The following is a 69970-nucleotide window of genomic DNA, read 5'->3' as shown; positions in this document are numbered from 1 at the left end:
ACACTCTAGAAAGATAATGCAACAAATTATTTAGTCCAGGGTGTGGAAGTATTAGACAAGGAGTTCTTCATTGATTTCATAATGCATCATTGATAATTAGAATGATGGATCACGGTTTGATAGTTGAAAATACCCTAAGGCATTATACGTGGGTGATAAGCCTAAATTTGGTGTTGTTAAATGCATGTTTAGAAGTGCCATTTTGATTTAAGCTTATACTATAAATTTATAGAATTCCCTTTTTCAAAATCTAGAAATTTTAGGATGAGAGAGGGGTCGAACCACAGGGAGACACTTTGCAAGAATTTTATCCTAATTCCAATGAATTCATTCAAGAATGAATTAATTTTTGCATTTAATGGGTCTTATTATGTTTAATTTTGTTTTGTAATTAATTAAAATTAAGCAAAAGCTTAATAGTGATCTTAATATTTTCGGTCAAGACACTCTATATAGGATAATTTTGATTCTTGTATCAGATTAATTCGGATTACCAAGATTTAAATCAATATGATTTATCAACACCATTTTTTGTATTAAAAATGGGAATTTATAAGCAAGAAAGGGATTTGAAATTGGGCTTAAAGATGGACAAATTTTTCAATGAAATTTTAAATTTAGGTATTTTAAATGTTGAATGTAATTTTCAAACAATCAATTTCTAGATCTAGAGAGACAAAGTATAAAAATTAACCTGGAGAGAGAAAGTAGAAAAAATTGGAGGAAAATGAATTAAAGATGAAATTCGACCCTAATCTAGGGATCTAAGATGCAATATGAGATGAGAATCAATGTAGAACTAAGAATTGAAGATCAGATCCTGAATGGGATTCAAATTGTAATGCTAATCACAATTCAAATCAACTCCAAGGGCATGTACATTTCGCCCATACCTTGGCATTTTGAAATCATTGAAGAAGAAGTTCGAATAGTAAAGAAGAAACTTACAACTTTGATGCGTGAACCAAGATCTGTCAACTTCAGAAGCAGCACATGTGTCCTTCCTGGCCAAATTCTTGGGGGAGAGCTTCCTCTGTGATTTTGCCCTTCTTCCTGAATCTATTTAAAGATCCAACTGTATGGATCGTAGAGGGGGAAAAGACAAACCTAACCTCAAAATTTGGGAGCAATTGGACGGCTTAGATCTCAAGATATCGCCATTTTAATGGCAATTAAACCTAGCCAATGGAAGCAATTGGACGACCTAGATCACAAGATATCGCCATTTTAATGGCGATTAAACCTAGCCAATGGATTAATTTTATCTCTCCTCCGCGCAAGAAGAAATGTCATTCTTTGATTCGTCAACTTGTTTTCTCCACCCTCGGATTGTGCATTGCCACATTTTTGCGTGGAAAACAACGCGTTAACTTTTGTGAAATGAAGAGAATAAAAAATTACCTTTTGAGTGGCCGGTAGCGCGCCACGTCGCCCCTGCTGCGTCAAGGCACCTCGTTTTCAGCTAAACAATTATTAAAATGCAGAAATATTCTCATTTCATAAACACACAAGAAGAATCGATTCTCTGTGTGCATTTATTTCATGAAAAAGCCAATAAAAAAAAGTGTACCTTTTCCTCGCCACCCACGCCATCTTTTTTTCGTGATAATGATTTGCTCATTATGGCATCGCATATTGTGATGCCATAATGAGCCAATAGGATACTCATTTAATGCATCCAATCATTCGCCCAGATTTTGGACAATTTACGTGGATGTGTCATAATTTTTTAAAAAGATTTATATAAATGTCCAATAAATTCTAATTTTGATTCTAAAAATTGTTTCTAGGCTATATAATGGTCATAAAAATCAAAATAAATATGGAAAAATTACAAAAAACTAGTAAAAGCATTGACGACCTCTAGCCGAGTATTTTATGCCCTACAAAAAATAATTCTTCAGTGCACTGAGGTTAAATGTCATGTAAAAAATACTGAAAGATTAAAAGCAATCATCAAACTATAGTGCAAGTCATTTATGTCGATTTAATTGTGATAACATGCAAATATGGCTAGTGAAACACATATATGTAATGTAATATTCATCAATTTAACATTATAATTTTCAAGTTATCAGTGGGTATCACAGATGAAGTTCTCATGAAATACTTAATAAAACCCCTTGCACATTCTTGAGTACCAAGTAGAGATTGGAACCTCACATCTTGGAAACCCATTGTATTACTTTGTGTAAATAGATATTGATTAATTAATCTATATGATGTTTATAGTAAACCAATTGGTTTACCCAATAAACAATAACTTGGATTTTGCAGCTATTAACTAGGTTGGTACATTGGCCTAGATGGTCATGCATAAGGTTTGTTGGATATTCAAGGATATGCATAAAGTGTAGGGGGTTTTCATAAAATTCCAATGAAATAATAAAGGATAAATGTATGTTTTTAGAAACACCCATGTGAGTTTCCTAAGGGTGCTCCCTCCCGGCGTTTCTTTGAGCGCCCTCATTGTTTATGAGAGAGGGGGCTGGTGAGAATATCTTCATGGATATCTACATGTGCTGTTCATGAAGATAACGAGAAGACTTAATATATTGAAAACTACATGAATACATCAAAAAATTAACCATTAATTGATTCAACTCCATGAAGGTTGACTAGATCATCCTTCCATATTTATTTTAAGCTCTGTGTTTTCCAGAAATAATTTCAGATCGTCAATAAAGGCAGAGAACCCCACACACACCACCTTGCAAGGAAGAAAATTTGATTCAATTCACATGTTTAACTGAGTGATATCAAATCCTGATTGTTCTCCAGCCTATGAACATGTTTTTGTGATCATCACCACATTAGATCCTACCTTGTTATTTTGTATCAGAATGGCTGGAGGTCTTTGTGGATCGTTGCACTAGTCATACTGGGAGGAGAGAACACCAAAGATCAGGTTCTAGGACCATTCTTACCTATGACTTAATGTCAATTAATATTCATACACGTATCCATAAAAATCTATATTATTTATGTACACCCAATCATGTTCAATGGACCTCATGGATTGGACTCTCTAAACCCACATAAAATTATAGTAAGGGACTCCATCAGCCAAATAACTTATTATTGGATAGATCAACTCCCGCTAAATTAAATTATTTCTTTTTGAATGATTTAACCCAAATGATAGGTTGATTTCACCCAATTATGTTATTATCAACATCTGGGGTGTCTTTGTATTTATTTTTTTCAAAAGGTTAAATCAGTTTAACCAAAATTTTCATGGATATATATAATAAATTATCATAGGTAGACACTGTCAGAATGAGTTAGTGAATCATCGAACAGAAAATCCTAATATTTATCATCATAAAAGTCATTTTCAAATATTTATCATGCCTTAGTCAAATGCTTTATTAGATATTTTTTCAGAGTTTGTCTCCTTTCATACCAAGAAAAAATGATACCATCTCAACCACATGCAACTTTACGAACTTTCTGTTGTACCTAATATATGACTTATTGGAATTTTATAGATATTGACTCATATTTCATTATTAAAACACATTCAACCATCTACAAGATGCCCTCAATCTCTCAAGTATAAGGACAACTTACACGACTATATAAATGAACCACTCTGATGATGGTTAGGTACTATACCATTGAGGGATTCATATGAATCAATCCAATGAACCCTATCATTTAATAAATTCTAAATGTCCTAAAAAATGATTCTGGAATCAACCATTCCCATGACATGCATAGGATTATATAATAATAAATTGTCATCACATTTGGATGTCTTTGTCAAACATATAATATATAGGATATTTAGGATGAATGTTTATGATTGAGGAGTCACCATTGTATTGTATCAATATAATATGGAAATCATTGTGCATGTCATTGGACTTCATTATTAATATTGCACATGAATAGTGATGAATATAAATACAAGTAATGATGTCTAATAAGACTAGGGTACCCATCATCTATATGAGAAATTCGAATTTGGGTATCTAGATCCTATGTTATGAGAGATGTAATTACCAGATCAGTTTATCAGACATCCATTTTTAAGATAAAGGATGTCATTAAGAAGCTATAAATTTGTTATTTTCCTTTAAACTTCATAATAGCTGAATGAAACTCACCAAATATTTAAGCCACGCTCATCATTTTATAGGGACCCGTAATAACTACTACCCAATAAACCATTGATAAGTCATAGTTATAGTTAAACTCAAGGTAGGACCGGAGACGACAGGAATCCATACACTAAAACTAGTAAAATATTCTGATTGTTTAGGTGATGATATATGTGTTGACAACTTGATGCAAAATGATAAACTTGATATACATGTGCCTGGTAAACCTAAAATTGGTATGTTTTTGGGACTTAAAATTATGCAATAATATAGAAATTTTTCCCTTCTTCAAATATAGAAAGCATAGAATGAGAGATGGGTCAATCAGTAGGGAGGAAATGTCAAATAAGAAGGCAATGTATAGATTTACGAAAGAGAAATTATGCATGAAGAAAGGGGATGCCAAACAAATAGAAGAAGGATGTGAAATAAAGAATGGGTTGAAACTCCCAAAACCTTCTCATGAAGATTTAGATCACCTTAAAGAAGGACTAGGATGGTAATGGTGGTTATGGCTTGATCCTTGTTAATGGATTAATACTTAAGAGAAGAAATAGGGGGATAGAAGTCTGAACCCTTCTTCATTTTGCTCCTCACTTGAAGGATCCTGAAGGGGAATTTAACAAAAATGTCTAATAAGATGTTGATATCAATTGATTGAGTCTAAACATATCTAATTTTCATGATTTTTCCAATATGTGAAATCTTTCCGTCACTTAACCTTTTAGCTCTGCATCAGGCCAGCCAAGAAGAGAAGAGAAGAGGAGCACGCATAGATTTCTTGAAAGCTATTCTCCCCTTGTTTGAGCGTTGAACGTTTTGTTTCATGATGTGTTTGATGATTGCAGAGATGACAGACCATTAATGTCACTTCAGCGTTTCGTGATTGATAAGCGAGAAATAAGGGGTAAATTATCTAATTTTAATCCCTTATTGTTGTTAATTTCAGCTTATGCAATCAAAATTGTAATTCTCTAAACTTAAGATGTATGACAATGGGTATAGGGGTCGTCCAAGGGAAGCTAGTAAGGCAATTAAATTATTGATCTAATTGAGTTATCTAGCCCTAATTAGGGTTAATCTAATCTTCAATGAAGATCAGATTACCCTAATTATATAAAGAATTTGGAAAATGATGGAAATGCATGTGGCCCGCAAGCCAATCACCCATTCCACATCTCGTTTTATGTTCATTAATAGAACATATTTATTATAGCGCATGTGTGATGCATATAATGAGGTCCATGAATACATAATCGGACTTAGTGAATTATGATGAGATCGTATTACAGAGATCATAATTCTTTAAGCATGTGTGTCAAACATTCTTATTCGAAGAATTCGCGAGAAGGACATCAAAGTATCTGGATAGAATAACACTATCTAGCCTCACTCATATGATGAGTATGGTCATTCTCATAGCCATTAATGTGTAGACATTAAGGATAGATAGTGGGTGCTCCTTAGTGGAAAGAGTTCACTGAATTGATCCGTACGAATCTCTGAATGGTACTATACCGAACTGTCAATCAGGTTGATTCACGTCATGATTGTGTAAGTGGTCCTTTGACCTGAGACACCAAAGACGTCTTTTGGATGGACAATTGTACTTTGACTATGACCTATATGTCTATAATCATTGGATCCAAATGGTTTTAGTTCGGGTGCATAGAGAAGTTCACAAATACAATTGAGTAGTCAAGATGGGATTTTCCACCCTCGGTATAAGAAGTGATAGTTCAAGGAAGAGGATGCAATGAAGTCATTGGCCAAAGTAGTGAAATATCAGGAGAAGAGTTCTCCGATGATTATCAAACACATGAGTAATAATTCAGATAACCGATTAGGGTTTGACAATTGACCATACCCTAAGTTGTCCTAGGAACGTCAAGCGGATAAGGGACTATATGTAAATGGTAACTGATGATGAACAGGTTCCATGAGTGAATCGATAAACACTCCTTTGTATCTTCAAGAGCACAAGGGGTAGCTTGGCACCCCACGTGTTGGAGATAACCTATCGATTGGGTTAAATCAATCCAACATTAATTAATCTATATGATGATATAGTTAATTAATTTGGAAGGACAATAAAGGTTCTTGGGCTGCTAGAGTCATGAACTAGACTAATACATGGGCTAGAGGGTCACATGCAAATAGTCTTTTGGATGTCAGAAGATATGGTTAAGTTTTGGGGGTTTTATGAAAATAGCCACTTGGTATAAATAGGGGAAGGCCCGAACAAAATTCACCTAAGACAGAATTTTCAGGGGCCTTCCCCTTCTTGTCCCTTCTACCCATGACTCTTCTCCATGCCCAATGAGATCGGGATGGCGTAACGACGACGATAGAGGTAGAACGGGGCTCCTGAAGAGGAGGAGGAGATCCAACGTGCCGAGGACCCCGTGGATACATTTAGAGGCTGCGCACGTGAGCAGCTCGACTCGTCTCGCACTGGGATCCAAGAAATCATGGATGCGATCTATGCAAAGGTAGTTCATTTCATAGTTTTATTGATGTCGTGCGCTTTCGCATAAATATTTTTCTGCGGATCATTTCCATTTCTTCATCCAGATCTAGGCCTCTAGAACCCAACAGAAAGGAGGGTAGAGGAGATGGGTAGAATAGAAGAATTAGGGATTCTCCAAATTGACTTCTTTGGTCCTATAAAAAGGATCAAAGTAGTCAAATAGAGAGGTTAAGAAGAAAATTTAATGTTAATTTGTTTTTGGGGGAACTGGGTATCCAAACTAGCTCATCAATATCTCATAAAAGTAATCTATTCTTACCTAGAAATAAACTCTTTTTTTATATTATTTTTGTTCTTAATGTGCACGTGGAGCAGTTAGCTCAATTCAATAATCACTCCTCTTAATCCTAGTAAGGGCTTGTACATGCCGCTCATGCCAAGCGATTTAGAAACTCAGACCAAGACTAGAAAGAGAAATCAACAATTGCACTAAAAATAATCCCAAATACACTAAAATTCAAATACAATGAAGTAAAAATACCAAGTGTAGTTAATCCAGGCTGATGATCCTCTCTATGGTGCAGTTGTGAAAGAGCCTCCTCCAGAATGACCTCCTCAGCTCGAAGTTTGGTTTTTATACTTAGGTTAAATGGTAAAAATTACCATTTTACCCCCAATACTTAATTAATTTTTTTCCATCAACTATATAGATAAAAATAGGAGGTCAAGACAAGCAGGCCCATAAAATTTGAGTTCAATCTGACTTCAGAATTAAGAGTAATTAATAAATGAATATTGACAAATCCTAGTCGTTGGATCAATATTTCATTTATTTATGTTAAATTAAATTTTGATGTACCCACAATTATTGTTGATTTCCGATTGGCTGGCAAAATGTATAGTCAGTTTGGTGGGTTTTCTCTCGGCGAAATATATATTTCATTTAATTATAAATGAATATTGAAAATAAGAGAATAAAATAAAGAATTAAACAATACATTTTGATTTGCACTTACCTATGCATTTTTACCAATGACACCCACTCAGGTGTCGCCACGTCGCCTCCTGTGTATGCATATCTGTATGCACAGCACGAGCAGTGCACTTACCACCCTCAAGAAATGCCATTGCCAATAGCATTAAAGCCATCGGATTCCCTTCCGAAGGACGAGATTTGCCACATAGCTCCACTAACTCTGTTTCTTGACGTTTTGCGCAAAACTGACACCGCCCAAAAAGTAACTGGAAATATGCCCCTCCACTCTCTCTCTCATCCATATTTCCCTAAAAATTTTACAAAAATCCAGATTGATGCTGGATTTTTTATAAGACTCTATAACTATTTTTAATTGGATATTTACGCCTGCAATGCATGCCCGAGAGCTGTTTTAAGTGTACATTTGAACCAAACTTTAAGAAAGGTCCCTCCGACTTTATAAATTGCTTTCAACTCCTATTTTCATTATAATTATATCCTTTCTATTTTAAAATTCATTTCTTTTTCAAATAAATTCCCAAAAAAATCAATAAAATGCTAAAAGAATCTAGAAAATTCAGTAAGTCATCCCCACATAAACTTACATTAAATTTAGTTTTTAAACCTGCCATTTATATTTAAATTTAGTTTTTAAACCTGCCATTTACAATAGCTGAACGCAATCTGCCTCAATTTCTTGAAAGCTCTTCTTCCCTTGTTCATGCATTGAAGCTTTTGGTTTCATGATGCGTTCCGTGATCAACTTTTCATTTCGTAATTTGTCAACTTCTTTCTTGTGTTGGATATCTTCTCAATGTAAAATGCCACTTCGGCAATTACCTTCTTAAAATGAATACTGCTCATACTTGAACGACTTGAACATCACAATCAACCTGGAACGGTTTATTAAAATTCATAGAAACCAAAAACATGAGCAGAATGCAATCTGCCCTGGATTTCTGGAAAGCTATTCTCTCCTTATTCACACTTTGAAACTTTTTGTTTCATGGTGTGTTTGCTGATTGAAGAGATGATGGACCATTAATATCACTTCAGCATTTCATGATGCATACAATGATTGCAGCGATGATGGAGACTAGAAAGGCTTGATTCGGAAAAAAAATTAATCAAAATCACGAGAGAGGGAGAGAGATTTATAGATAGATAGTATGGAACACCAAACATCATCAGTCACATTCTTTTCACGGTGATGGATCAGTGACATATTACGTGACAGATCACGTTTTTTAGCCCGGTGATGATGGCGGTGATGAATGACATGAAGAAAGACCCGTAACGGTGTCAAAGGGTCTCATATAGATGAGTTGACAAGATACCATCATTGATGATGATGGTAACAGACTTTAAATGATGAGAAAAAAGGGGGAAATAAAATTATTTTTTGTTTAGAATAAAAGAAGAGATGGTGGTTGAAAATTAAAAATAAGTATTATTAATATATTGCTAATTACATTATAATATGTTTAAATACATTATAATTTAGTATGTTATAATCCTAGAGAGACAGAGGGAGTGTGAAAGAGAGGGTGTTTAAGAGAGGAGAGAGAGGGAGACTGAGAGAGAGAGAGGGGAAGACTGAGAGATAGGGATCGGGGATCGGATCGGATCGTTCGAATCCAGATCGAACGATCAGCCGCGAGATCCATTCGAATCTTTCGATCGAATAAAATATCTGTTCGTGTTCGAACAAATATTCCGATCGAAATTCTCGGTTCGTTCTTGTTCAATCGATCATTTGTTCAAACTGTTCTAACAAATGGCCAGTAAAGAGGAGAGACGACATGGAGTTCCGCAGCGAGCTCAGCAAGATCCTGCTCGCGATCGCCGACGGCCTCGGATCCAGCCCGATCCAGATCGCCATGGACGATGGCGACAGCCGGAGTTTTCTCAAGGAGGCCGCCGATCTCGAGGTGCGGAACATCACCGATGCCACCTCCAAATCGTAAGGGAAATTTCCATTCTGTGTCTCGTGTTTTCTAAATAATCTGTTTCTGCTTCGGTGATCGTCTCTTTTCTTCGTTTCCCGAATCTCAAATAATTTCTTCCTCGATGCGAAGTAAGATCGACTTGCAAATCCTTCAAATTGTCGCATCCCTAAAATCCTTCAAATTGTCGATGAGAATTGTACAGAATTGAGGAAAAGTGATGAATTGTGGGAAGAAATCTTTGATTTCTTGAATATTAGGATCTTTGATGCGATCAGAATTCAAATTTACGCCTTCACTCTCTCCACTCTCTTTCGCTGGGAGATCGACGTGTGCCCGCGTTGAATGTCGACTGTCGACGACTCGGCAGGAAGAGATCCCAATGTTCGGATTCGAACAATGCAATCGATCTGATTCGAACAACGCGTTCGAATCGAATCGAATTCGAACATTCGATCCGAACATCGGGTCTTTTCAAACAACCCGATCCGAATCCGGTGCGCCAATCGGGTTCGGATCAAGTCTAAAATTGTCTGGTCGAGCTCGGATTCAATCGTTGGAATGCCCAATCCGATTGAACATTTCAACGATCAGTCCGAATCCCCGATCTCTACGGAGAGAGAGTCAGTCCGAGAGTAGGCATGGTCGTTCGGTTCGTTCTGTGCGAATTGTGCATTCTATTCAGTTAATCCGAAATAGAATAAAATTGAATTCGCACAGAACTTCGCACAGACCCGTGTGCGGTTTGGATTGTACGAATTGTGCGATTTTTTAAAAAAGTTTTTTAAAAAACCACACTCGTTCTTCCCTCTCTCTCAGTCTCTTGTCGGCCCGTCGCTAGTCAGCCGTCAGCCGCCGCGGCAGGCGTAACTCCCGATAGCGCCGCGGGGAGGAGAATCTTCCATCGATCGGCGATCCGCTTGTCGGTTGAGGAGACAGGTGCCGATCCCCCCGGCTGATAATCTGCAACAGAAACCCGATCGATCAGCCTCTTCTTGCAGATCTCCATCGATTAATCTGGAAATTAGTTCATTACCTTTGTTGGAAGCTCGGCCGACGTGCCATAGCTGGCAGAAGATTATCCCTCCCTCGATGTGGACTGCATCCATGACCTTCTTCCACGCGCTGATCTGTTCTTTAGTGTAGATCCCAGGGCATCGCGGAAATCTATCAAGAAAATCACTCAATTATAGCGAATTTTTTTCAAAATTTTGATTGAATCAATTGAATGAGGAACAGTTACCCCGCGGCGATGGGGGAGATCAGAGTGCCCTCGGTGATGAGGAGGCCGCCAGCGGTAGTGCGCTGGCGGTAGTAATCGATGTGGCAGGGCTGCGGGACGCCATTCAGAGTGCGACATCTATTCATCGGCGCCATGACTATCCTGAAGAAGCTCAAACACTGAGAGATTTCGTCGTGATGGCGAACGAATCAGGATCAAAAGGCATGAAAAAGCCCTAATACTTGTGGGATAATTCGAGGATAATCATGCATAGGGACCTCAAGCCCGAGAATTTTCTCTTTGTGGATCAGAGTGAGGAGTCGCCGATCAAGACCATTGACTTTGGGCTCTCCATCTTCTTCTTATTCTTCTTCTTCCTCTTCCTCTTCTTCTTCTGTGCGAATTGTGCAAATTTTGTTTGGATTGTGCAAATTGTTCGAACATCTGTTCTAATTTTCGCACAAAAAAAGAACAGAACAACAAACAGACCCATGTGCGGTTCTCTCGTGTGAATTTTTTGTTCATTTTAAATGAACAGAACATAACGACCATGTCTATCCCAGAGTGAGAGAGGGGGAAAGACTGAGAGAGATTCAGTACGAGAGAGAGAAAGTGAGAGGGGTGGGAGACCGAGAGAGAGAAAGAGTGAGAGAAAGAAAGAGGACACACGGAGAGTTAGTCTGAAAGAGAGAGAGAGAGATAGAAGGAGACAGGGCGAGAGTCAGTTTAAGAGAGAGAGAGGAAGACTAAGAGAGAGTCAGTTAGAGAGAGAGAGGAAGACTGAGAGAGAGGAAGACCGAGAGTGAGAGAAAATGAAAGAGAGAGAGGGGGGGAGACTGAGAGATAGTCAGTCTAAGAGAGAGAAAGGGAGAGAGGGAGGGAGAAAGAGAAAGAGAGAGAGAGAGAGAGAGAGAGAGAGAGTCAGTCCAAGTAGAAAGTGAGAGAGGTGCAAGAAAGAGAGAGAGAGAGAGAGAGAGAGAGAGAGAGAGTTAGACTGAGAGAGACAGAGGACACGGAGAGTAGAAAGTCAGAGAGGTGAAAGATCGAGAGAGAGAAAGAGAGAGTAAGTCTAAGTAGAAAGTGTGAGAGAGAGAGAGTCGGTCCGAGAGAGAGAAAGTGAGAGAGAGGCAGGGACACACGGAGAGTTAGTCTGAGAGAGAGGGAGGGAGGGAGACAGAGAGCGAGAGTCTGTCTGTGAGAGAGAGAGAGGGAGAGAGGAAGACGGAGAGAAAGAGAGAGAGAGAGAGAGAGAGAGAGAGAGAGAGGGACAGAGAGAGAGCTCAAGAGTTTGGGAGACCGAAAGAGAGAGAGAGAGAGAGAGAGAGAGAGAGAGAGAGAAAGAGAGAAAGAGGGGGAGAGAGAGGGAGGGAGGGAGAGGAAGACTGCCAGAGAATTCAAATAACTAGACATCTGAAATAGGTAAATGTAGATGTTCTTTAGCGGTGGATATGCTGTCTGGTGACAGACTAGGATGGGACTAGAGCTGGAGGACGAGAACAGATGACGTTTTTGAACGGAAGGAACGGGACTGAATGGACTTCCATTCCGTTATCCCTCCGTTGAAAAAAAAATTGTCATTTTTGTCAATCGTCACCGATTTCTCATCGTCACTAGACCGTCATTCGTCCATTCTGTCACTGGTCCATTAAAAGAAAATGGAACGGAAAGGACGTTCAGATGACGAAACGGACGTTCTTGACTCCCCTCTTCTAGCCCTTTTCCAGTTTCGAACTTCCATCTCCCTCTCTCACCTCTCCTCCTCTTCATTGGCCTGCGCCAGACAAAATTCCATCTCCCTCTCTCGTCCATCTTGCAAGGAGTGTGTACGAACTGAAGGTCAGTCGCCTTGCGCTCATTGATCCTTGTCTATATCATTTACCTCGCCTATCTTCCATCTTGCGCTGCGCTCATCGATCACCCGTAACTCTCGGCCCCGTGAAAATCAACTATCAGCCGTAGCTCCACACTGTCTGGTGATTGGCTTGCCCGACTGATATATCTCGACTATTTGACATGGTTTGCACACCTTAACGAAGCGGCGAAGGAGCCTTTTCAAGAAGGCACACAAACTGGTTGTTCTCTGCGATGTCCCGGTGGGGCTTGTTGTATTTTCTGAGTTTCACAAGCTTAATGAATATTTACACACATTTCTATGTTTTCTAATTACTATATATATAAATTCGTCATCAGAAAAAATCATGCATCATCCGCCACTTTTCGTCGTCATTCGTCATTCCTCACGAATGACATATGACTAATGACATATAACGCATAGCCCTCCGTGCAGTCATCCACCCATCGCTCCAGACAATGACGGATGACGATTTTTGAACGGACGGATGACGAAGTGTCATCAGTCGTCCAGCTCTAGACGGGACAAGGGGTCCAGTGACGGGTAACAAAAACTTGACTGACTGGATCAATATCCATGGACGCATGATGGACTAGGACTAGACATGGTTATTCTGTTATGTTCATTTGGAACGAACAAAAAATTCGCACAAAAGAAACGCACAGGTGCTTGTTCTTTGTTCTGTTCTTTTTTTTAACAAACAAAACTCACACATAAATTCGCACAAATTTGCACATTCACACAAAACTTGAACAAAATTTGCACAATGCCAACAAAAGAAGGCCTGTGCAATGTTCTGTTCTTATTAGTTTGATGTCCCGTCCTCCGTCACCACCCATCATCCTCTCTGGGTCTCGTCCGAGCTGTCACATCTAGAACATGCCGTTCCCCAATAGACAGAGAGAGAGAAAGGGGAGAGAGAGAGGGGAGGGGAAGAGAGAGAGAGAGAGAGAGAGAGAGAGAGAGAGAGAGAATATGTCGTCATCCGGCCATCCTGGACGTCGAATCTTCTCAGATCATGCACAATACACCGATCCCCGCCACGTCCTACGAGATGTCATCGACGCCTGCCACGTGGAGGCAGAACCACCGTCCTTTTCAAAGCTCACGCTGTCGGCGATCCGTGCCACGTGTAAGAACACCATTCATGCGGGCCCCACCGGCCCAGCATCTGCCATACATAAACGTCCGAGCGCGAAGCGCGACCCGCCACCGCCAACGTGAGAACACTTTCTCTCTCTACCTTGAATAGAAGAAGAAGAAGAAAGAAGAAGAAGAAGAGGATGCCCTCTTCGCTAGGGTTTGGCGCAGTTCTACCTGGAAATTTCGTCGGCAACAATTTCTTGATCGGTCGTGGCTCTTTCTACGGTCATCGGAGCACGATCCGCGGCCGCATTAGCGATCTACCGATCGGGACAAGAATCGGCAGTGTTCGGAATCGGGAGGAAGCGCAACGTACGGTCTTCGATTCAAGGATCTCTGCTTCTGGTATAAACGGTTTATTCCCGAGGTGATGCCTCTCATGTTCGAATTTTTCTTCTTTTGTTCTTTTTTAGATTTATTTTTTCGAGTTTCCTTCTTCTTTTGCTCTGTTACGATACTGCATTGATCTACGTTCGTTTGTTGAAATGTTGATGAGATGACATTCAGATGTTTCATCTACATTTTTAATGTCTGATTCATGTGCATCTTAACATATCATTCGGCAGATGAACAAGGCGGTGAAAACCTAATTGGGTCATTCAAGTGTTCTCACGATGAGATCTTTGAATTTGAAATTGCTCCGGAGATACCATCCCTTTATTTTCCTCATTTGTTTCAAAGGAAAATCCTGAATCAGCGAAGAGCTATCTACAATGTTGATGATTTCGTTTCATCTTTCTCGTAGTGCGACTAAAATTATCTTAAAATCATTGTCCGATTCAGATACTTTAGTTTCTTCCTCAATTATCTGGTACCATTTATTGAAAAACAGGTGTTTTATTCATCAATTATCGCTAATATATTATTATCTCAGGCGATTTAATAAGGCCGCTGAAATTAGACAAGGGTCATCAAGGGGGGAACGGATCATCTGCTCCGCTTCTCTCATGGACTACGAAACCCTGCAATGGGTCTCTTCCATTGCCTCTCTGTGAGTCTCCATTGTCTCATCATTCAATCTCTTCGACGAATTAATATTATATAAATAATTAAAATGTGTGGCTAATTTAATTATCTTTGTTTTTTCCAGTCTGGGTAAAAAACACATTAGAAACTATTTTTTCATATTTATAAATGCTCCAATAAAAAGTAGGGGGATAGACAGACAGGCAAAAAAAACTGTATAAAAGATTTTCAATTCGAAAATGGGAAGCCAAGAATGGAAATTAATAAAATTATTTTCTGTTCTTGTTGATTTGATGAACAAGGGTGCTGATGCTCGCAAGAGGAACAGCCATACAGAAATCGTTCCTCGCTCCATTATTTGCCTTGCAAGCCCCGGCAAGCATCATTTCCTGGATTAAGTACAAAATTCAACTCTCCCCTAAAAAATAAGGGAAAAATTACATTTTCTGAAATATTTCAATTTTCCAGGGGGGAATACGGAATTTTCACAGCCTTCATCGCACTCCTTGTTCGGCTTTTTTTCCATATCCCAGGTATTATTAAAACTCTTACCCAAAACAATAATTATTATTATTATTATTAACAAAAAGAATAAATCCAGGCGAGCTTGAATTGCCTTTCCTGACGGTGCTGCTTGTTATCGTCACCCCATACCAAGCTGCCAACCTAAGGTAAACCGTATCCAAGCTACATGGCATCACCTCAGCCGTCCAATTTAAACGCCATCAAATAACCTGCAGGAGGACCCAGGTCGGGTCCGTGATCTCTCTTCTAATCGCCGGGTACTTGGCGTACCAGCACTTCTCCCGGGCTGGAGGATATCAGAAGGCCTTCGACCAAGGGTCCGTGATCGCCACGGTGGCGATCATCTGCATCGTAGTTGTCCCCTGTTTCTTCCTTTTCTGACCTGTTTCTTCGCTTATCTTAATAAGAACATCATCATCATGGGAGGAGAGAGAGATGAAAGAAATAAAAAAACTGAGAGCAGGGTAAGAGAAAGGAAGACAGATGTAGAGAGAGAGATCAGGGCTTGGATGGCGGCGCCTTGCAGACGGGGCAGGTGTTCTTGCGGAGAAGCCACTGCCTGATGCAAGGGACGTGGTATGTGTGGCCGCATGGCAGCCTGGCCAGCTCATGGCCGCCTAGAAAATCCTCCTGCCGATAGACAACCAGACTGTTATCGCTAGCAATGAAAAGTAGCGCCCTTGCTATCAGCTATAGCTTTTAACACAGTTGGTATGAAAGCAGCTGTTGAGGTACAGCTTTTGCTATAAGCTATAGCTTTTAGCACAGTTGGTAAGTAATAATTTGAAGGAGACCTGACAAATGCTGCAGCTCTTCTCATTGGCCCAGGCGAAGACGGAGAGTCTGGTTTTCTTCAGACACTGGAAGATGTCCTCCTCTCTGAGCCCGGTGCTGACCTGGCCGATTTTCTCGCCCAGGTCGAGCAACTCCTGAAGGTGAAGAGAAAGAGAGAGAAATAATTAGAAAGATACGAGGGGGGGGAGAGAGAGAGAGAGGGATTGGGGGACCTCGTAGGACATGTTGTCGACGTCAAGACGCAGGTCTCGGTATTGATCGTAGAGGTCAATGGTGCTGCTCAGCAAGAGCCTGCTCTGGAGCATCATGATCTGAGAGAAGGTCAAAATATGGGTCATGCACATGGGGTTAGGTCAATGTGCACAGGGAGATGGAGAAAGAAGGAAAGTGTGAATTGGAGGAAACAGAGAGAGAGAGAGAGAATTCGATGAATCTGAAGAAAGAGTGAGAGAATTAGATGGCAGAGAGAGAAAGAGAGAGAATTGGATGGTAGAGAGAGAGAGAGAATTGGATGGCAGAGAGAGCGACAGAATTGGATAGCAGAGAGAGAAATAGAGAGAATTAGATGACTCAGAGAGAAATAGAATAAGATGACGCAGAAAGAAAGAGTACGTAGGTGGTAGATGGGGCAGATAGAGAGAGAAGATGGGAGCAAGCATTTTGAAGGAGAGAGTGAGAATGACACACGTACAAAGAGAGTGGGAAAGAGAGAATGAAGAGAGAGAGAGATTCTACGGGAAGAGGGAATGACAGAAAGAGAGAGATAATGAGAGAAATTTTTAGAGAGGGAGAGCATTTGAGGGTGGAAGAGTGGGCGAGAATGAGAATCAATTGAGTGGGACAGAAGGATAGAGGGGAGCTCATTCGAGGGAGAAAGCAAGAGCCACATAGAGAGAGAAAGAGAGTACATGGAAGGGAAACAGTGGGAATGTCACGGGAGAGAGCATAAAAATGTTAGAGAGAGAGAAAGAGACAGACAGACAATTAAGAGGGAAGGGAGAATCTGTGGGAGGGAGTGTGAATGGCAAAGATAATGTAGAATAAGAGAATTTAAGGGAGAGAATAGTAATGGCAGAGAGAGAAAGAGACTAGAGTGGGAAAGCAGGTAATACAGAGAGAGAGTAGGAGAATAAATGGAAAACCTTATGCCCAGTGCCATATGCTAAACAACCAGATAGAACACTACAGAAAGTATAATAAAAAATGATAAAACTTTTTCTCTATTTCATTCAATCGTCATCAACAATTTGTAATTGCACCGAACAAAAGAATTAAGGAAGCTAAATGAGGCAACTTAAAGAAGAATTTCAACCCAATAGGACTTCCACAAGGAGAGAGATATTAGTCTCAACTTCGAAAGAATCATGGATTAAACGAGCATTGTGTGCATTAAATGAATACAATGAATGGTTTATATTCGATTATAAGTTTGTGAACAATGCTAGAGATTAGTGAACCAAGTGGGGGGTTACTATTGATTTAAGTTGGTTAACATTCAACAATTAGGATCAAAATTCTCAGATAAAAGTGATGAAGATCAAATTATCTGCAATGAGGAGAAGGAATCCACCTCTTCAAGGCCCCCACGAGATGAAATTCGAGAGCTGGATTGGTGGCGGGGATGGCGCCACGGCATCTGATCAGACCCAAGAAACGGCAACTCGATGGCGGATTCAGGAAGCGAATCAAGAAACGAAGAGAGCTGCTCGATCCTGCGTCCTCCTCGCCTGTCATTATAGTTTCGCTGCAGCAACATTTGAAAATCAAGCTTTGAGTTTATTTAGATTTGACTGTTTTCTCCTATGGATTGAATTGAAGAATTTCAAGAAAATTGATCGTGTTATGATCAAAAGATATCCATACATCGCTGCCAAACCTATCTCCAGCGTCTAGTCTCCCACTTCTGCTCCACGAAGGCAAGCTAGAGTGACTCTGTGACACAACGCATTCCACATAATCAATATTTCCATTCGTTCAATAACGTCGATTCTACGGATTACAGAGAAAATTCCAAAAAAAACGATCAAACGAAAGAAAGACAGAATGACTCTGACACAGAACGCATTCCATATAACCAAGATGTCCATTCATTGAAATTACATCACTAATATCGATTTCTTCGAGAGATTCTACAATTAACGAGAAAACTCCAAAGAAAACCGATCAAACGAATGCAAGCCAGAATGACTCTGTGACACGACGCATTCCACATAATCAAGATTTCCATTTATTAAATAACGTCGATTCCACGGATTAAAGAGAAAATTCCACAAAAAAAAAATGATCAGACGAAGGCAAGCCAGAATGACTCTGTGACACCACGCATGCCACATAATCAAGATTTCCGTTCGTTCAATAACATCGATTATACGGATTAAAGAGAAAACTCCAAAAAAAAAAATCAAACGAAAGCAAGCCAAAATATTTCTGTGACACAACGCATTCCGCATCAAACAACATCGATTCTAAGAATTCGAGAGAAAATTCCAAAAAAAACCGATTAAACAAAAATAAAACCTTACCTCGGCGAATCTCTCAGAATGACTCTGAGAAACGACGCATTCGACAGAATCATCGGCGGAGGAAGCGAAGGGAATTCCCGGAGCGCACCAGATATCACCTCCAGCGGCGTTCCTCCTAGAATGAGCATTAGAATGCGGAGACTTCGCCTTCTTCCACGGCGCCTTGATCTTCTTCCTCCGACAATTTCCCTGCTTCACCTGCCAATCCGCCGACGACCGCACCGCCGCCGCTGCCGCTGCCGCCGGCGAGTACGCCTGCGCCGCGGCCGCCGATGAACATCCCAAACCTCGCAAGATTCCTGCCGATCTGAAGCTTTCCTTCTTCAATGGCGCAGCGCTAATCTCGTCTTCCTCGTCGCCTCGCCTCCATTGCCGGCGATATCGCCTCCTCTCCACCGCTATCCCCGCCATCGCCACCACTCCTCGAGCTTGCACTCAAATCCACCCCCCCCCTTTCTTTCTCTCTCCCTATTTATAGTACCACGAAGAATACCAGAAATCACAGTTTAACCCCGTAATCTTCTTAATTTGTTTTCTATCCCCCGTGGTAAATATACAAACCCGAGTAAAAACCAGTGGCTTGAGTTAAAAACCCATGGGCCCCACCGTCCTGTCGCGGTCGATGTGGACATCCGATTTTCCCGCCGATGCCCATGTCGTCCGTGACGTGGCTTGCCTCCGTGGGGCCCACGCGCGGATCTCGTCCAATCAGATAAAAGCGGGGTAATTTTTTTTATTTTATGGCGTTAGAATGATTGCGGTTGGGAATTTAAATATTTTATTATATGCTGTCGTCAACTAACGCTAAGATCGGACGGTGCGACGTCGGTAAGGCTTGATCCAACGGTGGAGGTTGTGCCTTTTTCCAAATTTTTTATTGATTATTCGTCAAATCATGGACCGCGACTGACCGTACGCTCTACGGGGATGTCCGCACGCTTACGCCATCGAAAATTTAAAATTTATAATTCCTTTTGTTTTACTTTGAAAATGAGTTAATAAAAAGAGGTCTCCGGACGACTTATGGGACGAAATTTCGTCCGCTGGCCACCGGACGGGATGGTTTTCGTCCCGTGAGACGAAGAAATCGTCCGTCCGGGGCCCCCGGACGAGGGACGAACGAATCTGGGCATACAACCGCCGGATTCACATCCGACAGTTGAGATGTTGCCACGTGGCATCTGGGGAAGGCGAGGGAGGGAGGAGAGGGGAGAGGGCGGCGGAGGAGAGGGGGAGGCCATGGCAGAGGAGGCGGCGGAGGAGGAGGAGGGCGCGGCGGAGAAGAGGGGGAGGCCATGGCGGAGGAGGCGGCAGAGGAGGAGGGCACGGCGGTGGTGGCCGGCCGAGGAGCAGGCGGCGGTGGCGGCGTTGAAGGAGATAGCGTCGGGGGAGGGGAGGCAGAGGAAGACGGAGAGGGCGGAGGGGAGATGGCCGCTGCAGGCGTAGGCGGCGATGAGGGATTTGAAGAGGAAGAGGGAGGTGGGGGAGGAGGGGGGGAGGGGAGTTTGAGCGCCGCCGCGTGGAGAGCGGCACAGTCGCGGAGGTCGGGGCTCCGCCGGAAGAGCGTTTTTCGTCCGGGATGAAAAAATTCGTCCCAGGAGGACTGGACGGTACGAAAAATCGTCCCGAGATAATTGGACGGGACGGATTTTTTGTCGGTGGACAAAAATCCGTCCTGTCCTTATTCCCTGAGATTATGTTGGACGTAGATCGGGACGAAGTCCATCCCGTCCCGTCCGGGACTATCCGGAAGTATAGGGACACCTTTCCGTTCTGCCCAGTAGGTCGTTCCGTTCGTCCCAGGTCAATCTGAGGCGTTAATTAGAAAGGAAATGGCTACTATAGTTCCGTATCATCCGGGACGTGGACGATGGACGGGACGGGAACTAGATTGTCCCGTCTGACGTCCAGATATTTCAACTTCGTCCAAACCGTCCCGTCCAGGAATTCATCCATTAAAGAAAAAAAATCATCTGCATCCTGACTTTGCCAGTTTCGTCTCGTTCGGAGAAAAATCGTCCCGTCCCTCGTCCCAGACAAAAAAAAATCACGTTTAAGATTTTAATATATTTTCTAAGTTTTTTAGGGAAATATAGAGGAGAGAGAAAGCAGATGGACATATGTACAATTACTTTTGGATGGCGATAGTTTGGGAGTGTGACAAAAGGCAGGTACTTTGATGCAAAATGTCAAGGAATTGATTAGGCGGTGCCACGTGGCAATATCTCAAACGCCGGAAGCAAATCCAATGGATTTTTGTCCATCCCCTGCCGTCCATCGTCCGAGAATTCTGGACGGGATGGTTTTTTCGTCTGATGATAGGAAAATTGTCCCTTCCATTCATCCCGAGAAGCGAATCCAATGATTTTCCTATCGTGGGACGAAAAAACCATCCCGTCCGGAGATCTCGGACGATGGACGGTAGGGGATGGACAAAAATCAGCAGGCGTCGACATACACAGGCATCGTAACCGCTGTCCTCTGATTTGGAGTAAAAACAAGAAATTGCGAGCGCCAACACTTTACTTCTCTTACCGCTCCTAAAGTCGCGACTTTGGTAATTGGAAAGGGCAAGTTTACATCCATTAGCAATGCACACGGAGATAGTCGCCACTTGGCACTTGCCAAACAGACTATCAATCAATGGTTGGTCGCAGTATCACATGCCACTTTATATTTTTCTCTGAATTTCCGTGTTAACCTGTCAATGACCCTCCATCATTGTCACCGTTGTCCATCAATGTAGTACATGGGTTGGTTGATGACGTCATCGGAAAAAGAACGCGTTGAACATGTCAAACTCCCCAGCCCTAAGTTCCTGGATTTTGGGGGTTGACTTAGTACATCCTAGAAAGCAGTATGACTTCGGGCATCATAAAAAATAAGATCTTGCCTAGCTTTTAGGGGCAAGTAGGCCATGGGTTATGCTTATAAAAGGCCCCCCATTTCTCATGTTTTCTTCACCCTCTACACCACTTGACCCATGATGTTTTCTATTTTCTCCCTTTGAGTTAAGTTGAGTTTCTTGAAAGTTCATTTGAACTAGAAGTTATTGTTCTCTCGACGATGACGATGAGGGGACGTGACAAGGCTAATGTCTACGCATCAGTATTTCTCCTCGTAACGTCTTGGGATCATCATCGACATCTTTGGCAGTTGTTCACGTCCAAGTATGCTTTTTGCGAGTGTTTGCGCTCAACAGAACGGATGACAGATGGGGGGGCATACAGATGACAACAAATGGATAAACAATGACAACATCGGAAAGATGGGCATCGGATGTTTGATGAATGAATGAAGATGGACGATGATTGTCAATTTATCAATTTATATATGTATAGTACACGAACGATCGTCCAGGACGGAGATGGAGGACAGGATGGGACGAAGATCGTTCCATCCCATGACCCAATTTTTAGAGGTTTGTCCAAACTGTCCCATTTGGGGTTCATCCCGTCCCAAATATTTTTCGTTCACGTCCCATCACATCTGAAAACCGTCTCATCCGAGACATTCTCATCACGTCCGATGTTCCGAATGAAAATATCAGGTAGCCTTATAAACATTTGGCTCTATCTTGGCTTTCCCTTTCAACCATCGTTCGGCTCATGCTCGGCTTACGTTCGCCTCACTCTCTGCTCATGCTCAGCACTCCCTCTTGCTCTAGGCTCGCTCTCGACTTTCCCTCTCGGAATCTCAGCTCCTGCTCGGCTTTCCCTCTCGGCTCCTACTTGACTTCCACGAGATGAAGAAACTGTTCTGTCCACCGTCCAAGGCCACAGACGGCTCAGCTATTTAGTCCATGGATGACAAAATCCTCTGTCTATCATCCAGACGGACTCTTTTTTTGTCTATACATATAGATATATAGAGATATATATATATAAAGAGAGAGAGAGGGAGAGACAGAGAGAGAGAGAAAGAAATAGAGATAAAGATATAACATTTATAACATGTATCTTCATCTCTCTCTCTCTCACTCTTTCTCTCTCTTTCTCTCTTTCTCTTTCTCTCTCTCTCTCTCATTGAGCGCCAAGCGCAACGCGGGAGCGGGAAGTGCTACGCGCAGGTGTGGGACGCACAAGCCACGCACCGTGTCGCGAGTGTAGAGCGCGGGCAGCGCGCGCATTGTGTGTGCGAGGCGCGGGGTAGGGAGACATCCTGCCATGAGACTAAGGCATGTAGCGCACTGAGAGCGCCGAGGCGGCATAGAGGGCGCAAAGCGCTCCCGCGGGTAGTGCTGGGCATGCAACACCCAATTTGAGGTGCCGAATGTAGCGGCGTCGTGCAGACTGCGCGCGAAGGTGTCAGCATGGGTGCTAGTGGCGCGTGTGATCATCAAGGCATGGGCGGCGTGTGCGCTCGGCCTAGGGCACATGTGTAGCGGCAAAGTGGGCGCGCGCACACGGAGCGACGGCCTCGAGGTGGAGAGGCGACACTACCCTGGCGCAAGGCGCCGCTTCTCGTTTGTCTGTATCACCCCTCATCTTCCCCCATATAATTGTCCCAACTACGACGTAACATTTCATGATATGAATGCAATGACCTTATTCTCTGACGGGGATGCGTCCCCACCATCTCCTCTAATACCTTCTATGTGATCTTAATAAATTACAAAGACTTACGCTGCAAGAGATCAAGGCTGCTCAGTGTTTTGCTCCAAGCACCAAGGCCGGAACACGTCAGGTTCGAGATAGAGACCTAGCTCAGGATTTGACCGTGTGACATTGAAGACAGGGTTGACGCTGGACGTTTCATCTCCAAAAATGGAAAAAAAGTTAAAATACTTGTATGACATATCTACTTCTAATAAAATATTTATGAAAGTTATTGTGGTTAACGTTAAAATTATTCAGTACTGATATTAAACTTGAATGCTTGTTGAATGGAGAAGGGTGTGAGCTTAGTTAAGGCTAACTTAATCTTTTTATTTTTAAATATGTATAGCTTTCCTGAAAATTTGATAATATGATTGTCGATACTATTTGAAAATAGATAATAACCCAAAATGAGTGTACAATAGCCCAAAATTAATAAAATATTTCGGACCTCCATTGTTAGGTACAAATATATTTATTATATATAGATATTATGTACCTCTGGAGCAACTATTATCAGAATCGCTATTTGTATGTTCTAATTGGACTTCCTTCAACCTGTTTTACAACTATACTTAGATTTGATTGTAATTTGTGAGATAATTGGAAACTTTGATTTGTGGATCTTGAATATTAAATACTTATTAATGTATTGATGCAACACGGGAAACGGACAACGAGTATGATTTGATGTTTTACGTAATGATGTAATGTTTGTGAGAAAACAACGAAAAGTACAACGGAGCGGCTGAGATACGATGAGCGCTCCGGAAGAGTTCCCGTATGTGTCACGTACGATCCGACTCCCAATGACCCAATAGATCAATCGAAGGGCGCCGCAGGAACGGGGATCCTCGATCCAACTATCTATTCCGGAAGCAAGGTAACGGATAGGATAAAGGGGGAAAATAACTACCCACACCCAATGTATGAGAACAGCGAAGGGCGAAGTCCGAGGGGAGAGCACTGAGAGTATATAGCAAGAAATAATAAGACGCAAGAGAGGGGTTAGCGTTGTGACCTGCGGACTAAGGTCCGGTAGTCGCGGTGCTCGAAGCCGAGTTTTAATTGGCGTGGCGGTCCGGAGCGGCGAGTTGAAGACGAGTTGGGGTGGTCGGCCGATGACGTCAACGCGTCGAGGAGCAGGAGCGTCGGCGACGTCCGGCTCAGCTCGGAGGGCTTCGGACGGGCGTTGGAGGGGCGAGGGGCGTGCGACCACGGGGCGAGGCACGGGCGCGGCCCTGGTTGGATTGTCGTCGCGGAAGGCGATCGGGCGCCTGGTCGGATTGCTGTCAGCTCGGCGGTGCCGACCGGGCGTACTGATTCGGCCAGCCTGAGTGCGGGCCTCGTGGAGGGTGGATGGGCATCCGAGGCCGGTTCGCCGGTGGTGTTCAGCGGTGCTGGTCGGCGAAGCCGGAGGGCTGCGGGCCGGAGCCGTTTCCCTCAGGTGGAGGGCGGGAGGTCGTCCGAGGCCGGTTCGATGGGGTGCTCGGCGGCGCCAGTCGGGGGAGGCCGGTGAGGGCTTCGGGGCGGAACCGTTCCCCCTCAGTTGGCGGAGATCGGGAGGGCACAGAGGCGCAAGGCGCCTGCGGGACCTGGCGGCGGCGCCAGAAGACGTCGGCGAATGGTGGCGGCTGGGGCAGGAGGCGACCGGCAGCGGCAAGTGTCGGTGGCGGCGGCGGCAGGCAGCGGCGGCAGCAGGCGGCGGCGAACGGCGGCGGCGGCGGCGGCGAACGGCGGCGGCGGCGAACGGCGGCGGCAGCCCGCTGAAGCCCTAACGCTCTCCTATTGTCTTTTTTTCTTGGTCTCGACGAAAATGCCCTTCCGAGTTACGTTTTTACCTCCGAATGCCCTTACTTGAATCCGAGTTGGACTGAGTTGACTCAGCACCAGAATCAGCCAGTCGCGCTGAGTCAACTCAGGGACTGACCCGGCTCGCTCTTGTCCCCGCGCGTAGGTCGTTCGGTGACGGTGGCGGCTGGCAGGGCAGGCGGGAGGATGCGAAGGGCCAATTGTTCGGGCGTCGGGGACGTTTCAGCGGGCAGAGCGGTCAGCTGGCGGTCGGCTGGCCGGGAAGTCCGGTTCAGGCGTCGGTCAGCAACGGGCGGCCGGTGACGGACAACAGACAATGGTGGCCGGCGACAGTGTGCGGCGATGGACGCTCTAGACGGGCGACGGTGACGAAGGCAACGGTGATCAGCAGGCGACGATGGCAGGCGTTCTCTCCCCCTTCAAGGAAACTCCATTCTAACAACTGCGAAAACTCAATCAACTTCAGAAAATGCTCCTTTTTCCTCTAGGGCATCTCTTCTCATTTTATAGTGGGAAAGAGGGAACCCTAGGGGAGGCCCGTAATTTGGGGCCGTAAAAGGCAGTTCGAAGTATGACGGAAGGGCCAAAACACGGAGGCCCTCCCCAAACAAAAACACAACGACAAAGTTCAGAAAAATGCGAGGAAGTAAAGTGGGGACGCCTTCTCGTCACGCCATGTACATGAACGCCGAGTTCAGCTTCAGCTTCAGCTTCAGTTGACCTGGCGCTTCAGCTTGCGGATGGTCCCCCATCATATATAAATAGTTAGAATTAAATTACGTCCTTTTCATGATTACAAATGTGTAATCATCGATTATTTATTTTTGTAAATACTAATGTTTTATCGAAAAAATGATGGATTTATGATAATAATAACAATAATTATAAATGATAATAAAGTCGAATTTCTTATTAAAGAATCAATTTTGAAATCAAAAGTTCAAACTAGAAGAGCCATGTCATAACGAACATTTTCATTACTTTAAAGTTTCTGTTTTTAAAATATATTTTACTATGTTTTCCAAGAAAAACTATGAATATCTAGCAGCGACTTTGCATCTCTGACTTTCATATCAAGATCATATTATTTTTTTTAAGCATATTGGTCACTAATTTAAGTTTATACCAATTTATATTTTAAGATGATTTCTCTCTGATTTGATATTATATTTGGTACTCGCCATAATCATTGTTCATTCAATACTTTTGAATATGTGAATATTCTACTTCAGAAAATGTGGAAAATAAATATTTATATTTTTAATTTATTTTATTTTATGTTCAAGTAATTTTTGTTGCACTTTGATATTTTATCATTTTTATAGGCATTAGAAATTAATTATTTGATTTGGAATAACCCATAACCATTATGATGCATTTGAAGTTGAATGTTATAGACGATTTGTGACTCATAATTTATATGTTTATAAAAATGTATGTTGATAACGTTTAAATGATTAAATGGTTTTTTGAAATTATATTAATTATATCTACATTTATTATACAAATAATATATTCTATAATATTGGAGCCACATGATTGTAGACATCCTTTGAAGAAATTAAGTCATTACTTGGTCGACAAAGAAAGTTTACTGAACAGTTCAAAGACTGAGCATAAATCCTTAATCATATAAATCTTTTTATCTGGTATTTACTTAGTAGCCTTATATAGTATAAAATATCCATTAACATAATGAACCATTCCATGCTCTAGAATTGAGCCTTCACATCAAAACTATGTTACCATTAATTTGGGATTTACATCACCTACTAACTCTATACTTGATTGTATCTGTAGGTTTAAGTTGTTAACACAAAACGAAGGTAGAATCCTCAATATAGAGTATTTCCAAGGCATCGTATTTTCTGGAAAACTGTTCTTATGATATTTAATTACTTTTTGTACACATTTTAGTTATCAGAATAGTGTGCTAATAAAATAGCTCAAAAAGAGCATGTGTTATCTTTAAAACGTTTTTTATGACAAGCTATCAACACTCTGAAATCAAAATAATATAGTTTTTTTGCATCAAGCTATGTGCAAAATGAAATTATGGATCAAGGTGCTTACTTTCATGTCTTGAAAGCTAGAAAAAGGTGGTGTTGTATTTACATAAAGTTCTGGCAACCTATTACTCTGCTCATAACAACAAATAACCAACAGAATAAGGTGAACTCACCCATTGAACAATGAGATGCTTCTAAAGAAGGTAAGGACAAAATCAGAGTGCTTTTAAATAGGATGTAGACCCAAATACTCCAAGGAAATTGGGTTAGTGTTTGTTATTATATTCCTTGATTTGTAAATAATTTATATAAGTTTAGATTCAACCAAAAAACTGCCACATTCCCCTTTTCTCTTTGAATTTTCTTTTCATTTCATGAATGGATCTCTCTCTTGATTCTTTACCCAATTTTGTGATCTTTGTGTCATTAAATTTGGCCGTGAATTTAAAATATATAATTTTGCATTGATTGTTTCTTCCCCAAATTGTTGTTTTACTGCTGGATCATCATCCCAGTCCTGATTTTTAGGCGAAACTCATTTACATTTTAATCTCGATACTAAAAACTTAAACATTAGCATTGCCAACCTTTTAACTTTTACCAAACATCAGAAATTGGGCTTTGCTGAGTATTGGCTTTACGAATTGATAATAATTTCATTTTTATCTACAAATTATGGTCTTCTTCTTCTTGTCGATTGGCTTGATTACGCCACTAGAAAGGGAGAGCTTTTGGCCGGCTTCTTAGCTGCGCCGATCCCTGTAGCTCGGATTCACCTGCAGGTTCTCTGCAGGCCCCCTTCACGCGTTCGAGCCGGACATTCAATCTCGATGGTCTCATAGTACGGGCTTGTTCATCCAATCTTCTCGCATGCCCGCCTCCATGAACCATTACATCGATTCGCTATTTCAATTTCATTTTTTGTGTACACGTCAATGTTCAATTTATTAATTGCGGTTTTCATTACTGTTTTTTTGTGCTAAATGGGGTAATTTATAAATCGATCAGTGCTAAATCGGTTTTCTTTTTGTTTTCCTTGAGATTTTGTTTTCAGTAATCGGTATAGTTCAGATCTGCGTGTTATTTGCTGTGCCCTACTCGTAGAATTCATAGAAATCGGTTTTCTTTTTGTTTTCGTTGAGAATTTGTTTTCAGTATTCGGTATAGTTCTGATTTGCGTATTGTTTGTAGTGCCCTACTAGTAGAATTGATGTAAATCGGTTTTCTATTTGTTTTCGTTAAAAATTTGTTTTCAGGAGTCGGTATAGTTCCGATCTGCGTGTTGTTTGCCGAACCCTACTCGTAGAATTGATATAAATAAGGTTATAATCGGACTTTTTTTAATCGAAGATTCAGTTTGAACCAGTTCTTCGATCTAGTTTGGGCAATCGATCAGCTTTGTTGCATCCGTTAATTCGTGGTGTTATTTTTATCAGTTTACACATTTATACGATCAAACTTTAATGGCATTATGTTATCTTATAATATATCTTGAATGTTAACTGGTTTGGTGTGCTCGAAGCATGGCCAACTTCTTGCTGAGTGGAACCATAGACGGGTGGATCAAACAGAAATATTTGTTTCATTAGATTACACTGTTCTTAACACGATTCTGCTGAAAAAATCTCGGGGACTCTGTACGATTTAATCAGTGTTAGAACAAATCTGATATTACTAAATTGGCAATGAAAACACTCGGGCTGTTTTTATTGTGGAAAGCAGTGAATCTTGGGTTTCTTGAATCAGGGCCGTTATGTTGATGATACTAAACAAAAGAATGAATTAAACAAGATGGCGGTGAAATAATTAGACTATATATGCATGAGTTTGCTGAATGGAGATTATATATACGTGTCTATGCTTTGATTAATCTTGAGTAATATTTCAGCTCTTTCTTTTTATTTGGTGATATATGAAGGTTCGCCAAGATCTGAATGGTACAATTTTTCATTACAAGTGATAACCAAATTCAAGTCTGAATTTTAATGATTTTGACATAACGAAGTCTTTGAATGTACTTGCGATAGGGTTGCTGTTCATCCACTTGTTGCTTTGAATTCCCACGTGACCGAATCTAGAATATAAATTTCAAATCTTTGCAGTAGATAATATTATACTATTATCATTCAGTAAATAAAATAACTATAAATATTTTCCTATGTTTTCCATCAGTGGCCTTTGATTTTGTCCGTTTTTTTGTTCCTGACATCATAAAAATTATTTATAGCTAATTATTTTAGGAAAAGATCAATTTTTCTTTCCTTGAGTTAAAAGTTTCTTCAGACTCCATAACTTTCTTCTGTCACTCGTTTCATTTTCTTATGTTTTCCGTCAGTGGCCTTTGATTTTGTCCCTTTTTTTCCTGACTTCATAAAAATTATTTACAGCTAAATATTTTTGGAAAAGATCAATTTTTCTTTCCCCAACTACAAGTTTGTTCAGTCTTCATAACTTTCTTCTGTCACTCGTTTCATTTTCTTATGTTTTCCGCCAATGGCCTTTGTTTTTGTCCGTGTTTTTGTTGCTGACTTCATAAAAAATATTTATAGTTAATTATTTTTTGAAAAGAACAATTTTTCTTTCCTCGAGTTACAAGTTTCTTTAGTCTTCATAACTTTCTTCTGTCACTCGTTTCATTTTCTTAAGTTTTGCGTCCGTGGCCTTAGATTTTGTCTGTTTTTTTCTTCCTGACTTCATAAAATTTATTTACAGCTAAATATTTTTGGAAAAGATCAATTTTTCTTTCCCCCTAGTTACAAGTTTCTTCAGTCTTCATAACTTCCTTCTGTCACTCGTTTCATTTTCTTATGTTTTCCGTCAGTGGCCTTTGATTTTGTCCGTTTTCTTGTTCCTGACTTCATAAAAATTATATATAGCTAATTATTTTTGGAAAAGATCAATTTTTCTTTCCTCGAGTTACAAGTTTCTTTAGTCTTCATAACTTTCTTCTGTCACTCATCTCATCTCCTTATTTTTTCCGTCAATTGGCCGTTAATTTTGTTATTGACTTCATAAACGTTATTTATAGTTAATTATTTTCTTAAAAGATAATAATTATTGTGAGCTGTTGCTGCTAGGTTTAAGCAGTTTTTGGGCATGACTCTGAATTCCACCTGATGGAGGAAGATGATGACTGGGTAGTGGTAAAGAAGCAGAGGATAATTGTTCTTGTTCCGCCGCAGTCTCCCGGCCCAGTGGACAAGAATGATTGGCCGAACAGGCCCGAAGTGAAGCCGGGCTCGGCCCAAAACAGCTTTTCCCCACCAGAAAAAGGCAATTCCAATAATTCAAAAGAAATTACATCGTTGACTTTTGAACCCCTGGTCAAACCTCTGAGGGCACTGAATTTGAAGAGGAGGGCGATGTATCTGGAAAGAAGGTTAGAGGAGATTGGAGGGCTGGGCAGATATTTATCGTCTCTGCGGCTTAGCCGTTTTGCGGGGATGATGGAGCTGGAAAAGCTCGACAAGTTCCAGCTCGCCGGGCTGACCATGGGAAAGCTTAAGGAGATGGGCACATATGAAGTTGGGCCGAGGCGGAAGCTCCTGCATGCTGTTGACCTCCTCTGTCAGGACTCTTCTGGATGAGGACTTTCTCTCTCTCTCTCTCTATCCATCTATCTAACTATCTATCTCCTCTCTTCTCTCTCTTCCTCTCTCCCTCTGTTTCCTCTCTATCTCTCCCCTCTCTCCTCTCTCTATTTCTCTATCCCCCTCTCTCCTCTCTATCTCTCCCCTCTCTCCTCTCTCTCTCTTTCTCTCTCCTTCTCTGTCCTCTCTCTCTTTCTCTCTCCCCCTCTATCCTCTCTCTCCTCTCTATCTTTCTCTATCCTTCTCTGTCCTCTCTCTCTCTCTCTCCCCCTCTCTCCTCTCTCCCCTCTCTCTCTTTCTCTCTCCTTCTCTGTCCTCTCTCTCTCTCTCTCTCTCCCCCTCTATCCTCTCTCTCCTCTCTCTCTTTCTCTATCCTTCTCTGTCCTCTCTCTCTCTCTCTCTCCCCTCTCTCCCCCTCTATCCTCTCTCTCCTCTCTATCTTTCTCTATCCTTCTCTGTCCTCTCTCTCTCTCTCCCCCTCTATCCTCTCTCTCCTCTCTATCTTTCTCTATCCTTCTCTGTCCTCTCTCTCTCTCCCCTCTCTCTTCTCTCTTTCCATCGTTCCTCTCTCTCTTTCGCACTCTATCGCTCTCCGCTTTCTCTCTGGTGCTCTTTTCTCTCTCTTGTTCCTCTCTCTATCACTCTCGTCTGTCTCTCTGGGCCTCTGGCGTTCTTCTCTTGCTCTCTCGTTCCTCTCTCTCCCTCTTTCTCTGATTCTCTCTCGAGCTCTTCTCTCTCTAGTTCCTCTCTCTCTCTCTTATCCCTTTCTCGCGCTCAACTCTCTCATCCTCTTTCTCGCTCTCTCTCACTCTTGTCTCTCTCCCTCTATCTCTCTGTCTCTCTTCTCTCTCTTGCTCACTATTCTCTCTCCTGCTCATTCTTCCCTCCCTCTCTTGAGTATGCAGCTCGGTCCTCTCTCATTCTCTCATTCTTCCCTCCGGCTCATCTTTTGTCCGATTTTATGCGATGTGCGTTCCGATTTTCTATCACCCTATCTTCCTATCAATCCTCCCACAAACTTCCCTATCTTCCACCATATTTTCTATCACCCTATCAATCCTCCTCTATATACATCTTTCATTTATTTCTCTCTCTCTATTTGTATATATAAAAACTAGTGGGGCCTGCTCTCAATGCTCGCTTGGCATTTTTGACACCTCTGAACGCTTGGGGAAGAGAGAGAAAGCATGGCCATTTTTTTATTTTTTTCAAAGCGGGTTTTGGGCATCAGTTATTCTTCAAATCATAAATCAGTATCTCAAATTGTTTAAATCACAATTGTTAACAATAAATCATAGCCAGATTTTGGAAAACTTAAAAAATCAGCAATAAGGATAAACCTCTATAGAGAGAGAAGAGAGAAAGCAGGGTCGTTCTCATCCTGGGAGAGAAGGAAAAAAATCCCATCTTCAGCCAGTTTGACAAACCAAAGAGAACTAAAGCTTGTGGATTTTCCTTAGCTGTCGGTGGAGGAAGGTGGGGCGAGAGAGGATCTGGATACTTAAATGTCAAGATGTATGCAGTGTCTTGGCGGCGATGGGGTTGCACCCCCCCCTTGTCTCTGGCGGCCCCGCCGTAGACAGATGGCAGCGAACGAAGTAGGAGATCTTTTTATGAAGGAAGAAGCAAACAGAGATGGTGCCCTGGTAGGGAAAGATGAGATTTTATAGAGAGAGAGAGAGGAGGGCGGGAATTCATGAGGAGGAGTTGATTACCACCATCTGTCGGCTCGTCATCTCTGAAGAATTCCTCGGACTGGTCCTCTTTCACGGGGTGGAACTTTTGCCCCGACGACAGCCTTGATGATGATGTTGATTTTTTGGATCTTTTGCCCTAAAGAATTAATGAAGACTTCGAAATCTATGGAAATCTGCGCTCGAAAATCAGAAATCGATTGTGTATTGGATTAAAGATATTTGATTTCCTTAGATTTCCGTAGATTTCAAGTTATTGTATCGCAATATTTAGAAAGGCTCCATACCTGCTTTTTGATATTGAGTGGGCTCAAACGGAAAAAGAGAGGCGGACTATTCCATGTACAAAGTATTTTGGGTACGGTGTTGGCCTTTTTGTAATCCTACGCAGATAAAGCTACATCAAAATGAGAACCATTTTTGAATTGCAGTCTTTTTCTTTGTCCTTCTCCTTTCCCAAGCACTTGTGTTAGACAGTTCGCTCAATGCACCAATTTCTTCAGCATCTGCCATTGATCCTATTTCAGCAGAAAATACATTATTTTTAAAAAATAGATTTAAAATTTGAAATTCATCTGCCGTTGATTCATTTTCAGCAGAAAATAGATTCAAAATTCATTAATTTCATTAAAATAAATTCAAAATTTCACTGAAATACATTTTCAGCAGAAAATATATTCAACAGACATTAATTTCAGTAAATAGATTCAAAAGTCAACAGAAATTAAATTCAAAAATAGATTCATTTTTAGAAAATAGATTCAAAAGGAAGTCACAATAATTAGACAACGTATGCTAGATCAGTACCCAACATTTCTTAAACCAAGAGTTCGATAGATGCCTCTGATCCAAGAGTTCGCTGATCCAATTTCTATTCGAAATTATCCTTAATAATATCTGTATTGATTTCTCCGAAATTCGCCTCTACAGCGTCCAGATATTATACGGACATAGTTCTCAAAAGCTTTCTGTCTTAATGAGGTTGTTCACAGTACCTTCTCAATTTTAATGGGGTCTTGAAATCAATGGATACCGCTATAGAGTTTTGAACTTTACGGCGATGTGTGACGTGTGGCAGTCCAGCACCAGCGCGTACCCGTTGCCAAACTGCCCTGGGTGGTTCATGATGATAACCTGCGAGGTGAAGCTCGCAGCCTCCTTCGCCGGGTTGTCCTTCGAGATCGACACCACGAACCCATGCTTCAGGTCCTTCACTGCGATGTTGTCGCCGGGGAGTGAGCATTTGTAAACATATGCACCCCCTCCCCTCCCACCATGACCTTCACCTCCGCAAACGACCACTCAATATACATGGGTTTCGCGAATTAAACTATCTCATCTTCCATTTTGCTTATGATTCATGTTAGCCTGATACTTATTTGAGCAGAAATGATCCAAGTTCAAAGTTCGAGGGTAAAATGACAAAGAAGATTGCAAGAAATATGCAAATGTTATGCAAAAAAATTGTGTGATTTCTTTTATTAAGGTGGAGAAATCTTCTTCCCTACAGAACCCGATAATCAAAAGCGCGCTGTTCCATTTTGGCTAACAATAGCACCTTCAGGTTCATTCCTTCCATAAAAATACATAATTTTTCAATCCCCGCAACTGCGGACAATTCCAATAAGAATCTCATGACATGAACTTCATGCCTAACTTTGATCTCTTCCGTTGGAAAATGAACTGGTAAGCCGCTGTCAAAGGCTCCACAAACCGGTCAATATCAACCCTAACCGTCTGGTAAATTATTTGGGGACAGTAGATAACCCTCAGCGAATTTGGATCAAAGTAGATATATCAGCTAATTTGGATCAAAGTAGATAAATTGCAGCGAATTTTGATCAAAGTAGATAAATATCAGCGAACATTGATCAAAATAGGTAAATCTCAGTGAATTTAGACCAAAGAAGATAAATCCCAGCAAATTTTTTGGGGAGAGTCGATAAATCTCAGCGATTTTGTATCCGAGTATATAAATCAGCGAATTTAGATGAAAGTAGAAAAATATCAGCGAATTTTGATCAAAGTAGATAAATATCAACGAATTTGATCATACCTGTCAGAGCAACCGAGCGCCAGGGCCCTCTTCGTGGCTGCTTCCATCTGCGCTCAAACCATGTGAAAATCTCAGTCTACGGAGATGAATTCATAAACTATCAGATAGAGAGAAGGCGGACCTTGAATGAAACAATGGCGATTCCTGTGAATTTGCCGTTCTCACGGAATATCATGCAGTCGAGTTCGGTCACAGTCCCGCAGCCCTGGAAGAAGCTCTCGTCTTCCGTCGAGTAGTACGGAATTCCCCAACACGTACACCTTCTTGCCTGCGTCTTCATCTCTGCAGATTTTAATAGGATCAAACCACAGAAGAGAAGATCATCCTTCTTCTCGCTCGTAGAAATCTCTTCCTCTGCTTCGGTCTTCGCGTTCTTCTTCTTGTTCTTAATCTTGTTCTTTTTCTTATTCCTGTTCTTCCTCTCCGCATCGTCGCCTCTCTTCCTATTCTTGGAGATGCCTGGAGAGGCAGAAACTTCTCCGTTGTCCTTCTTCGTCTTCTTCTTCTTTGCGCCTCTTCTAGTCGGCAGATTTTCGCGGCGATTCTTTGAGATCAGAAGCTATTCAGATTCCGCAACTGCTGATCAACGCTATGATTGCCAGAATCGGATCGAGCGCACTGATTTTGAGATTCCGCGGCCTCCACGGAGATCGCCAGCAGAGATCTGAGCTGCTGCTTCTGCTTCTCCTTCGCGAGCACCATCATTTCGCCGCTCTGTCAGCCAATCAGCGTCCAGAAGGCCTCGACCTCCATCCGGCTCGAGCGGCGTCGGGGCGGGGGCGACGGGGAAGGGGGGGTGGGCGCGGACGCCGGAGAGGAAGCAGGCGGGGAAGGGGGTGGCGGCGGGGAGGAAGCAGGCGGCCGGTTGAGGGCGGGGCGGCGGGGGGGAGGGCCGCGGGAGGCCGGGGAAGAGCCGGGGCGGCGGCGGGGCGGCGGCGGGGCGGCGGTGTGGAGGAGCGCTCTCACTCTCTCTTCCTCTCTCAATCTCTCTCATCTCTCCCACTATTTTCTCAGCCAATCAGAGGCCAGAAGGGTACACTAATTTGCTTTATAGTTATATAGAGATAGAGATAGAGATAGAGATAGAGATAGAGATATCTTTCCTTCTCTCTCGCTCTCTCTTTTCATCTCTCCCTCTCTCTCCCCCTCCCCCCCCTTGCCTATATATATAGCTCTTTCCTTCTCCCTATCTTCCCTTCTTTGTCTCTATACTTATGTCTTTGTCTCTTGGAGGAGCAGTGACCTAAATTGCATCATTTTTATACACTTAAGTTATTGCATCTCCTTTGTATAAAGTGGACCTTGACCTTCTGTATATTTTATTTAATCAAGTGCGTGATGTGCATTTTGAAGGGGAGTTTATATGGTTTGTATATACTGCACTGCTTGAAACTCTAGCTCAGGAATGATAAGGATGTGATATCTTACAATTTGTTTACTTGGGTTATATCTAGAGGAATGCTTCAAATTTTGCTATTTTTGCAAATACTTGTGCTCCTTTTTCAATGGAGTTCTTGAATTACTTTAAATTAATGGTCATCATATCAACTCATCGTTGTATGGAAACCTATATTTTTTATAAGTCAACCTTCTTTTACTGATTTTCAAGTCGAATTTTCTAGACATCTATAGCCCAATTTAACGGCAAATACATACTTTATTTATTGGTGGGTGTGAAGAATAATTTCAGTAAGATCCATTGATAAATGATGATTCATCATTAAAACAAAGTAGTAAAGAAAATTTTAAACGCCGAAAAATTTTGTGAGAATTTGATTTATTCCATTTTATTATACTTACATTTCCACTTTATGAAAATACAATGGTGTTCCTCGTTATGAAGGAACCTCAAGATTTCCCTCCACTGATTCTCCTCAAAATTTTTAAACCTTTTGTAAATATTTGATGTATAATTGAGGGGAGGGTTGACGCTGGACGTTTCATCTCCAAAAATGGAAAAAAAGTTAAAATACTTGTATGGCATATCTACTTCAAATGAAAGACTCGTGAAAGTTATTGTGGCTAACGTTAAAATTATTCAGTACTGATATTAAACTTCAATGTTCGTTGAATTGCGAAGGGTGTGAGCTTAGTTAAGGCAAACTTAATCTTTTTATTGTTAAATATGTATAGCTTTCCTGAAATTTTGATAAGATGATTGTCGATACTATTTGAAAATAGGTAATAACCCAAAATGAGTGCATAATATCCCAAAAATAATAAAAAAATTTCCTACCCCCATTGTTAGGTATAAATATATTTATTATATATAGATACTGTGTACCTCTGGAGCAACTATTATATGAATCACTATTTGTACGTTCTAATTAGACTTCCTACAACCTGTTTTACAACTATACTTGGATTTGATTGTAATTTGTGAGATAATTGGAAACTTAGATTTTTGACTCTTGAAAATTAAATACTTATAAATATATAAATAGTTAGAACTAAATTACGTTCTTTTCATGATTACAGATGTGTAATCATCGATTATTTATTTTTCTAAATACTAATGTTTTATCGAAAAAATGATGGATTTATGATAATAATAACAATAATTATAAATGATAATAAAGTCGAATTTCTTATTAAAGAATCAATTTTGAAATCAAAAGTTCAAACTAGAAGATTCATATCATAGCGAGCATTTTCATTGTTTTATTATGTTTTCCAAGAAAAGCTTGAAACATCTATCAGTTATTTTACATCTCTGACTTTCATATGAAGATCATAAAATTTTTTATGACTATTGTTCACTAAATTAAGTTGATATTAATTTATGTTTTAAGATAATTTCTCTCTGATTTGATATTATATTTGGTACTCACCATAATCACTATTCATTTAATACTTTTGAATATGTGAATATTCTACTTCAGAAAATGTGGAAAATAAATATTTATATTTTTAATTTATTTTATTTTATGTTCAAGTAATTTTTGTTGCACTTTGATATTTTATCATTTTTATAGGCATTAGAAATTAATTATTTGATTTGGAATAACCCATAACCATTATGATGCATTTGAAGTTGAAGTTTATAGACGATTTGTGACTCATAATTTATATGTTTATAAAAATGTATGTTGATAACGTTTAAATGATTAAATGGTTTTTTGAAATTATATTAATTATATCTACATTTATTATACAAATAATATATTCTATAATATTGGAGCCACATGATTGTAGACATCCTTTGAAGAAATTAAGTCATTACTTGGTCGACAAAGAAAGTTTACTGAACAGTTCAAAGACTGAGCATAAATCCTTAATCATATAAATCTTTTTATCTGGTATTTACTTAGTAGCCTTATATAGTATAAAATATCCATTAACATAATGAACCATTCCATGCTCTAGAATTGAGCCTTCACATCAAAACTATGTTACCATTAATTTGGGATTTACATCACCTACTAACTCTATACTTGATTGTATCTGTAGGTTTAAGTTGTTAACACAAAACGAAGGTAGAATCCTCAATATAGAGTATTTCCAAGGCATCGTATTTTCTGGAAAACTGTTCTTATGATATTTAATTACTTTTTGTACACATTTTAGTTATCAGAATAGTGTGCTAATAAAATAGCTCAAAAAGAGCATGTGTTATCTTTAAAACGTTTTTTATGACAAGCTATCAACACTCTGAAATCAAAATAATATAGTTTTTTTGCATCAAGCTATGTGCAAAATGAAATTATGGATCAAGGTGCTTACTTTCATGTCTTGAAAGCTATATAAAGGTGACGTTGCATTTACATAAAGTTCTAGCAAACTATTACTCTGCGCTGGCCGGCGCTGGGCGGCCGCTAGCCGGTGCTGGGCGGCCGCTGGCCGGCGCTGGGCGGCACTGGGCACGGCTGGATTCGATCATTCGATTCGATCTGATTTGAACAACATGTTTGAATCGGATCATATTCAAACATTCGTTCCGAACAGCCATATTGTTTGAACAATCTAATCTGAATAGACGCGCAGATTGTGTTTGGATCGGATCTGAACTGGGCAGATCGGTGTTCGGATTCGATCATTAAAATGCCTGATCCAAATCGAATATTGGAACGACCTGTCCGAATCCCCGATCCCTAAGGGGGGAGAGAGAGAGAGGAAAAGAGACGGAAAGGGAGAGAGAGGAAAAGAGACATAGAGGGAGAGAGAGACATAGAGAGGGAGAGGGGGAGAGAAGGAGAGAGAGAGAGGGAGAGAGAGAGACAGAGAGAGAAAGAGAGAGAAGGAGAGAGAGAGGGAGAGAGAGATAGAGAGGGAGAGGGGAGATAAGGAGAGAGAGAGGGAGAGAGAGATAGAGAGAGAAAGGAAAGAGAGGGAGAGAGAGACAGAGAGAGAAGGAGAGAGAGAGGGAGAGAGAGTAGGCATCGGGGATCAGATCGGATTGGATCGTTCGAATCTTGATCAACAGATTCGAACGATTAGTTCGAATCTTTCGATCGAACAAACCCTTTGTTCGTGTTCGATCGAAAGTTTCGAACGAACTATTTGGTTCGTTTGTGTTCGATTGCCATTTGTTTGACCTTGTTCGAACAAGTTTGAACAATTTCGAACAAATGGCCAGCGGCGCCAGCGACTGCCATCGACTCTCTGTGGCGGCCGCTGGCACCGCTGGCGGTCGTTGGCGGCCTCTGGCCGGCGCTGGCGGCCGCTGGATGGTCGCTGGCTGGTGCTGGGCGGGCGCTGGTCGGGCTGGGCGGCCGCTTGCCAGCACTGGGCGTAGCTGGGCGTAGCTGGGCGCCGCTGGCGCTTTCGGACTCGAACATTCGATTCGAACAGCCACCTTGTTCGAACAATCCGATCCGAACAGATGCTTAGTTCGGGTTCGGAACGGATTTGAACGGGGCAGATCGGTGTTCGGATTTGATTGTTCGAATGTCCGATCCGATCGAACATTAAAACGATCTGTCCGAATCCCCGAAGCCTAAGAGAGAAGGGGAGAAGGAGAGAGAGACATAGAGAGGGAGAGAGGGGTAGAGAGAGAGAGGGTAGAGGGAGAGAAGGAGAGAGAGACATAGGGAGGGAGAGAGGAGTAGAGAGAGAGGGGTAGAGAGAGAGAGAGGTAGAGAGAGAGAAAGAGGGGTAGAGAGAGGGAGGGGGAGAGAGAGAGACTGAGAGAGAGGTATAGAGAGAGAGATAGGGAGGGGGAGAGAGAGAGAGAGAGAGAGAGAGAGAGAGAGAGAGAGAGAGAGAGAGAGAGAGAGAGATAGAGAGAGAGAGAGAGAGAGAGAGAGAGAGAGAGAGAGAGAGACAGAGACAGAGAGAGAGAAAGAGGGAGAGAGAGAGAGAGAGAGAGAGAGAGAGAGAGAGAGAGAGAGAGAGAGAGAGAATATTACTAACTTTCTACTTTGTAGAAAGTTAGGGTTTGCTTTCCAAGCCCGCCTTTATCTTCCTGCGTTTCTCGTTCATGGAAAAAGAGAGAGAATTCTTCACCCCGTCTTCATCGTCCCCGTTACTGCCATTATTTTCATCGCATCTCTGCTCTCTCAACTTTCTCATCATCATCATCTTCTTCTTCTTCTTGTCGATTGGCTTGATTACGCCACTAGAAAGGGAGAGCTTTTGGCCGGCTTCTTAGCTGCGCCGATCCCTGTAGCTCGGATTCACCTGCAGGTTCTCTGCAGGCCCCCTTCACGCGTTCGAGCCGGACATTCAATCTCGATGGTCTCATAGTACGGGCTTGTTCATCCAATCTTCTCGCATGCCCGCCTCCATGAACCATTACATCGATTCGCTATTTCAATTTCATTTTTTGTGTACACGTCAATGTTCAATTTATTAATTGCGGTTTTCATTACTGTTTTTTTGTGCTAAATGGGGTAATTTATAAATCGATCAGTGCTAAATCGGTTTTCTTTTTGTTTTCCTTGAGATTTTGTTTTCAGTAATCGGTATAGTTCAGATCTGCGTGTTATTTGCTGTGCCCTACTCGTAGAATTCATAGAAATCGGTTTTCTTTTTGTTTTCGTTGAGAATTTGTTTTCAGTATTCGGTATAGTTCTGATTTGCGTATTGTTTGTAGTGCCCTACTAGTAGAATTGATGTAAATCGGTTTTCTATTTGTTTTCGTTAAAAATTTGTTTTCAGGAGTCGGTATAGTTCCGATCTGCGTGTTGTTTGCCGAACCCTACTCGTAGAATTGATATAAATAAGGTTATAATCGGACTTTTTTTAATCGAAGATTCAGTTTGAACCAGTTCTTCGATCTAGTTTGGGCAATCGATCAGCTTTGTTGCATCCGTTAATTCGTGGTGTTATTTTTATCAGTTTACACATTTATACGATCAAACTTTAATGGCATTATGTTATCTTATAATATATCTTGAATGTTAACTGGTTTGGTGTGCTCGAAGCATGGCCAACTTCTTGCTGAGTGGAACCATAGACGGGTGGATCAAACAGAAATATTTGTTTCATTAGATTACACTATTCTTAACACGATTCTGCTGAAAAAATCTCGGGGACTCTGTACGATTTAATCAGTGTTAGAACAAATCTGATATTACTAAATTGGCAATGAAAACACTCGGGCTGTTTTTATTGTGGAAAGCAGTGAATCTTGGGTTTCTTGAATCAGGGCCGTTATGTTGATGATACTAAACAAAAGAATGAATTAAACAAGATGGCGGTGAAATAATTAGACTATATATGCATGAGTTTGCTGAATGGAGATTATATATACGTGTCTATGCTTTGATTAATCTTGAGTAATATTTCAGCTCTTTCTTTTTATTTGGTGATATATGAAGGTTCGCCAAGATCTGAATGGAACAATTTTTCATTACAAGTGATAACCAAATTCAAGTCTGAATTTTAATGATTTTGACATCAAAAAGTCTGTGAATGTACTTGTGATGGGGTTGCTGTTCATCCACTTGTTGCTCTGAATTCCCACGTGACCGAATCTAGAGTATAAATTTGAAATCTTTGCAGTAGATAATATTATAATATTATTATTCATCCGTCACATCAAATGTTGATGATGGCGAATGATGATGATGATATGGATTCTTTCTGCTACACTGCATGTCTTTATATGGGTCCCACCACTTCCTGAAAAACCATGTGGACGGCCCCCAATAATTTTCTAATAGAAAATATTTGCTTTTATAAAGATTCCGTTTGCAATAATTTTTTGAGTAATTTCTTTTAAAAATGTGTTTCTTTGGCGTCTTTCGATTTTTATTCTGATCAAGCTTCCGTTTCTGCATCAAAACATGCGTTGAAATCTATCTGTATTCATTAATTTAAAGTAATTTGGACATACTTTCCAGAAAAAAATATTTTTTCTGTAATATCATATTATAAGGCAACTTCTTTGGAACAATTTCGATTAGAACCATTTGTAATTGAGGGATACGAGGTAATTTCTAGCATCGTTTTGTTAAATCCTCTGAACCATTTGTAAAGTCAATTAACCGAGAGATTTTAGGGTATTTTGTTTCAAGAAAATTACTTTATATTTAATATCCTAATATTATTGTGCCCTGTTCATTCTTCAAAAAACTATCTGATCAAAGCATGTGATCAAATCTATCTGAACACATCGATTAAGAATGACGGGGAGATTTTTGGGTATTTTCCTAGAAAAAGTAGTTCCTAATTAATATCTAATTATTATTTTCTGGAAAATAAAAAACTCTCATCTATCCTACATAATCATAGCACACAATCAAATCTATCTATTTGCATCAACTAAGAATAACGGGGAGATTTTTGGGTATTTTTCTTAAGTGAAAGGGTACCATCTGAGTAATATTAAATAATTATCATACGCTTATCGTCTTCTGCACTATCTGATTAAAGCATGTGTTGAAAATATATTTGTACGCACCAACAAATAGTAAATAATGTTTTTAAGGTATTTTTTCGAGAAAAAATACTTTTAGAATAATATAAAAAGTACGATCCGAATGAAATATGCGATGAAAAATAAGCTGCATGCATCAACTAATCTGGACAAGCAGATTTTTAGGCTTTTTTTCGCAAAAAAATAATTACCTTCTGAAATACTATTGGCTGCGTTTTGGCTATTTTACATTAACATGATCAAGCCAAAAATTCAGGTTTTTTTTTCTCCAGGTGGGTTTCTCAATAATGTGAACAAATATCAAGAAAGAATAAATGCCATATTTTTGGGTATTTTTTTCAGTGCAAGAATTACCTTCCGAGAAATATCAGATTATCATCGAACTCTGTTCCGAGTAAAAACAGCCGGGTTTGTCTTCAATGCCATCTTTCATTATTTTATCCGGACGCTAAATCGGACGGCTGAGATCATCCGATCATGGGATATCTTATCTTCCTGGCATGATGATAATCCATAAACCTGATTGTGGTACTGCAGTGGGACACATCACATGGGTTTTTATTGAATCTCATGATGACTGATTGAGAGAAGACGCGTCTTCTCCGTTTATTTATTTATTTATTTTATATTAATTTTCTTTTACTCTATATATATGGCCTTGTGTTGATGGATTTTTCTTCTTATTGTTCTTCTTCTTCTTCCTCGCGCTTGGGGGGCTGTTTGGTGCTGCAGAGAGCTCGAGTTCGCTTGGTGCAAGTCGGGAAACCTCTCTCTAGAGTTTGCTGTGACTGGGTTTCCTCTCTTGCACCAACTGAATTCGAACTTTCGTGGCGGAATTTGAGGATAATTGATGAGCCCACTTGTGGATCTCTCTCTCTCTCTCTATTTCTCTCTTTCTCGCACTCTCTCTATCCCTATTTCTATCTCTACTTCTCTCTCTCTTACAATCTGTCTCTCTCTATCTCTATTTCTCTATTTCTCGCACTTTCTCCATCCCTATTTCTATCTCTACTTCTCTCTCTTGCTATCTGTCTATCTCTCTCTATCTCTCTTTCTCGCACTCTCTCTATCTCTATTTCTCTCTTTCTCGCACTCTCTATCTCTCTTTCTCTCTTTCTCTCAATCTCTTTTGCAATCTCTCTCTCTATTTCTCTTTACTTCTCTCTCTCTCTCTCCCAATCTGTCTCTTTGTCTGTCTCTCTCTATATTTCTATCACTACTTCTCTCTCTCTTGCAATCTCTCTCTCTTTACTTCTCTCTCTCTCTCTTTCAATCTGTCTCTCTCTATATCTATCTCTACTTCTCTCTCTCTTGCAATCAGCCTGTCTCTCTGTGTCTCTCTCTATTTCTATCTCTACTTCTCTCTCTCTTGCAATCAGTCTATCTGTCTGTCTGTCTCTCTCTCTATTTCTATCTCTACTTCTTTCTCTATCTCCATTTCTCTCTCTCACTATCTCTTTCAATCTGTCTCTCACTCTATCTATATTTCTCTTTTTTCTCTCTCTCCCTTACGATCTCTCTCACTCTATCTCTCTTGAAATCTGTCTCGCACTCTATCTCTATTTCTCATTCTCTCTCTCACTGTCTCTCTCTCAAAGTTACCGTCTCCCACCCTCTCTATCGGTAATCTCTCTCTCTCTCACTCCATATTTCAAAGTTTCAATCTCTCTCACTCTTTCTCTCCCACTTCATCTTTCAAACTTTCAATCTGCCTCTCACTCTCTCATACTCGATTTCTTACACACACACACACACTCTCTCTCACTCTCTTTCAATCTGTCTCTCACTCTCTCAATATCTATTTCTCTCTCTTTACCTCTATTTCTCTCTTTCTAACTCACCCCCTATTTCAATCTGTCTCTGTCTCTCTCTCTCTGTGTGTCCCTATTACTCTCCCACTCTCTTGTTCAATCTGTTTCTCACTCTCTCCATCTCTATTTCTCTCTCTCATCCTCAATATCTCTATTTATCTCTCTCTCTCTCTCTCTCTCTCTCTTTCACTCCAATTCAATCTGTCTTTCCCTCTTTTTATCTCTATTTCTCTCTCCCTCTCTCTCCATCGCTCTCTGCTCCTCGTGGGTTTTGCTACTTTCTTTGGGATTCTGGGAATAACCTATTTTCTGCAGAGAGATTAAGGTCAAATCCGAAATGAGGGTTAGCAGAGGAAATATATATATATATATATCTCCCACTCTGTCTCTCTCTCTCTCTCTCTCTCTTCATCTTTGCATCTCTCTCTCTCTCTCTCTCTTCATCTTTGCATCTCTCTCTCTCTCCTCTCTCTTATCTCTCTTCCCTCTTTCTCATCTATCTCTTCTCTCACTAAATCTCTCTTTCCCCTCCTCTCACCCTCTCTGTTTCTGTCTCTTCCCCCCTTCAATCTCTTTTCCTCTCTCTATGTGTCTGTCTTTCAATCTCTACATCTTTATTTAAGACTCTCCTCACTAAGAATAATCTCTCCCCCCTCTCTTTCCCATCCTTCCTCTCTCTCTCTCTTTCTACCCCATCCTTTTATCTCTGTATCTATCTTTTTTCTCTCTCTCTACCCACCCTTTTTTATCTCTGTATCCATCCTCTCTCTCTCTCTACCCATCCTTTTTTATCTCTGTATCCATCCTTTCTCTCTCTCTCTCTACCATCCTTTTTATCTCTATATCCATCCTTTCTCTCTCTCTCTCTCTCTCTCTGTCCCATCCTTTTTATCTCTGTATCCATCCTTTCTCTCTCTCTCTCTCCCATCCGTTTTATCTCTGTATCCATCCTCTCTCTCTCTCTATCCCATCCTTTTATCCTTGTATCCATCCTTTCTCTCTCTCTCTCTATCCCATCCTTTTATCTCTGTATCCATCCTTTTTTCTCTCTCTATCCCATCCTTTTTATCTCTGTATCCATCCTTTCTCTCTCTCTCTCTATCCCATCCATTTTTATGTCTGTATCCATCCTTTCTCTCTCTTCTCTCTTAACCCATCCTTTTCTTTCTCTCTTTCTCCATCCTATCAATTTCTACCTCTTCATCTTTACATCCTTCGAATATCTACATCTTTACTGAAGACTCTCCTTGCTAAGAATAATCTCTCTCTCGCTCCCCCTTCTATTCCATCCTCTCTCTCTCTCTCTGTGTTTCTCTCTCATCCTTCCTCTCTCTTTGTTTCAATCTCTACACCTTTCTATTACTCTCTGCCTTTTTGTATGTGTAGTCTGGAATGATCAAAACTGGTGTTGGGTGAAATATATCCTTCCACAAATGGGGGATCCAGACTTCTGATTTGTTATCACTATTCCTCGTTATAACATTCATAAATTAATGTAAAAATAATTTCAGAATTTTCTGCAGTAAAAGTTCAATAGAATCAAGGCTCTAGCGACATTTTTCATGACAACCATTAGGTTCTATCAAACAGAAACTAAAGATTCAAATAAAACATATTAGGTGCATGGATCTCCAACAAGGATAAATAGGATATTGCATAAAGAGTCCTAATAAGCCAAACCCAAATGACCAAAGCACCTTGCCCAAAGTGAAAGCTAATATGTTCAATGCATTTTTTGATTAGAAGAACTTTCAGAAATCATAGGATTCAAAACAATGCAAATCCAGGGTTTGTAGTTGTATCTATCCGGATTTGCACAAGGCCAAGCAATCACGATGAGAAGATTACCTAATGACAATCCAATATAGTACATCAGAAATACAAAACATACGAAGTACAACAACAAGAAAAAAACCAATTAAACTAACCCAAGGAATTACTAGCCCCCTGCGGTTGGAAAGCTTTCTTTAATCCGCTGCTCCTGATTTTCTTTCTAATCTTTCCTGAAATCTTTCCTTTTAAGGAAATCCCTCCGGCTCGGGACTTCTGTGGCACGATTGCCGTGCTATTCAGTGGAACTCCCTCAGCAATGACAGTCAACGGTTTAGCTATCAGGGGGTTGACCATTGGAGACTGGATCAACCCTTTGACCTCCCCACTAAGAGTGGCATCTGAGCTAATTTCGTTGACTTTTTCTTCTTCCACTTGACTAGCCTGTTCTTCATCCTTTTCTCTAACCTGGCTGATTGTCTCGTATAGTTTACCTTTTGATCTTATGATTTGAGCCAGGGTTGTCCTTTGATGGGGGTCACCATTGGCTTTGACAAAAAAAGATAAAAAGTAATTAAGAAATTAAATCTGTGATTTAAAATATAAACATAAATGGGAAATGAATCACCTAAGATAGATTCAATTGCTGCTCGAGCTGCGAGCTGTTGTGCTTCTTTCTTGTTCCTTCCAGTCACGCCTTGATATACAGTTCCAGGAAATTCCACAGAAGAAATGAATGTAGGAAGGAGTCCCTGAGATTGCTTGCATGTGTAGGAAGGAGACCCTAAGTTCATCTTCACCGCGTACTCGTGAAGAATCGTTCGACAAAATGTTATATCCTAGAGAGGGGCAGAGAAAAAGAGAGAGATGAGCCGGTAAGTGACAGATCTTTTGCATTTATGAGAATTTTTTAATGCAAATATACGATGTTTCTGCGAATGGGCTTCACCATGATAAGAAAATCAGTAAAATAAAAAAATGAATTTCCAAATAAAAAGGAGCAAGTTTATTAACTGTGCCACTGATAACACAGACGAGAATGTGGGCGAGACACACTAAGTGACAGATCTTTTGCGTTTATGACAACAATTTTGGTGCATAATTTAGCGATGTTGCTGTTAATGATTTTCGCCATAACCGAATGACCAAACAAAGAAAAATGAATACAAAAATGAATTTTCAAAAAAAAAAAAGAGAATTTAATATCGATGCGATGATATTTTGGAAAAATTGATCAAGTATATTATCAAATCCAGGCCAATCGGGTGATCTTCCCTCTTTCTTTGAAAAAGCACTATTTTCTGCAAAATTGAATGAGATATTAATGCATCTTCACATTAAATTGAGTATGAACCGAAAAAAAAACATACAGAAGTTATCACGGGGCACCCTTCTTGCTTGATCTTTCTGGTTATTTCTTCTATAGCTAGCTTAGCCACCATTTGCTCTGCTTCTTTTCGGCGAGAAAAAGTTTCAGGCGATCGAAACGTAATCCCATCAATGGTCACCGTTGATCTAAATTGTGGCGCATGCGGCGGCCCCTCGTTGACCGTTTGATACTGGGGTAGAGGGATAGCTGATTTTTGTGCATGTTCTTGAATAATATTTTTGTACACCAATTTATCATCTGTACCTGTTTATATAAAGAAAGAAGTTTTAGTCACAAGGGTAAGAAAAATTATTGAGATTTTAATTCCTAGCATCCTTTCTTGAGTGTATAATTTAATTGAACATTGTTCAGATAAGATAAGATCCTAAAATTATTAACTACATTATTGTAAACAATCAAACTAATGACAGCTTCTCGATAAGAGACAATTGACATTTTTTCAAGTTCAGCGGAGGAATGTCATATTTCGTCATGTTAAACGATTAAACAAATGCAGATTCTGAAGATGAAGCCACGGTTGATTCGAACGATCAATAAATCCAAGATTAATCAGTAATGGTATTACTCTATGCAATGAGCAGGACACAGTCTGATAATCTTCAAAAGTTATATAGTGAAGCACTTATAACGTATGCCCAATATTCCAACCAAGATTCAACGGCCGCCTGTTAGAACGGAATAACCTAGAAAATAAAACACTCCAATTTAGACAGCGAGAAACACCTGAAAAATTCAAGCGCAAGAAATCTTGATTTCTAAAGATAAAACTAGAAAGATGACAACATACAGAAGCAAATATGGAGGATAATCGTTCATACAAAATAACAGCTTTCTTATAAATTTCAATTCATTGATTAACGCCTAAAAGAAGATTCATAAAAAGAACAGCTTACCGGGACTTGACAACGAAGAAGGCTGCATCCAGATGACCAAATTGAAACCCGAAATGAACACAATCGAAGAATTACGAAAGAAACGAAGAGGACAAGAAATTGATATTGATTGATCAGACTAGGGTTGGCAGACGGATGACGCTCTAAGATCCGAAGAGCCCGCTCGGATCCGTTTTGGTTGTCGAACCCGCTATCCGAACCGAAATAGGTAGGAACTATTTTTTTTAATTGTATTAAATAATTGTTTTGAGAGTTTGCTCTCTTTTTATCTCTCAAATAGTGTTAGGGAAGGATTTTTTTTTAATTCGGGAAATATGGAGGAAATAACACGGTGCCGGTACGACCAACCCCTACAATTGTAGTGATAGGGAAGGATGACGAAAATCGTCATTGTTGTCGTCATCTGCTGTGGGCTTGTATAAGGATGAACATTTCGTCCTTCATCCTTCTTGTTGTCGTCATCGTTATTGTCCCATCATCCTCCTGTGGTGGATGAAAGACATTGATTTCGTCATCGTGGCGAGGATGATTGAAGATGACGACTCGTCATCATGGAGGGGAGTGAGAGAGACGAGGTAGTTTCCTTAAACCTTATCCTAGTTAGTTCCTCTAGTTCCATTATGTTTTGAATCCTTTTCTACTAATCATCACATTCCCCACCCTATTTATCAAAGTAGTTATTTCTTTATTTGGTTTTGTGATGTGATTATCCATGTGGGCATACAAATAGAAAAGGCCATTATGGACATAATTGATGTGAAATATTCCCCAGATCCATTTAAAAGGTAAGTTTCTATTAGTTTTTGATAAAATTTTGTTGAATAATTTTAGAAGCTACTATTGGAGGTAGGGATCGGCAATCGTCATCCGTCACGTCACGCATCACCGTGACGGTCACGTGACGGATGACGTGACGGTGACGGTGACGAATCAGAGGGCTCGTGACGGTGACGGTGACGGATTGCCCGTGACGGTGACAAGGTGGTCCGGACGAGTGACGTGATGAATCATCCGTCACGGATGACGTCCGTGACGGAATTTTAATACAGTGTCTCTCTCTCTCTTTCGTTCTCTCTCACTCTCTCTCTTTCGTTCTCTCCCTCTATCGCTCTCTCTTTCTCTCTCGCTCTCTCTCTTTCACTCTCTCTCTCTCTCTCTCTCTCTCTCTCTCGCTCTCTCTCTCTCTCTCTCTCTCTCTCTCTCTCTCTCTCTCTCTCTCTCTCTCTCTCTCTCTCTCTCTCTCTCTCTCGCTCTCTCTCTCTCTCTCTCTCTCTCTCTCTTTCTTTCATTCTCTCTCTTTCTCTCTCGCTCTCTCTCTCCCTCTCTCCTGATCTCTCTCTCTCTCTCTCTCTCCTGATCTCTCTCTCTCTCTCTCGATCTCTCTCTCAGCCCCTCTCTCTCAATCCCCTCTCTGACTCTCTCTATCTCTATTAGGGGAATTTCCCGTCACTAGTGACGGTGACGCCGTCACTAGTGACGGTGACGCCGTCACCGTGACGGTGACGTGACGAAACAAGAACGAGAGGACGAGTGACGTGACGGTGACAGATTTTTTGAAAATCCTCGGACGAGTGACGTGACGGTGACGTGAAGAACATTTCATCACGTCACCGTTCGTCACAACCCGTCACCGTCCCGTCATGTCTGGGGCGTCACGTCCCGGACGTGCCGTTCCCTAATTGGAGGCGGCATGGCCCTAGACCCTAATAATAAGAGGTCAATAAGCCTCAAGAAGCTCCATGCTCGTTAGAGGAGGGAGTTTTCTTTACCCAACTCCCTTCATTTACTTCGTAACTGAACAGAAACCCTCGAAATTCATGAGTTTCGAATGAAGAATGAAGAGTGCCTTTGAATGCTGAACCAGAATCTTGGATTTTAAAGTTGGTAAAGACCCACCCCTTGTTTCAGTCAGAATGAGTCTCCGGGACCTCAGGACATTGGCTTCCGCCAACAGTGAATTCTTAAGGATTGCATTCCGCGCATATTCTACATTATAACCTGCAAGGTTTGATGCTTCTGAATTCATTGTATTAATTCCACTTCCTACTCGCAGTATGCTCTTTATGATCCCGGCTCATGATTCAATTGCCATGTATTTAGCTATTGAGCTTCAAAGTAAAAATACACTAGTACACACTTCAATAATACAGTATAAATAAAAATACACATAACACTACATGTTGGAAATAGAAGATGAGGAAACTATTCTTAAACACAAGGGGCCTGCTAAAGATTTAATCACTACAGATTGGTTTAAAGAGCAATACGCAGATCCATCTATAACGAAGCAGATGTCCACTGAAGCCAATTTCCGAATAGATTGGAAAAAACTACGGATTGGAAAGAAGAATATGAACATAAGACTAGGACTACCACAGAGTTCGAAAAGAGAGAATGTCTATGATGCAAATAAGTACTGGGTAAGCACACACCCTATAAATGTCGTTGACCTAAGAACTCAAGATGCTAATACTATTCTTAAATATGAGCTATTTACTAAGAAGAAGCCCTGATAAATCTACCCTTTAACTTAATCCAACGAATGCTTTGAAGTGATATAAATAGAATCCGACAAATGCTCAAAATAGACTGTAATGAACAACCCCACTCAGACTGAATCAAACATATCGACAAGGTGGACTAGCCCCTTTCACCACTCTGACTTATCTTTGGTGGAGTTATAGTTGTATTTGATTTATAGGTGTATTTGATTTTACAGTTGTATTTTTTATAGGTGTATTTGATTTTTATAGGTGTATTTTTTTATAGGTGTAGTTTTTTTTGAGAGTCCTAGGTGTGTTTTGAGTACAGGCGTATTTTATACTGTATTATTTTGAGAGTATAGGTGTATTTTGTACTGTATTAGTAATCTGTGCACTAGTGAATATGGTTATATTTTATATTGTATTAATCTGTGTATATGTGTATTTTTATTTATAATGTATTATTGAAGTGTGTACTAGTGTGATCTTTATGCGATGCGTGAAGGTTATGAAATAACGAAGGAAAAGGGCGGTAGATGATAATGATAAAGAGCTAGCGTCTGGACGGGCGGGCGGAACGGATAAGCGAAAGGTGCCATGGTACCTACTAAAACAACTAAACTCGAAGCGCGGAAGCGGTTCATATATGAGGATGAAGACGAGCGTGAAGATGAAGACGAGCGAGCGGGACCTTTTCTCGAGTACAGAATAGGCAATTGAGAGATAGAGCTAGTGGGGAATCAATGCTCCAGACCGAAGATTCCTCCGACACCTGGCTTTCTCCAACGCATATTAGCTTAGCTGCGCTCAATAGGTTCTGAAAGAATTGTTTCTGATTAAAATAAGAACTGTTATGATAAATCAGAACCTGCGACACTCCCACTCCAAGCTACGCCTGCTAAGCAAGATGCTCGGTCATTTGGGTTATGGCGTTTATTTTGGCCGGATCAACGGATACACCTTGTGTGGATAAGATAAAACCTAGGAATGAGATATGATCAAGAAGAAACGAGCATTTTTTTGGATGGGCATATAATTTCTCGGCCTTTAGGACCTCACACACTAGGTGTAGGTGATGGATGTGGTCATTTTTGGATTTGCTGTAGATGAGTATCTCATCAAAATAAACTACGACAAAGTTCCTATGAATGGTCTAAGAATGTGGTCCGTTAACCGCTGGAAGGTACTAGGTGCATTCGACAAGCCAAAGGGCATCACTTTCCATTCATATAATCCATCCTTGATTTTAAATGCGGTTTTCCACTCATCTCCAGGATGGATTCGGACTTGATGATAACCACTCTTTAGATCAATTTTTGAAAAAATCCTCGAACCAGTCATCATATCAAACATATCATCAATGCCGGGAATGGGAAACCTATACTTGACGGTGATCTTATTTATGGCTCTACTATCGATACACATGCGCCAACTCCCATCCCTTTTGGGAGACAATAATGTAGGTACATCGTATGGGCTAAGACTTTCCTGAATGAATCCCTTGTCCAAGAGGTCCTGGACTTCACGCTGAAGTTCCTTGTACTGCATGGGATCCATACGATAATGGGGAAGATTCGGTAGGGAAGATCCAGGGGTGACGTCGATGGCATGCTGAATCTCACGCATGGGTGGGAGGTCATTGGGTAAATCCTCGGGAAAGACACTCTCAAATTCAGCAAGTAATTGGGACATCTCTCGTGGGGGGGGCGATGACATCTTAGTGGAATGGTCGGGAATCATGGCGAGGCATATGGACATCTCACTATCTATTTCCTTCTGAAATTGGCGACCATTGAGAATGCATAAACCTAACGACGTAGATTTTGGTGAAGGCTTCTTCGGGTTATGAGTGTAAGGATGCCACGTAATTTTCTTACCCTGATAGATAAACGAACAAGTGTTACTCCTAAAAAAAATGTGTACATCATTATCATATAGCCACGGACGGCCAAGGATAATGCTGCCCATTCATGGGTAACACATCACACAATACTTCTTCCTCGTATGATTGAACCTTTAAAGGAAGGAGGCATTGATTCTTCACCAGGATCGAGGTAGCATCGTTCCATGATACATAATATGGATGAGGGTGATCAATCAATGGTAATCCCAAACGAGATGTCATAACATCAGAAACGACGTTGATACAACTACCACTATCTACAATCGCCTTGCACATCTTATCACCGATCTTAAAGTAGGTATAAAATATGAATGTCCTCAATGCAGAATCATCAGTGGATGGTGGGGTTAGGTTGCAATGAACAATTCCCCTAACGGAAGTAGATGGATCATGACGAGGAAGGGATGGTGGACAGTCAGTGATGCCAATGAAGCTCACTAGCCCTTCTTCATGCACGAATTCATCTATGACGTAATTTTCTACCCTATACTCTTCCTCGTCAATAGGTTGCTCATCTAGGATAGGATCAATTTCCACAGGCTCTAGTCCGATATGTAAGGCTCAGGAAGGGCATTGGGAGGCTCTATGCCCACGTCCTTGACACTTAAAACAAGTTATGCCGGTCGGACCGAATTGTGTTGGATTGGATTGAGATGGAGCTCTCGTGGTGGAGTCGAGGGAAGTAGAGGTACGGGCGGTAGGATTGGTCGGAGTTGTGGATTGCAGTGTCGAAATTGGAGGATGGTGTTCGGCGGATGTGCGAGTGGGAGTAGGTACTGATGCCAGGAGAGCTAGTGGTGGGTTACGTGGAGCTAAACGATTGGAATAGGAGGAATGAGCACGATCGGCAAGAGCGGGACAACCACTAACCACGGGAGTACTATATAAGTTTGGCAGAGTTCCAGGTCTTCTACAATATGATAGGCCTGCTCAAGTGTAACAGCCTTGCGAACGAGTAATTTGGTCTCCAAATACGGGTTAAGTCTAGTTCTAAATCAAGAAATGACAACTCAGGGATTCTCCTCAACTCGACATCTCATATAAAATTCCTCGAATTGAGTGATGTACTCGGAGACTGGGCGCCTACCCTGTTGTAACTTACACCATTGATCTAGAAGATTATCTAAATAAGTGATAGGAACATATTTCTCACGCAACTTGTATTTCATTTTGGGCCAAGTGTCTATAGGCTCCTCTCGTCAATTATAGATCGAAAATTCAAGATTCTCCCAAAAGATTTTGGTTTGACCTCCTAGTCTCATCTCGGCGTACTGAACTTTTTTCCACTCAAGCATGTTTTACCATTTGAAATAACTATTAAGCTTAGATTCCCAATCTAGATACTCTTTAGGGTCCCTAGATCCCTCATAATACGGAACATCGACTTTGACACTTCTTTGAATCTGTTACCAATGATTGTCGTGATCCACACGTCGTGATCGCGAGGTGGTGCCCGATCCTCGGATGGATAGGGATTGTCAAGTTCTGGACGGTTCCCATTCCAACCTCGACGCCTGTCGTCAGGCGGATAGGGATCATTCCGTGGGGGATGATTCCTATCACGATCTGGGATCCTCTCTTCCGGTAGATAGTAATCGTCACGGGGTGGACGATTTCCATCATGTATCGGGTTCTATCCGCAGGTGGATAGGGATCACTTCGCGGAGGACGATTCCTATCATGGCCTGGGGTTCTAGGCTCAGGTGGATAGAAATCGTCTCGACGATTTCTATCGTGGACTGGCATTCTATTCTCAGGAGGAATCATATTGTCGCGCCTAGGACGGTTCTGATTACGTCCCCCTGATCTAATCTCAGGTCGATAGGGATCATCCGGGACGTGATGATTCCTATCGTGATCCCAAGATCTAGGTTCAGGCGGGTACGGGTCTTCGCGATCACGGCAATGCTTATCACGACCTCAATTCTCCAATTGGTAGGTTCGCTCACTAACCACATTGATAGAACTGGCTAGACGGTTGTCCATGTGGGTTAGTCGTGTGTTTACATCACTAAAACCATTCTAGACAACGTCTAACAAGCGGTCAACATCCCCACGTAAGCAGGATGGTGGAGCGGGTGGAGACAAATCTTGGATAGGGACGGACACCTCACGACTGTCTAGGGATGGTTCATTCATTAGCGCTGAGATGCGTTTTCCTGAACCTAGATGCATGCAAATGTAAAAATGAATGGATAAAACCTACGATTGTGGAATAGGTAGGCTGACACAGGTTAGGCTCTGACACAGGTTATGCAGGACAACTAGACGAATGGATGCAGAACGACTGATGAGACGGAAGGGCAACAACATGTGCTGGGTACTGGGATGGTATAGGAAGGGGAGGAATAAATCAGACCACAAATCCACACGATCGATTTTGAAAACTTAAATCTGATGAAATAGTAGTGGTGCAGCCCCTTTCCTCGTCGAGGGTAGGAGTACTGTCTTCAACCACCGTGATGATGCCAAGCACCAAAATCAATAATTATAAAATTCACGTTCGCGGGAAAACTCAAGAAAAACCTAATCCACTATTCGTTGAAAATTCCATAAAGTCCAAAACAAACCCGCGGGCGGTGGAAGACTTCTCGTGGAACACTAGACGAAGAACACACGACACCAAAGAGTTCAGGATTACCTCAGCAACGGGTGCGTGTCGAGGCTGCAGGGAATTCTCGGCATATCATTGACGAGTTGGAGAAGAGACGATCCACTTTGGCATGAACGAGGGCGAACAGTCGGAGGATGAGGATAACCCAGAAAATGATGGACGGTGGCCAGAGGGGTGGATGGCCAGGCATGGGCGACGCTTGTGTGGGCAGCGCCTGCGCGGGGCCGGTGTGGTTGTCTGTGTGGGTGGCGCTCGTGCGGGCGCCGGCTTGGTGGCCTGCGCGGGTGGAGCTCGCGTGGGCACCGGCTTGGCGGCCGAAGCGGGTGGCGCTCGCGTGGGCGCTGGCTTGGCGGCCGGCGCGGGTGGCGCTCGCATGGTCATGGCAAGGCGGCCAGTGTGGGCGGCGCTCACACAGCGGCCAGCTTGGCGGCCGGCGCGTGGCGCCGCGGCGCTGGCGAGGTGGCCGGCGTGGGCAACCCTAGCGTGGGCGACCGAGCGCTGGGCCGTCAGGCGCTGGGCGGCCCTAGCGGGGCAGCCGAGCGCCTGAGTGGCTGAGCGTTGGGTGGCCCTTGGCGGGTGGCCTGGCGCTTGGAGAGTCGGGCGGCCTGAGCGCCGGGTGGTCCTCGAATGGGGCGGCCTGGTGCTTGGGCGATCTTGGTGAAGGACAACAGAACACGAACGGGCACGAAGATGGAGTGGCGATCGTCGGCGCGGGTGATGGCGACGGCGGCGGCATCGACGATTTAGAGAAGAGGGATGGACTAGGGCAAGTCCTCCAAGAAGAAAAAAAACTCAATTCTTGAATATAACTTTGCCAAATGTTTCTTGTAGCATTGGCCTATATATATAGGCCTTGGAGGAAAGAGAAAATGCAAAAGATAAAAATAAAAGTAAAGATATGCGACGTGATATCATGTCACATCAGAGGGCAGTTCTTGATCTGGCGTTGACGACGTGTCATGACGGGTGACGGGGCGTGCGTAGGTGGAGACATGCTTGATGGGGCGTGCGTAGATGGAGATGTGCTTGATGCCGGTGCGTTGACTTGGTCGGTTGACAGTGGCGACGTTTCCATAGAAGTCGTGATGGCGCGTCACCACCGGTCGTCATCGAGCCATCAGAAGAGGAGCAGCAGGACTTCCCCGACTCAGCACCCGAGGAGCCGGCACTACCCAGCTCGCCACCGAGACGAGTCCAGCCACCACGACGAGCCGCCGCAGCAACACGGGATCCCGCATTTCGTTACTCGGCATGACGCGGACGCCGACCACCGGAGCACACCGTTACAGTCGGTTACTTTATCTTATAGTTTTTCCCTTTATTCGTATTGTCGTGTAGCGGGGGAAGGGCCCATAGGCGGAACCCTTTTCCCCCTTTTTCTTTTATGTTGGGCCTGACAAGCCCGTTTCCTATTTTCTTGCTTATTTTCTCTCCTTTTTCTTTTGTGTTATTGGACTAAGGAAGGGCCATCTCACCCATATATAAGGGGAAGAGGTGGGCGCTTCCCTTACTTTGACCTAATATTTGAAGAATTGCACTTTGAGAAAGAAGGGTCAGGTCGTGGAGAAAAGAGAAGAAAGAAGAAGAAGAGGAGAAAAAGAAGAAGAAGAGAGGAAGAAGAGAAGGGAGAGGAAGGAAAGGGAAGAAGAAGGAAAGGGAGAGGAAGGAGGAAGGAGCCGCCGCGCCCGCGCGCCGCCGCGCCGCGCCGCCGCGCGCCGCGCGCCGCGCGCTGCGCCCGCCCGCGCCGCTGCGCAGCGCGCGCCGCCGCGCGATCAGCGCGCGCCGCCGCCGCGCCGACGCGCGCCGCCGCGCGCCGACGCGCGCGCCGCCGCGCCAGCGCGCGCCGCGCCGCGCGCCGCCGCCGCGCGCCGCGCCCGCGCCGCGCTGCGCGCCGCGCCGACGCGCGCGCGCCGCGCGCCCGCGCCGCGCCAGCGCGCCGCCCGCGCGCCGCCGCGCGCGCCGGCGCGCGCCCGCGCTGCCGCGCCGCTGCCGCCGCGCTACCGCTGTGCCGTCCTCGCCCCGGCGCCGCCCGGTCCTAGCGCTTCGCCAGCTGCGCCGCTGGTGTCTGTGCGACACCCGCGGCGCGCAGCGGCAGCGCGCCGGTGCAGCGTCGCGCTGCTGCGCCCGCTGGCCGTGCTCACCGTGCCTTAGGCGCCTGGCCGTGTGCCCTCGCCTCGCGACGTGCCGCCGCGTCCGTGATCCGCGCGACGCTGGGGTTCCGTTCGCTCACACCGACGCCGCCGCCTCCGCACCAGTCAACCTCCGCACCCCGACAACTCCCTCCTCCGGAACCAGTCGATGCGAAAGATTCCGTCGCCAGCGACGAAGGTACTCTGCTTCACGTCGTTTATTTCCCTCAGTATTCTTTCGTATTGCCTCCACCGCGCTCGGGTTAGATAGGTGAGTGAGACAGATTGAGAGTACGACGAAACAAAGACGAGCGTCTTACCTGTCCGGTACGAGTCGGGACGCCCCGACGCGTGTGAGCATTCCAGTGGGAGTTACCCCATTCGACGGCGTGCGCGCCCTCGACCCGCCTCGGACGACTTGGAGGGCTGGTTCAACCTAGCTAGGCGACCCCGTCCCCGCTCCGGATTGGCTCTCATAGCTTGTCGGCGCATTGCACATACCATAGTCGGACCATCATCCTCGTTATCGTCATACATGCATTTCTGTTCTCCGCATATCCATCGGTTGACGTCGTGGACGTAAATCGATTAGTTAGTGATACGACACCGAGTTCCTACCCTCGGTGACGGTCGGACGCCGTTGAGACGACGTCCGGCATCAAGTCGTGTCGACGTCGTTGCCATCACTTATCAATGCAGGCACTATTATGAAAGTGATTTACTTTTCTGTTTGTTCAGTTATGTACATCCCAGTCTTCCAAGGGGAACCTTTGATATATTTTTGGCTAACCGAAGATTTTATATCTGAATCCATAATAACTACACAGACTGATTGTAGGTTTGACCCAAATTTTATCTTCATGTTTCTTAAACAGATTTTTTTACTTACAAATAGAAAGTCAAAGTCAACAAAAAGTACAAATGAAAGAAAAAAAATGAAAAGCAGTGATCTCATATCTTCATGCTTTCTGGGGGAGAGGAAGCTTCTGGACCACCTTTTTTTCAGCCAGATAACGAGCAATCACTCAGTACTGATATTGCGACCACTCAACGATCACATTGATAGCGGCTGGGAAGAAGTTTTTATCCTTTATGGGAATCAAACCCAAGTCTTCAACATGAAATTAATGTGGTGAAATAGTGTAGAGGCACCTATTTGAACACATCAATTTTATACAAGGTTTTCCAGATTTTCGTAGATCTCATTCCCATATATTTGAGTAATAGGGAAGTTATATTCAAGTTTTAATTGCTGAAATAAGTAGAGTGGATCTACATAAATTATAAATTTCTCAATCTCAAATGATATTGGAACAAGCACATTTATTCATTATATAGAAATCCAGACATATTACTAGAAGGATTACCATTGACCCCATTATTTTAGTAGTTCAAAAAAGGCAAATGGTAATGAAAAGGACTTAATGAGACTTGTAAGCAAATTAGCCAGAAGCAATTGACTTGCAACTTACTTTTTGATGGGTGATGGTGATGTGGTGGATAAAAATGATGTAAGTTTTGTTATTAGGAGGAATTTGGAGTGTGTTTTGATTCATTGAAAACATTATCATCTATGTTATTCATCATAATATTTATCTAGAACTAAATGAGAGAAAATTTGTAGGAAAAGTATAAGATATCACAGGAACCTGATTGTCCCTTTTCCCACGGGTTGATGGATGCTTTTACTCCATGACTATTTATTAACAATCTCTCTCAAAATGTTTCATATAAATAATGTATTTAATAAATATGATGCACTAGGCCCCCCCAAAAAAGTTGAGAGCAGAAATCCAATATGACACACAAAAATAGAGGAAAAGAGATTAAATAGAAGTGCCCTAACTCTGTGGGACCCTGTATTAAACCCCAGGGTTTGGAGGACCAGGGTATCTTTTTCTCCACCCTTGAACCAAATTTTTTTATGGTTGAAATTCAAAATAGACTCTCCAGAACCAAATTTGTTGGGTAGTTCTATAATTCTTGCCTCTTTTTGACCCGTCTCTTAAATGGCCTTAAATGGGCTCCAAAAATGAACTTCTCGTGTCTTGGACCTCTTCTTATGGGTCTTGGCCATGGGTTGGATTCCTTGTTGCAGTTTCAAAAATAGCTTGGGCATCAATTTGTTTCTATTTGCATCCAAAAATGATTCACCTAATTTATGTATTGAAAATAAAACTCCAAGAAGATTGGGAAAAAATTGACTTGCCACTAAGTCAAATGGGTTTATTCAGAGGAATCAATAAAATATTTTAAAACAGAAACTATAAATATAGATTATAACTTTCTGATTGTAGCTGATATTTGTCCATCTTTGTCCTTACGTCGTTCCGATAGCATCATGCATGGAGAGGAGTCATGGGGAGAAGGGAGAAGAAGAGGAAGGCACATGAAAAATTCTGGCTTGGGTGAATTTTGTTTAGGGCTTTTCCCTATTTATACTAAGTGGATATGTTTATAAAAAACCCCAAAACTTAATTATATATTCAGATGTCAAAACGACCATTTGTGTGACCCGTAAGCCCATGTATTAGTCTAGTTAACAACTCGAGCGGCCCAATAACCTTTATTGGCCTTCCAAATTAATTAACTATATCTTTATATAGATTAATTAACATCATATCAATTTAACCCAATCGATTGGTTGAGCCTCCAACAGTTGGGATGCCAAGCTACACCTCATGCTTTAGAAGATACAAAGGAGTGCGTATCAACTCACTTGTGGAACCTGTTAGTTATCGATTACTGTGTACATATAGTCCCTCATCCACTTGACAATCCTAGGATGACTGTCAAACCCTAATCGGTCATCCGAGTAAGTACTAATGTGTTTATAAATCATCAGACAACTCTTGTCTGATATTTCTCTGCCTTGGCCAAGGACTTCATTACATCGTCTTCCTTGAGCTTCTTGATGGACGATCCCATCTTGACCACTCAATCGTCTTTGTGAACTTCTTGATGCACTTGAACTAAGACTATTTGGAATCCCATATTAGGGACACGTAAGTCATAGTTAAAATACAATAGTCCATCCACAAGATGACTTTGGTGTCTCCGGTTTAAGGAACACTTACACAACCATGACGTGAATAAACCTGATTGATAGTTTGGTATCATACCATTCAGGGATTCATACATATCAGTTCAGTGAACTTTTTCCACTAAAGGGCGGGCATCCACTTCTATCCTTAGTGTCTCTACACTAATGGCTACGGGAACGACCATACTCATCATAGAGTGAGGCTATATAGTGTTATTCTATTTGAATACTTCGATGTCCTTTTCACGTATCCTTCGAGTAGGAATATATAGAACACATGCTTAAAAAATATTGATAACCGTATTACAATCTCATCATAATTCACTAAGTTAGATCATGTATTCATGGACTTCATTATAAGCAGCAGACATGCATTATAATGAATATGTTCTTTTAATATGGAACGAGATGTGGAATGTGTGATTGGCTTGTTGGCTACATATATTTCCATCAGAAAGATCACCATGTGAAAACACATTAGATAAATCTAACTGATGAATTTTACACTGATTAATCATACCAATAGACAGAAGTAATCGAACGGTAGTGTGTTTAATAACATGACTAAAAGTTTCAAAATAATCAAAGCCTTCTTGTTGACTGTATCCTTTAGCTACTAGGGGAGCTTTATAGCGATCAATTTTTCCAGAAGAATTTTATTAAAGTTTATAGACCCATTTACAACCCATAATATGCAAATTGGGGTTCCTAGGAACTAAAGACCAAGTATCATTTTCAAGAAGTGCTTTTTATTGAGATTCCATTGCTAGGATCCAGTTTTTATCTTTAAAAGCTGAGAAAGAAGTATGTTCTAAGGAAGAAGTTACAGAAGTGTTAAATAGAAATATGTTTCATGGGTGATTTAGTAGATTGAGATAAATTAATGACTGATAATGATGGTGATTTTTTTTTGCCATTTTTAAGATAGACATCAGATATTGATTTTAATTTAAGTTTATTGCCAGGTTCTGGTTTTCTATCTAAAGTAATAACCTGGAAATAAATTCTTTGAACAATACCGTTCTTTTTAAATAATGGATGAAGAGCATGAAACTCACCACCCAAATCTGATTGATTTTCTACTCGTTTATGAAATTCCTCAAATGTAGAAAGTACATCAGATTTCCTTTTAAGTGGGGATAACCATGTGAATTTACTAATAATCATAAAAAAGCCTAAAAAAGAAAACTGGAATGATATTTCACAGGAGATGGTCCCCATAGATCGAGATGTATAATTTCTAAAGGTGTTTGTGAAGAATGATTGGTAGAAATAAAAGGAAGCTTGTGAGATTTACTAGCACAAGAAGATTCACACAAATAATGTTTTCCAAACAGAACATTAACAAATTCACATAGATTCACACATAGCGAACTGAACAACCATGTCAAGTTCTATGCAGTCTGCACTGTTAAATCTTTGACTTAGTGGAATAGGCCACTTTAGAAGACCAAAAATGGGTAGAAAATCCGCGTAATGGTCATTTATTTTTATTAACGGGGGAGAAAGGATTCTTGCAACTAGTATCCCAACTGCTATCATTTGCATGAAGAAATGCATGTCCTCTGTTGTCAAAGATATTTTTTTCAGGCATTATTAAAACAAATAACTCTCTTACTCTCTATCTCTCTCTCTCTCTCCCTCTTTCTATCTCTCTCTTCCTCTTTGTCTCTCTCTCGCTCTCCGAAGGAGGTTCTTATGTGACTCGGTGCTTCTCTCCCTTACAAGATATAAATAAATGTTGGTATTTAACGACATTCTAATTTGAGAAAAAAATGTCTTTTCTTTAGACCACAACAAGAAGAAGAGAGGATGTCCAAAGAACGTGTTGATTGTAATAGATGTGACTACACAATTTAACATTAAAAAATAAACAAGTAAAAGAAATCAAATTCTTGATAAAGAAAAAGCAGGCGTCGTCACAACGTCAACTTTTATATATTATATCTTCTCCTTCTCTATTTTCTCTCTTTATATGTATACGACCCAATGTTTATTGATGAACAACTAGATGGAGAGATACAAAGAACAAATGCACATTTAAAAGTAATCAATTAAAGTAATTGGGTTTCTTGATAAGAGAGAATTGGGTTTCATAGAAACCTCGTCAACATTTTAATGAGGGATAGAGACAGAGATGTCATTGAAACATTTACCGTTAAACTTTGTAAGTGGGCAGAGAGTGTGGCTAAAAGTTAACGGCGAGAGTCTGACTCTCTCTCTCTCTTTCACACAGAGAGAGAGAGAGAGAGAGAGAGAGAGAGAGAGAGAGAGAGAGAGAGAGAGAGAGAGAGAGAGAGAGAGAGAGAGAGAGAGAGAGAGAGAGAGAGAGAGAGAGAGAGAGAGAGAGAGAGAGAGAGAGAGAGAGAGAGAGAGAGAGAGAGAGAGAGAGAGAGAGAGAGAGAGAGAGAGAGAGAGAGAGAGAGAGAGAGAGAGAGAGAGAGAGGTTTAGTCAATGTTTCTCCACGACATGTCTACCTCAGGTCGTTGCAAAATTATCTCTGTCTCTCTAACTTGGTCAAATTACTTAGTAAAATTATCCCTAAAATAGTATAATTCAAATAGACCATTCAGAACTATTATTGAATCATAATTCAATAAAGTTAAATGGAAACTAATTATTCCACAATAAAAACTAGATTTATTTATTATTAAAATGGTTTTTCTAAGGATTTTTATGATTTATTAACAACACTACATATATTAAGCAGATCAAATTTACTAACTACTTTTTATTTCAAATATATTTGTAAGGTCTAGTATTTAATTCCAATATATGTGTTAACAATTGATCAGGATAATGACGGTTGAAAAAAAATGAGACATGATCATCATATTTATATGAGCTCCCCCATATAGATAAGATTTTTTTAAAGTCATTCACGTATGTCGCTCTTGACTAATGGAACTCTTGGATATCCTTGTATTTCTTAAACTAATACTGAATGAAAGAAACTAATACTCTCGTTTCACTTCAGAGGCAGCAAAGATTAAGAGTGTTTCTCACTTACTGTACTTGGATAAATTTTTGGTTGACTTTTACATCTTAGAATGATACTTCTACTAGATGATCGCAAATAACATGCTAATTTTCAAAGTGATTTCATGTACATTGTGTGTTTCTTCTGGTTGAAATTATCATACATCCACATTATTAAATCTGAATATGATTTGTTTCACTTTTCTAATGAATTTCCTATTAATATATTTTTTATATTGTTACATATTTTTACATATTTTCTGACATTAATTTCATGAGTAAAGAACTACTATTTCATAAAAAATATTTATTTAATTGTTTTAAGGGTTTATTATATTTTAATAATATTTTATGATTTTTCTGAATTTTCTAGTATTTCTTTGGAATTTTCTGAAGTTAATTAAATAAAAAAAATACATTTTCTACTTGAAAAAGTATAAATTTTAATTTATTCAAGTAGTTTTAAAGAATTATTCAACTTTGTCTTCTGTTAGAATTCCTGTCCTAGGAGTAATCCGCCACGTAATTCAGAGAAGATAGAACATCAGATGGCTGAGATCGGTCCAAATTGAAAGGATGATATCTAATGATCTAGGACGAGTTCTGGATTTCCCTTCTATATCTATCCACCATCTTGTATCTATAAGTAGAATGCCCCATCATTGTAAAAAAGGTACCCTTGGATTTTGTTCCTGATTCTGATTATAATTTTCTTATTCAAAATCTCGGGTTGGGTCCCTTCTTGTACTCTGAGAGCAAACTGTTGAATGAGTGATGTGCAGATCAAGACAAGAGAAGAAAAAATACTAATAAGCTTGTTGAGCAAGTAACCACGAGGTTAATGTGAACTTTGTCTTTTTCGAACTTATACCTTCATCTTTTTCACAGGTTATCATCATCAATAGCCTTGTTTTGCACTCTCATGCACACCACCTTCAACTTCATTGCTCGTCGTTGGTAAATTCGTTATCACATACCCCACTCTGTCATTCGTCATCGTGTATCTACCAGCATATCCTTTCCAAAATGTGAGATATCTCTTTCATTTGCTCCACACTACTCATGTCCGTCTCCATCTACTGTCACCCAATGCTTCCAAAGAGTTGGCTAAGATATTTGAAATCTAGCATTAGTTAGTATTTTCTACTTTAAATTCGTATTAAAATTTCTTAAATGATTCTAGGAATTTGAATAAGTTACGTTACATTTGATTAATATTTTATGAGCTTCTTATAATTATTTGAAATTTTTTTGCTAGTTTTATTCAATTAAATTAGATTTTTTTCCTAAGCTCAATATAAAAATATTAAGAAATAGAAATCAGACATAAAATTCAGTTATTCAGTACTTGACCTCTTTGTATTTGACCCTTACTTGCTCTGTTCTCATAAGGAAATTATAATACTAATGAACCAGAAGCCTTAAATGACATTTTATCCTTATTTCTGGTTCTTAGAAATTAATGTGGAAATGGGTATCCTTTCAATCAGAGGGGTTAAGAAATAATTGAAGATCCGTAAAGATTTTAGAGTAATATGAATTATAAGTTGCCTATAGAGTATAGGAAATTAAATTATCTCATCTAAAGTTTAGGGATGGTTGATGGAGGCAAATTGTGGAGTAATTTTTAATTTTTGTTTTATTCTTAATTTTCCTACAATCAAATAAATTTGATAAAAATATAACTCAATCAAATGTATAGTTAGAGTAAGGTCCTCTCCTCAGGGACTGGCCTTTAGAGATATTTTTAATAATGGAGTTTTTAGGTAATAAGCTAGAATAATAATAATACAAAAGATAATGAGTATAAGAAGAAATAAGTAACTGGTAGGTAGATAAAATATTAAGTTAGTAAGAGAACTAGAGCAGAGAGAATATCAGATGTTATATGTATATATATTTTATAGATTCTAAGATTAATGAAGAAGTAAGATAGTGAAGGATGATAGTAATATAAAAGAAGTAAAAAGTACTTAATAAGGGCAATTAGTTTAATAAGAGTAAAGAAGATGAAGAAGGATGAAGTAGAAGTTAGATAGTCAGGGAATATTAGTTAACTAAGTTTAACTAAGTAAGATAGATAAGTACTCACATATATATTAAGAAGATAAACATGGAGAGAATAAGTTATTATCTAACTATAATATAACTAAGTGGATAGCTAAGTATAGAGAGATACAAAGAGGGAATAAATGGTTGATTTAGTGACTGTTCGATCACCCTCTTTGTGGCTGTTCGATCACCCTCATCTAGGTCACGGCTGCGATTAAATTGCAACTGTGAACCATGATTAAATGGTGTACCCGTGTCTGCCACGTCGGCACTAATAAGCCAAAAAATGATGTGTAAATACGTCGTTGATTGGGTTTTTAGACTTATGCAATAAAATTTATAAATACCCTTAATCACTAAATACTGTGTATAGAGAAAGCAAGGAGTCAAACCACAGGGAGGCAGCAAGCAAGAATTTTTATCCAATTTTCAATAAATAAATTCAAGAATGAATTAATTTTGTAATTAATAAACCTTAATTATATTTAAATATGTTTATAATTAATCAAAATTAAGTAAAAACTTAATTTTGATTTTTAATATTTTCATTCAAAACACTCAATATATTATTATTTTAATTATAATATCAGATTAATTTGGATTACTAATTTCCCAATTATTATAAAATTTTGAGACAATTTTTATGAATTAAAATTGGGAGTTACTGATCGAGAAGGGGGTTTTGAAAATTTTGGATGAAGTTTTATATTTAGGTTTTTTATATATTGAATTAAATTTCCAAAAAATAAATTTTGAAATCTAGAGAGAGAAAATAGATGAATTAACCTAGAGAGAGAAAGTGAAGAGTTTGGGGGAAAAATGAAATCTGACCATACTTTAAAAATCTAAAAATGCAGAATTGTTCAAAATATATTTAAAACTAAAGATTAAAATCATATCTCGAATCAAAATTAAATTGCATTGCTAATTTCATTCAAAACAACTTCTAGGGCATGCACATTTTGCCCATGCCTTGGCGTTTTAGAATCATTCAAGAAGAAGTTCAAAACATAAATTAGAAACTTACAATTTTCAATGATGAATCCAGATCTGTCGACTTCCAAAGCAACTCCTATGTCCCTCTTGGCCAAATCCTTGGAGAGAGCTTCAAAAAGTAAATTTTGCCTTTTTCCAGACCTCTTGTAAGATCCAACCGTATGGATTGTAGAGGGATAAAAGACAAACATACTCAAAATTTCAGCTCAATCAGACGTCTACATCTCAAGATATCATTGTTTTACTGTGGATTAATCTAGGCCGTTGGATCTCTTTTATCTCTCTTAAAAATGGCATTTTTCTATTGGCTGGTATTTTTTCCTCATTTTCCCCATCCTCGGATCATGCGTTGCCATGGTTTTGCGTGCTTCAAAGGGTCGCAATCATCGTGAAATGATTGCCTCGTTTGAATGGACAAGAGAATGCCACGTCACCCTGTTTTTAAAACAAAAGCATAAAAAGACAAAGGATATCTATTTTTTTGTTAGAATTAATAACATTTAGTTGATTTCCACGTGCATTTAATGCACGCGGCAAATGGATTGTGGACTTATAGTAAAATACGGTGCAAGTGATCATTTTTTTATTAATGCACGTGTGTCGGTAGCCGCGTGCATTTAATGCACACGGCTTCCCGACTGCGGTACAAGGTATATTACTGTTTAATGAATGCATGTGGAGATCGATTCTCCGCGTGCATTAATTGCACATAAAAGTTAACTAAAAAAAATGAATCTTACCTTTACCTCGTCGCCCATGCCACATTGTCTTTTAAAACAATCGTTTGCCCATTATGGCATCGCGCATTGCGATGCATAATGAATTAATAATGCTCTTTATCTCATTATTATTTTTTTAAAAAATATGCATCCACTTATTCGCCCGAATTTGGGACGAATGCGGAAAATGCCACGTGATATAATTATAAATATATTATAAAATGCCAAATAAATAAAATATATATTGTTTAAATTCATAAATAAATCATTTCTTGGCTAAATCTTGGTCAGAGAATTATAAAAAAATGTGGAAAATTCCAAGAAATTATTAACACCCTTACCAACCTTTAGCTTGTATTCTAAGCCCTGTAAAAAATATTTATTCAATGCAAAGAGGTCAAATACCATGTAGAAAATACTAAAAAGTTAGAAACAAAAATAAAATCAAATTGTAAGTTATTTATCTCCATTTATATATGATAACATGCAAATATGGACATTAAAATACATAAATATAATGTAATATTCATCAATTAAGCATGATAATTTTTAAGTTGTCAGGCACGCACCGTTAGTGCTCCATCAGCGATCTTTCCTCTGATTTGTCTACAAGTGGGTCCCATGTCTGCGTCATCCACGACAGCCAATAGAAGCCAATGAAAATACATTAAATAAGATGACATAGATCTCACCGTATGATATTTAAGAAGATTAGACAGATGAGATCATATCCACCTATTTAAAATAAGCCCCATATGACGCAGGGTTTGGGCCAGGTCGGCTTGAAGCCTGGTCATGACTTCTTATAAAAACTGCATGAAATCACTGCCCAATGGGCCGCGATCGCTTGGTTAATTAGCTGCTCTGCCAACAAAACTAAATAGACTATGAGATCTAAATCCCATATTGGAAAAGGATAAAAAATGGAACAATATAAATATTTCAGCAATGATCATCTACTAAAATAAAACGAATCACCTCTCATACGTGCACGATCTCGTTCCTCTCCGTGGGCCTGAATGGGCCTTTGTGGTGGCCTCTCTATGGGGTCGACTGGGCTTGCTGTGTTGGGCACTGCCCCTTGCTGGTTGCAGGTGGGCTTGAGTGCCTGCTTTCGCTCGCCAACAGCTGGCTTAGGCGTTGTTGCACCTGGTTAGCCCCTAGCTGGTCCAATAAAATCCAAATTTTTTATTCTTATTTCTTTCTTTTTCTTTAATAATTATTTATTTCATTTATTTTTTCAACTTCAAGTTCTAGCCTGCGATAACATAGATGGAATACTGTATAGTGCAGTAGTCTCATTATAATTACAATGTTTAACATATATTTTCACTAAGAAATAGTTGAGTATGTAGAACATGTAAAAAAATGACATGAAAACTCATTGTTTTATCCCTTGCTCTATTTAGTGCATGAAATGCAAAATTCCTTTTAGGTTGAAGATAATATACATGAAATAAACCCAAAAATGACTTTAAAATGTGTATGATTACATACCGCATTTTAGGTCTATCAAAGCATGATTTTGTACAAGAGTTTTCTTGGTGAATCCACTAGAGTGACTGATTTGACTTGTACCTTAAAATTTATGCTTATTACATGGTGCATAGAAAATATAGGTTTGTTTGAATTAAATCTTAAAATTAAAAAGAAGCCCAGAAGACTTTCGACTGTACTACAACAAGGGAAGGAAAAATTTAAAGGTTTAAGGGAATGGAAAGATGTCGACATCTAGAGATTTTTTTAGAAAATTCTCTTGATGTCGACATGATTAAATTCACTAATTATATTTGTATGTACAAAGAATTGCATATGAAGTTGTAAAGAACACATACATGTGGAGCTCTTTATCTTTAAGTTAACAAGTATTACATGCAAATGAATCACAACGATACATTATATTCATATTAGATTAGTTTAACCTAATATGTTGTTTCTCTTAATTAGAATTTTTCATATTTTGATTGTCTTCCTCACTTTTTTCATATTTCTAATCTATCTACACTTAGTTTAAGTATCCATGGAATCTATTTTTTATATCTCAATCAAAAAGGTATAGGCATAAATATTATGAAGCTCATTATTTTTAATTTCAAGGAAATGGATTTAGCCCTTAGGTAGTAATACACGTATCAATCACATAAATAAATCGCTTCAATAATATTATTGAAACTTGTCCTCTGTTGGTCATTTGGTTAATGAAATAATTCTAAATTAAATTAAATACAATTTCATGACATAAAAATAGTAAAAAATAATTCAACATATTCTAGGTCTGTCAGAGAATAATAATCCTATTTAACCTAATTTATCTAAATTTTATCGAATAACTTTGGAAAGCGTTTAAAAAATTATAACTGGAAATAGAAACAAATGCTAATTAAATTACCTTAGTTGGTGCTTCGGCAATACCAATGATGGCTTTTAGTGTTGGCATGCGTAAAGTGGAGCTGATGAAAGAAGTAAGGTTGCTAAATGTGCCAGAGATGGTGGCATAAATGCATCAGCAAGTGGGGGTGGAGGCAAGTGATGACTATTTTACCGTTACTGGTGGCAATAGAGATGGAGGCCAATATGAGCCGACGAGTAGTGAAATTGGAGGTGGCATGTGTGAGGGTGAGAACCTTGCTTTTCGGTGATGATAACCTAGGAGAAAGGACAAATATGTGAATTGGGAAAAGATGATGATCACACTAACCTTGTTGTCGCATGTCCAATGGGCAAAGTGGTTTTTTTCTTTTCACAAGTATTGATCTGAATGTCACCCCTTCAACACTTCAGTACAGTTATAGTTTTCCAATAGATCTATATTGCTAATTTACCGATACATTTCCAAATTATCATGCCTAAATGAAACATTCCTCCTACAACAAGATCTACTACATTGTTTTGTACAACCAAACCCCATTCTGCCTCTTGCCGCATGCCCCCATGGCCAATCAACACCCGCAACTGCCACATACAACATGCTAATCAAGTTAAACATATGTATTGTTCAATTCTTGATCAAAAAAATTCCCAAAAAATCCTTAAAACCCTAAAAACCCTATAAGCCAAGTAGAGTTTATTCAAAGTGAATGGTG

The 69970-nt window shown here is 40.6% G+C and overlaps 6 protein-coding genes across 19 annotated transcripts; 2 read left to right on the top strand and 4 right to left on the bottom strand.

Annotated features, from left to right (window-relative positions):
* Positions 1-10248: 10248 nt before the first annotated feature.
* On the bottom strand, positions 10249-11133 carry LOC144700796 (artemisinic aldehyde Delta(11(13)) reductase-like). Its single transcript, XM_078572335.1, has 3 exons — positions 10742-11133; positions 10535-10665; positions 10249-10461 (listed from the first exon to the last, which is right to left on the bottom strand). The coding sequence occupies exons 1-3, from the start codon at positions 10873-10875 to the stop codon at positions 10340-10342; spliced, it is 387 nt and encodes a 128-aa protein (XP_078428461.1). The 5' UTR covers positions 10876-11133; the 3' UTR covers positions 10249-10339.
* A 2632-nt stretch (positions 11134-13765) lies between these two features.
* LOC144700795 (cold-regulated 413 inner membrane protein 1, chloroplastic-like) lies at positions 13766-15636 on the top strand. 2 transcript variants are annotated; one of them, XM_078572333.1, is made up of 6 exons: positions 13767-14082; positions 14590-14706; positions 14984-15079; positions 15150-15214; positions 15283-15352; positions 15422-15636. In XM_078572333.1, exons 1-6 carry the CDS (start codon positions 13856-13858, stop codon positions 15585-15587), a joined length of 741 nt encoding a protein of 246 aa, XP_078428459.1. In that variant the 5' UTR covers positions 13767-13855; the 3' UTR covers positions 15588-15636. The 2 variants fall into 2 exon arrangements, with proteins under 2 accessions (XP_078428460.1, XP_078428459.1); XM_078572334.1 differs by lacking the exon at positions 14984-15079 and having other exon boundaries at positions 13766-14082.
* A 2-nt stretch (positions 15637-15638) lies between these two features.
* On the bottom strand, positions 15639-18972 carry LOC144700794 (uncharacterized). Its single transcript, XM_078572332.1, has 6 exons — positions 18524-18972; positions 17865-17933; positions 17572-17745; positions 16214-16312; positions 16001-16135; positions 15639-15836 (listed from the first exon to the last, which is right to left on the bottom strand). The coding sequence occupies exons 1-6, from the start codon at positions 18932-18934 to the stop codon at positions 15705-15707; spliced, it is 1020 nt and encodes a 339-aa protein (XP_078428458.1). The 5' UTR covers positions 18935-18972; the 3' UTR covers positions 15639-15704.
* Positions 18973-27624: 8652 nt separating this feature from the next.
* On the top strand, positions 27625-31688 carry LOC144700793 (uncharacterized). 2 transcript variants are annotated; one of them, XM_078572331.1, is made up of 2 exons: positions 27625-27783; positions 30030-31688. In XM_078572331.1, exon 2 carries the CDS (start codon positions 30059-30061, stop codon positions 30527-30529), a length of 471 nt encoding a protein of 156 aa, XP_078428457.1. In that variant the 5' UTR covers positions 27625-27783; positions 30030-30058; the 3' UTR covers positions 30530-31688. The 2 variants fall into 2 exon arrangements, with proteins under 2 accessions (XP_078428457.1, XP_078428455.1); XM_078572329.1 differs by having other exon boundaries at positions 30020-31688.
* A 164-nt stretch (positions 31689-31852) lies between these two features.
* On the bottom strand, positions 31853-35391 carry LOC144700791 (phragmoplastin interacting protein 1-like). Of its 11 annotated transcripts, none has more exons than XM_078572321.1 (6): positions 34404-35391; positions 34283-34329; positions 33283-33506; positions 32514-32744; positions 32248-32402; positions 31853-32175 (listed from the first exon to the last, which is right to left on the bottom strand). In XM_078572321.1, the coding sequence occupies exons 1-4, from the start codon at positions 34560-34562 to the stop codon at positions 32629-32631; spliced, it is 546 nt and encodes a 181-aa protein (XP_078428447.1). In that variant the 5' UTR covers positions 34563-35391; the 3' UTR covers positions 31853-32175; positions 32248-32402; positions 32514-32628. The 11 variants fall into 11 exon arrangements, 10 of the variants coding, with proteins under 10 accessions (XP_078428447.1, XP_078428448.1, XP_078428450.1 ...); XM_078572322.1 differs by having other exon boundaries at positions 32248-32365; XM_078572324.1 differs by having other exon boundaries at positions 32248-32744; positions 33222-33506.
* A 10058-nt stretch (positions 35392-45449) lies between these two features.
* On the bottom strand, positions 45450-48121 carry LOC144700790 (double-stranded RNA-binding protein 4-like). 2 transcript variants are annotated; one of them, XM_078572318.1, is made up of 6 exons: positions 47969-48074; positions 47641-47758; positions 47056-47318; positions 46314-46524; positions 45844-46233; positions 45450-45763 (listed from the first exon to the last, which is right to left on the bottom strand). In XM_078572318.1, the coding sequence occupies exons 3-6, from the start codon at positions 47125-47127 to the stop codon at positions 45639-45641; spliced, it is 798 nt and encodes a 265-aa protein (XP_078428444.1). In that variant the 5' UTR covers positions 47128-47318; positions 47641-47758; positions 47969-48074; the 3' UTR covers positions 45450-45638. The 2 variants fall into 2 exon arrangements, with proteins under 2 accessions (XP_078428444.1, XP_078428443.1); XM_078572317.1 differs by lacking the exon at positions 47641-47758 and having other exon boundaries at positions 47969-48121.
* Positions 48122-69970: the final 21849 nt, after the last annotated feature.

The sequence above is a fragment of the Wolffia australiana genome, chromosome 3 (genome assembly GCF_029677425.1).
Source record: "Wolffia australiana isolate 7733 chromosome 3, ASM2967742v1".
In the NCBI taxonomy this organism is placed as follows: Eukaryota; Viridiplantae; Streptophyta; class Magnoliopsida; order Alismatales; family Araceae; genus Wolffia; species Wolffia australiana.
Note: the sequence above shows the minus strand (reverse complement) of the source record. Positions and strands in the feature narration are given on the sequence as shown.

Coding starts and splice junctions, on each gene's coding strand:
- LOC144700791 (XM_078572320.1), bottom strand. CDS start 34,562: ATGAAGACGCAGGCAAGAAGGTGTACGTGTTGGGGAATTCCGTACTAC. Junction 34,330..34,403: donor TCGCCATTGTTTCATTCAAG/GTCCGCCTTCTC, acceptor GTTTGAGCGCAG/ATGGAAGCAGCCACGAAGAG. Junction 32,745..33,282: donor GCCACACGTCACACATCGCC/GTAAAGTTCAAA, acceptor CTGCTGAAATAG/GATCAATGGCAGATGCTGAA.
- LOC144700795 (XM_078572333.1), top strand. CDS start 13,856: ATGCCCTCTTCGCTAGGGTTTGGCGCAGTTCTACCTGGAAATTTCGTC. Junction 14,707..14,983: donor GTCTCTTCCATTGCCTCTCT/GTGAGTCTCCAT, acceptor TTGATGAACAAG/GGTGCTGATGCTCGCAAGAG. Junction 15,353..15,421: donor TACCAAGCTGCCAACCTAAG/GTAAACCGTATC, acceptor AATAACCTGCAG/GAGGACCCAGGTCGGGTCCG.
- LOC144700796 (XM_078572335.1), bottom strand. CDS start 10,875: ATGGCGCCGATGAATAGATGTCGCACTCTGAATGGCGTCCCGCAGCCC. Junction 10,666..10,741: donor ATCTCCCCCATCGCCGCGGG/GTAACTGTTCCT, acceptor TTTTCTTGATAG/ATTTCCGCGATGCCCTGGGA. Junction 10,462..10,534: donor CGGCCGAGCTTCCAACAAAG/GTAATGAACTAA, acceptor TTTCTGTTGCAG/ATTATCAGCCGGGGGGATCG.
- LOC144700793 (XM_078572331.1), top strand. CDS start 30,059: ATGGAGGAAGATGATGACTGGGTAGTGGTAAAGAAGCAGAGGATAATT.
- LOC144700790 (XM_078572317.1), bottom strand. CDS start 47,996: ATGCAGCCTTCTTCGTTGTCAAGTCCCG. Junction 47,319..47,968: donor TTCTTCGTTGTCAAGTCCCG/GTAAGCTGTTCT, acceptor TTATATAAACAG/GTACAGATGATAAATTGGTG. Junction 45,764..45,843: donor GGGGGCTAGTAATTCCTTGG/GTTAGTTTAATT, acceptor GATTGTCATTAG/GTAATCTTCTCATCGTGATT.
- LOC144700794 (XM_078572332.1), bottom strand. CDS start 18,934: ATGGCGGGGATAGCGGTGGAGAGGAGGCGATATCGCCGGCAATGGAGG. Junction 16,313..17,571: donor CTCGTGGGGGCCTTGAAGAG/GTGGATTCCTTC, acceptor ACCTTCTCTCAG/ATCATGATGCTCCAGAGCAG. Junction 15,837..16,000: donor AGAGCTGCAGCATTTGTCAG/GTCTCCTTCAAA, acceptor GTCTATCGGCAG/GAGGATTTTCTAGGCGGCCA.